Source organism: Netta rufina (assembly GCF_964035555.1).
Source record: "Netta rufina genome assembly, chromosome: 5".
NCBI classification, from domain to species: domain Eukaryota; kingdom Metazoa; phylum Chordata; class Aves; order Anseriformes; family Anatidae; genus Netta; species Netta rufina.
This window is the reverse complement of record NC_140128.1, coordinates 56,574,649-56,636,636: the sequence shown is the minus strand read 5'-3', so window position 1 is coordinate 56,636,636 and position 61,988 is coordinate 56,574,649. Positions and strand designations below refer to the sequence as shown.

The 61,988-nt window shown below is 45.9% G+C and overlaps 1 protein-coding gene across 1 annotated transcript; it reads right to left on the bottom strand.

Annotated features, from left to right (window-relative positions):
- Positions 1–1,893: 1,893 nt before the first annotated feature.
- Positions 1,894–57,919, bottom strand: CEP170B (centrosomal protein 170B). Its single transcript, XM_084288141.1, has 20 exons — positions 57,807–57,919; positions 57,030–57,165; positions 45,731–45,820; positions 42,900–42,978; positions 40,310–40,368; positions 38,841–38,979; positions 30,994–31,095; positions 29,386–29,862; positions 25,501–26,264; positions 23,248–23,436; positions 22,946–23,054; positions 19,728–21,497; positions 16,164–16,413; positions 13,635–13,794; positions 10,025–10,063; positions 9,330–9,473; positions 8,395–8,483; positions 7,757–7,850; positions 6,702–6,753; positions 1,894–5,973 (listed from the first exon to the last, which is right to left on the bottom strand). Exons 2-20 carry the CDS (start codon positions 57,132–57,134, stop codon positions 5,738–5,740), a joined length of 4,947 nt encoding a protein of 1,648 aa, XP_084144267.1. The 5' UTR covers positions 57,135–57,165; positions 57,807–57,919; the 3' UTR covers positions 1,894–5,737.
- Positions 57,920–61,988: the final 4,069 nt, after the last annotated feature.

The window sequence follows — 61,988 nt, the reverse complement described above, 5'->3', positions numbered from 1 at the left end:
AGCCTTTTCTGGCACTAATTCTTTTGGCAAGTATGGTATTTTTAGTGATTTTACTTAAGAGGAGGAAAAAAATAACAACAAAAAAACAGGAACGAATCCTAGTGCATATTATTTTCTGATATACATAGATTTTTTTGTTTCCTTGGTCATCCCTCATCATTCAGAGATCTAAGCAGGGGATGCACTAGCAGACTACACCTAGGTAACTGCACCTGGCATGCTCCTGTCTCTGCAGGACAGCACCCAAATTGTTGCAGCCCTCCCAAGGAAAACACCACAGCCCCCAGCCAACCTGCGCACTGCTGCCCCAAGCCAACCCCACCTAACCAGGAGGGGCTGAGGCCAGCAGCCTTGCCCATTTGGTCCGCAAAAGCCCCTGCTGAAGCAGCATGGCCCTCCCACACCATGGTGGGAGGCTTGAGGGTCTGGTGGTAGACTTTCACATCAAGTCATTACATCACAACCTGTCTCTGGTTGCTCAACAAACTTCAACCCTAACAAAGGGTCCTGAAAACCTTGCTCCTAGAAAGACTTTTTGGTATTCCTTTCTATGCACACATGGAGAAGTCAAACTCTGTATTTCCCAGCAGAGATGAGGATGTTAAAGGGCCAAGCAGGATTTCAGCTGAACACGCAGCAGGAAGATGCGCAGAGATTGGTACATTTGCCTTCTATCACTTATTTTTAAATTGTGCCAGATAGCAGCCTTCATCATGATGCAAATGTTTGGCCACAGTTCTACTACCTCTGATTTCTGTTCAGTCAGTGTTCACAAACTGGTGAAGTGGATGCACTATTGATTTCCAGCCTGTGGTTTAGAGAACAGGGAAACCTTCTCTGCTGACACAGCAGGCAGACTTAAATAGAAAAGCTTGAGAAAGCTTCTTATAAGGCAGATTTTTATTTTTATTTAAATAACCCCCCTTCCCTAAAACTCTTAACTCTAAGTACAAAGGTGTTGTAAGTGTTCAAGGATCTAATGCAAAAATGTTCAGGGAATGGGAAGTCACTCAGCGAGCTTGGTTGGGTCCTAAATTTTTTTTATTCCTTTCTCTGCACTTTAGTTCTTGTTGGAAACCATGCAATGTTCTGATCTGCTATTGTACTATTGTGCTACTGTTGTACTTCCTAGAGAAGCTGTGCTAATGCAGAGACGTGGAGCCAAAGTCCAGCTCAGCACCGAGCAGGGCAGGTGAAGCTGCAGACACCTGAAGGCTGTGCAGAAGGAAAGGAATTAATACTGTTTCTAAAGTGCCAAGAAAGATGCAAAGGTCAGACAAAACTCCAGGAGGAATAGAAGACAGTGATGTAGTGGAAGAAAAAAAAAATCATAATTCATTTACATTCATAATAAATGTAAAAATCCAACATATACAAAATGAGGGCAAAAGAGGGAGTACAAGTATGTTTCTATGATCACCTGCTAGGGCATGATCATATCCAGGCTGGATTTAACCTTTTAAAACACCACTGTTAATCATGGCAATGAGATAAAACGGTAGCAAAATTAAATTACATATCACCATACAGAAGTAAGAGGTAAGACCACCCTCAGGTGACGGGGACTTGCAGACTTCAATCCCAGAGCAGGGCAGAAGGGACTCCTGTACTGCTAGAGAGGGACCTGCCCCAGCCCCAGGTGGCACCAGAGGGGATCCAGCTGTGCTGTTATGTCTTCAGTTGCTGGCAAGTCTTTCGTTACGCTGTACTTATTAACACCAATGTAAACAGGTAGTTGGAAAATTTAGTCCACTGAGCACTTACTCTCAACAAATTAACACACAAAATTCCAGAATCGTATTGTCACATGATATAAGAATGATTTATTAGAGCAACTTTATGATAAAATTATATAAAATAACAATTTATTTTATTTTTTAAAGACGTCCACAATATCACCTTGGAACAAAATGTACAGATACTGCCTATAATCCAAACAAAAATAAATTACCATTAAAAAAAGCAGAAAAAAAAATCAAGGTAGGAGAAACAAATCAAAATTATACACAGCATTTCCAGAGGGTGTGGAAAAGAGAAAGTCATTAATCAGTTCAAGTTATACAAATGTGTTTCAGCTTTACTCTCAAACAGCTCAGCTTGCATTTGTGTTGCATGCAAATGGAATGATCCAGTGAACAGTTCAGAACAGCAGAATCAGCAGCATAACAACAGCAGATAGTGAAATAGGCACAATTCAGCATGGGGCACATCAAAAGTGAACAGGTAGTTCTGTCTGGTCTTTGCAAAAGTTATACACATTTACCAAACTTCAAAAATAGCTACTGTGATCTGCAAAACAAGAAAAAAAAAAAACAAAAAAAAAACACTAGTAGAATCTTGCACTTAACTACCTTACAGTTTTTCTTCCTTTTTTTTCTTTTTAATTCTTTTTTTTTTTCAGTAGGCTGTAAACATTCCACTAGGTTTACCTTTACTAAAATATTACTCAAAGATGATGCAGACGTTCTTTTCTCCTGGAGCACGACCACGACATGACCTCACTGTAGGTACAATTGTGTCCTTGCTCACAAAGCTCATACACATTCTCCCAGGAATTTACATTCATCCCAGCACAGAGTAACAGGTTTTTACATTTGAAAGCGCTGAACTGAGAACATGGTTTTCAAGTATAGTGGAAGAACTGAGGGCTGGGATTTTGAAAGGTGTTCAAGGCATCAGGCACCCAGATCGCATGGAAGCCCACGAGGGCCTGAGCGCTCGCTTCCCTAAGCCTTGGAAAATCCCACCCTTCGTTACATTTCTTTAGTCAAATACAAAACATGTGAAAGCAAAACAGTATGAGAACGACCCACAGGTCAGCATCACCCCTACCAAGCTCAACGCGAGGCCCATCCACAGCTCACCAAAGCCAAAAGGCATCCTGCACACTGGTCCCAGGCCAACAAGACACACCTGGCACGCTCACCCTGCAGTCACGGAGGCATGGATGCACACAGTACCATGTGTAAGACTGAAAATTAACAGAGGAGTTACTCAAGTGGCTAGCTCTTTGGTGTATCTGGAGCAGACAAGTACAAATGGGGTGAATTTCAGAAACGGTGAACACAAGAAAAAATTATGTTGTGTTTCCTCGCTGACTAACAAGACTGTTTTAAATGCAAAGATCCAAGCACGAACACTGCGTCAGGACACAGAAGCATTTTGTATTTTGGCTGAGTCACAAATAAACCAAGCTGTGCATCTCCCCCCCCAGCCCTTCTCACACACGTCCAAATTATGAGCAGGCACGGACTGCTGCATCCTTATTAGTCACTCGAAGAGGTACCGTATTTTGTGGGTTGGCTTAATTGATGTAAGGTGTCTGCGGGCGCGCTCTCAAATTCAGAACAAAGCAATCAAGGAAGAAAATCCATTCCTGATGCGTTCATGGAAGATGGAAGGGTCAAGCAATTTTCAAGTGAAAACAATCAGAAGTCAATTCGAGGACATGTTGTAGAGAAAAAAAATCCACTAGAGCATAGCCACGAAGATGTGGAAATGCGGATAACAAACAATAAGAGTCAGATGTCTGAGTAATTCACGTGTCTCTACAGCAAAACCAAAACTAACAGCAATACCTCATCTGTGAGGGTCCTTCAGCTCCTAGTGAGTTGGGGTAGCACCTGGTCATATCAAGCCCTAACAAAGCAGGGCTTGGGAAAATGTTTCATATGTCAGGAACAAACCACCACTTATGATAGTCATCACAGACACAGTCAGGTATTTCAAGGAAAGACAGATCAGAGTAAACAAGTGAATCAACACATTCAGACAGTGCGTATATTACAGGCAGAAGAGCATCATGGGCATTTTTTTTTTATTATTATTCTGCATTCATCTGTGTGAAATTCAGCAGATTTCCTCATGGAAGCGCATCTCCACATAAGCAGATGAGTTATAACCTGCTGGAGATATTGGAAGGATATTTGAACCTATTGTTTGCCAGCCAGCATCCTGCACTCTCAAATTAGCAACCTGCTGGCATATTCCCATTTTGAGACCGATCCTGTTTCTGCTGAAATTGATAGAAAGCTCCCACTGGCTTCACCAGGAAAGCACTCATGCTCTTTGCTAGTAAGACTAAACACTTTGTGAGCATCCCTACTTATTTAAGTTATTTTAACTGGTTCCCACTTTCACAACATTCTAGCAGAAAAGCTCAGGTAACTACTGAAGCTAACTAAGGAATCCACTACCCACCCAAAATATAAAGTCGGCACACAAGAAGCAGTCAAGCTTGGGATACCATTTCACTAGTTAAATTACACACTGTATGAGGGCAAAGTGGAACTCATCTGCTCACCTTTCCCAGCAAATGTATCCTCCATGACCATGGAAGGATTTCTCTACCTGATTACTGTTAATGGACCAGGAAGAATGAAAAAGGAATCAATACGAGATGGAAAAAACTGGGAGCAAACACATCTGGAAGAGGTCCTCTGCAAAACCAAACCTTTTGTTTTTAGAGCAACAGAAATTGCAGGTTTTGCAGCTTAACTGAAAGGCAGAATACAAAATGCAATGTTTTTTAAACAAGAAATTGCTTAGTGCAACTGCACATAGTAGTGTTTCTGGGACTATAATTACCAAAAATAAAATCCAGACAAAAATCCCAGATATATGAAGTGCTTGACACTGGTGGGTAGTTTCTAAAAATACCACAGAGCCGTTGTTTTCAAGCACTTTTGCATTGAAAAAAAAAATTATAGGAGAACCAACCATAAAGGAGGAGCTACACTTACGCCGTTATTTTTTGAGTGCCATCAAGTGAACACTAGTTCACAGCAACTGTGTCATTAAGTTTATTATGTGAGCCACTGGAACAGATGCTTTTCTTAGCAATTAGCTAAACCAAACAACATAGTTGTTGGCCCAGCCAGGAGTATTTCTAGTTCATTGCAAAAAGACTGAATAGTTCATAAAAAGCTTAAAGATAGCAACTGTACCAAAAATTTGGCAAGCTAAACTGTAAAATTTGATTTTTTTTTTTGTACCTACACCAAACTTTGGGCCTGAAACACCAAAAACAGTAACTGTATTAGAAATCTTTACATTCACACCAGCATTAACTTTTACACTTTCCCAAGAGAGAACAACAAGGGTTTGCTCTGCCTTCTTTTGTTTTCTGAACTAAAAAAAAAAAAAGATATATGTACAACTTCAGTGTGATTACCTTTTTAAGACTGCTGATTACAGAACTGTAGCAAGAGTTCCTCTGAGAAACCCATTATATTGCACCATCGTTCTGCTGGATTTGCACGTTGATTCCAACAGAGCTGCAATGCTCACTTGTACAAGTAAAAAAAAAAAAATAATAAAATAAACAAAACCAAAGCAAATACAGTACCAAAAAGTGTTGCGTGTTTTTTTCTTAAACCTGCGCCTCATTATAACTGAATAATTATAAACAGGCCAATGCAAGAACACTTTAGCTTCGGCAGTACTGAATGGAGGGTATGCAAAGCCTGTTTTCTTATGGCACACTGGAAGAATAAATGAGTAACTCTTTAAAAGTCGTTTTGCCTCTATGCTGAATATGTGCTGCTCCACAGTGCTAGTCTTGTTTAAAAGGCATACACAGACTTGCCATTCACCCTCACAGCATAGATTTTCTTTTTTTTTTGTGCAACATGTTAGCAATCTAAACAACTGCTCCACACAAACTGTCCACAAACCACTCACATACAATACTAACGCGACAGTAGATTACAGTATGATAGCAATACAAAATATTTCATCAGATCACGTATTTCTCTCCATCTGGAATGAAATTCGAATCTTGCAAACTAGAAGAGCCACAGTTCGATTTCTGCGTGTAGTTTCTCATCTGTGCTGGGGACAACGTCTCCAGTGTGGACCCAGATGCGTTAGCAGTCCTGACTTTAGTGGCTGTGGATTGTTTAGCAGCAGCAGATGCTTTGTTACTGGCAACTACATCCAAGTTTCCAGTAGGGTCAATGATAGCATTTATAACTGGGGAAAAAGAGGCATACACAGACATATTAGCAGAACTCAGAGTTGTTTAAAGAAGTTACTTGCCTTCGTTTTGAAGGCCACAGAACTGTAGGCACTACTTGTGTTCATTTTAATCATGTTATTTTTTCCCCCTCAGTATCTTCAGGCCTAAGCAGCTTTAATAAGCAAAACCTCTCCCAGTCTGAGTTTACAAGGACACTCAACTTTCTGGTTAAATTTAACACGACAAACTACAGCAGAAAAATGACAAGCATTTAGCAGGAGCCTGAAGTGATCCCTGTATGCTTTCACATATTGTTATTAAGCTTCCAGATGATGCAAGAAACATCCACTGAGTTTGCCGTACCTTCTCTGTTGCGCAGAGCTCTACGTGCAAGATTCAAGCCAACATGGACACGTAGTCCAAAAGCAAAGCACAGCTCACTGGCTGGAAGAGCTGCTAAGTATTATTTCAGCAGAACAGACCTTTGCCAGTGCATCTTATGTGAATATACTAATTACCACAAAGTGTTTCCACAGCTACAGCTTCTACATTTCAAAAGTCAAAAGAAAAATTGGCAGTACAAGATGAATCTACTGTTCCTTCCATATGCACTCAAAGAGCACCATGCAAACTCAACTTCTGCATCCTTTCCCAGTTTTCAGTTGCAAATCAAGCCACATTATTTTATTTTGTACAGTTTACTGGCATAGGAAAGACAAAACAAACATTTCAAATGACCAACCTTCAAGCTGTTTTTGAACTCTCCTGAGCTCCTTCAGGATAGAACTGATTTCCTAAAAATAAAAGCATCAGAAGGGAGATTTAAACAAGTTACTCAACTTATGCATAAATCCAGTCCTACTCTTCCTGCCTTTTCCCATCAAGAATATTCAAAGTCAGTTCCAAACCTGGTTATTTAACAGAAAAGACTAATATAGCATTATGCTTTGACTTGATGATCTTGAAGGTCTTCTTCAACCGAGATGATTCTGTGATCTCTATCTAGGTCAGCACACGCAACCTCTGCTCTGCCTCATTTTCTCAAGCGCTACTACACCACCCAGTTTATAGCTACAATGGTTTATTACATTTGAAGTGTCAACTAGATTAATTGTCCACATAGCTGGACACTAACTATACAAAGGCTCATTCACACCCCTTTAACACCACACTCAAAAAGATATTTGCAAACAACTCCTAGACTAGACAAAGTAATTGGCCACAGATACACTGCTGTAGCACTGAGTCGTTAGACACAGGTCCTGCACAGTTATACATACTCTTAGCATTAGCCAGAGTCCATTACTGTACTTAAATCCCTGCTGATGGTCCCAATAAATGACAGTAAGAGGTTATGTGAGTACAAACACCACCCTACAGATGAGGCTTTTGTTATTGTCCTGTTGACAAATTGTAACAGGTAGGGAAAAAAACGAACATCCAGGAGAAAGACTTATCTTCAACTAAACATGTGGCAACTGCATGGTAGGTGATGCTTTGGAAGATGTTTAAATGAAGCCTAAAGATCCTGCATTTGAACAGCTGCTACGGGACTGAGCATCTAAAGATGAATTACTAAGGCAGAGGAGAAAATTTTGGTGAAAGTGACAGTACCACAACAGCTGAAAGAACTCACCTTGTCACACCTAAAGCAGCAACAGAAAACAGCAGTTCAACACATGCAAATGGACTAGTAAATTCAGAAATTGATTTGAGGCGGGCCAGAACTTAGGTCAGTTTCTCACAAAGCTTTCAATGGACACAAGCCTTCAGTAGTTTACTTTTTCCATGTCTTACCTTGTTTGATGTCTTCAGAATTGGCACTTCATTTTCTGAGTTAATTTTGGCCTCCATCTCCTCCCAGGTCCTCTCTGAGTTTTGAAACAGAATCCTGCAGCACAAAGAGTGGAACAGGTCTTAAAATTGCCATCCAAAAGCTGATTGTTTGAAAGACTTAATTATCACAAGATGTGGCAACAAAGGAGATTAATGGATTAGTGACAGGACAAAGCTGCTATCAGCTGATTTAGGAACATTCCAAAGTCCTTCTCTACCTGATGGCTTCTAGAGCAACAACAGGCTTTGAAGAGCTTGCACAAGACCTGGTGATCTGTGGGCTTTCCAAGAGCCTTGGGACATGGGAGGAAAGAGAACAAAATCCACCGGTAGGAATACATTTTTTTTTTCTCTCTTTCCACAGGCAGCATTTCAAAGTTAATTGACTAACAGATATTCTAAATCCAGCACTAAAATTCCAGAGGCCAAACATACAAGAAAAGAGATGGCAAGAGACCATATTATCTCTCGTTCACTCCATACCCCATTTACTACACCGATTCCCTACCCCTTGATAATAAGACTTTTGAAGATGACAATGTATTATCTTCCACAAAGAGCCAGTCAACATTTCAGGCCAGGGACAAAAAGTTACTTACTTCATTTTTTCAGCTAGGTTTTCTGTATTTTCACGGATTGTATGTGATAACTGGGACACTGGGTTCAACATCAGGTTGTCAAAGATTACCTAAAATAAAAGGCAAATCAGATAAAGAAATTTTTATCAAAAGAGGAAAAAAATACTGTTTTTTCTTTTTTAGAGTAAACAATCCCCACTGAGATATCTTTAGCTATATGCATGATATATGAAGCTCAAGGGAGATTAAGATAGCATACAGCTTTGTTGTAGCACTTTGGCAGAAAGATTAACAGTAACCTGTTCAGTTGTTGGCTTTGGTCCTTTTATTTTTCTAGAAGAGTTGAGGAAGACAGAGTTGTTTGAAGTCACATAACTGCTTAAACATTTCTGTAAGACTTCACAAGCTTGATAGGTATCGTCACCCCCAAAACCAAGTATGCGTGCACACACACACACACAAAACAAAACATCCTAAGTGATTTATATGAGACACTTCAGGCCACTTTCACGGTCATATATCTTGATATTCAGCCAGGCATATACAGACTATATGCCATATGCCACGACTGCTTCACAGGCAGCTCGGACCAGCATGCCCACTGCAGAAAAGTACGGTGCCATTACTGGTTAAGGGCAGCTGGTCTTCTGACGTGATTTCTTGTCATTAAACCACCAATGCTGCACATTTCAAAGTTGAGACATTTGTGTTTTTATTTACAAGAGCAAGTGAAATAGCCAAAGTGGGCTGACACTGAATGCCTCCTCCCCGGCGATCAAGCCTCAGATGCTAGTGAAGCTTTACACAGGAGAGGAAACTTCCAGTTACTGTGGGCTAAAAGACTGATGTTCTGTTCCTTTTTTTCACTTCTTTAACACTATTTCTATACAGACATGCATAGTGCAACCGAGTAATATCATATGTAAAGTTAGAAAGCAAAGAAAAGGGTGGCCTGCCTCCTCACGGTTTCTTGTCCTTGTTTTTTTTGATGGATCCTCTTCTCTATTATCGTTCATATTTTGGTCAAAATCCTTCAGTTCCACTGATCCCGGAGGCACTTTCTGGTAGTTCAGACTTGCTTCTGGAATGTGCTGCACCAACTTGGAAATAATGAGTAATGAGTCATTAAAAATGAGTAGGGAAGGAGGCACACAGGCACTCAGTGCAGGTATGGCAGATTTTCAGGCAAGCCCCAGAGGAACACTGATTCATTCAAGTCTTGTTCAGACAGGTATGGGTTCCTAAACAAATTACCAGACCCCAAGTATCTGCCCACTGGAGTCATCCTACGAAACTTAGTGGGGCTGTTCCACTTTATAATCTCGAGACTTAAATGTGTCACTGAACAGTACATCTTAGCCTTTTATGGGCTAAAACTCAAAAGGCCCTGTTTCCTTGTATCTTATGTTTTAATATACCAATGTAACATTAAAGTGACACTAAAATTAATCAGAAAACATTTAATAACACATGGAAGAGATGAAAAAGAAATCCAAAACCACCGATAATGCGGACAATTAACAGGAAGAACAGAAACAGCAAGACAGCTACTCCTGTTTGTTTGATTGACAGACAAAAAACCTCTAAAAGAAGGTGAGGAAGGTAACAGTGACAAGACAGGAATACAAAAATAATGGGATGGAAAGTGCACCTGAGATGGATATGCCAGCCGAAAAGATCTACGAGCAATCTGTGTTAAAACAGAAACAAAGAGATCAATGCTACTGAATGACTGTGACAGCAAGTATCAAAGAACACACACATCGTTATTTTGGGGTGACGTTCCCCAAAGCGCATTCCTGAGGACCAGCACTCACTGCCCACCCCCTTCAGCATGCACTGAAGCCCACGGAGGTGCTGGTCACCCACCAGTTCTGCAGAGGTGGTCTCAGGCAGCTCCCCGGTTACTTCAGAAAGTGCTGAGTGAAATCCCACAGCTCTCCGAGCACAGGAGGCTCTGGGGTTGGCAACAGCACTCAGCTTCGTGAGGAAGCCGTGTGCGATCCAGGGTCCAGGCTTCCCAAACTCTACGCAGTAGCAGTTGGGTTATGCACAGGCAGAAGGCATGAGACATTATGCTATGGGTGCACAACAGCCAAAATGTTTAGCTAATAAGCTTTGTTTTTTTAAGCATCCTTTTGTGAAGTGCAGAAACAGTGAGTTAAGGCTGGCTGCAGCAGTGAAAACAGTGTCAGAAGGGAACGAGATATTCCTGTAGTCCAGCACATCTCGGCACAACCAGCTGTAGGAGCTGCATCTGCTCCACCACCAGCAGGAGATGGTCATACACAACCTGCTTCCTTCTCATGCTTTCTGTTCTGTCACATCCTAAGCACCTCCTCTCATCACACCAACAGTCATACTGAGTACATTAAAATCACAGAATCACAGGCAGCAACTTCATAAATATAACTGGGATATATATTTTTTTTGCTATATCATTAACAACGAAAAAAAAAGCCAACCAAATAATTTTGTGCAGGACTAAGCCTTGCAGAAGTGTCCAGTGATTTGGGCTGACCCACTTGACTCCCCCTGCAACACCTACACACACATAACCCAAGGCATCCCAAACAACCTGGGACTTCGGTAAACGGGAATCATGAAGGTTTCACCCTTGCTTTCAGCAGGGCTCAGCTCAGTACTCCAGGAACCTGGGTTCTCTCATACTGCACAGTTGAGGACTACAAACAAAAAACACCCTGAACGTGCACCGGGGAACTGAAACCCTCCCAGGCTAACATCCAAGCCAACTCTCGGACCTGAAGGGCAGAACATGAAGGATAAGGTTTAAATCTAAGGCTCCATCTTAACTTTTAAGAGAACACACCCAGTTTTTGCACTTAGCCAAGCTCTGTAACAAAAGCAATTTAAAATGCAATTTGTTGGAGGCTGAGAAGTGCTGCAGCACACAGAGGTCCAAAGCAAAGCTTCTGCTAAGGTGCTGAGCCCTCAGAAGTGAATCCAGTGTTGGCACTTTTTCCCTGCATTTTTTCCCCCAGTTTCTTAGAGTAGGTGCAAATATTTAGCAGCACCAAACCAAGGGCTGGCAGGATGGCACACAGCACTGCAGGAACCAGAGCTGTATGAGAGAGATGGTCACGCACAGCAACCATTGCTCATTCACATGGTTACTGTTAGCAGATGTTTCTAATAAATTACTTTTGCTATAGTAAAAGTCTAATCTCTGCGTCCTTTCCTAGAACATTCACCATAAAGTTGTTTAATAAACACAAACGTCACAGTGCTTAGTACCACACATGCTGATCTTGAGATTTCCAAGCAGCTTCCCTGTGTTAAGCTAAAAGTAATTATTTTAGCCCAGGTTCAGCAGCACCCAGACCATGCCCGCTGATTCCAAGACCAGTCCCAGAGACGTGATGAGTATTTACTACACCCTGCATCAGTCCTGTTACTCCCAACCACAACATGACCCCCAGGATGCAGTTCAGGATCCCAAGCTATTTTCAGCCCAACACCTCAACAGCACGAAGTCCTGCTGATTTAACCTGTTCCTGGCTATCACGAGGCAGCTCCACCGATGCATGGCAGCGTTCTGGGTCTACCTGAACAGCCTCCCAGCCGCTGGCCGTGCTGCAGTCGCTGTTATCCAGCCCTACTGGGAGGGAATCTAGTTAAAAGCCTTTACTGGGGTTTCAGCCAACGCTGGCTGAGCACACCAAACGTGCCAAAAGCAGATGAAGGACAGGATCCTCCTGCACCATTGCCTATGAGGCAAGGCCCTTCTCACTGCAACCAGACTGGAGCAGGACCCCCAGGACAGTGCATGTGTTTGTCATTTTGCTCCCTCCTGCCTGCTTGGAGTCCTGAATTACTGCTCCTGAGCATTACCTACAGCACAACACAGCCCTGCAAAGTCATTTCAGGGAGAAATCCTCCATTAGCCAGGGTCTGAGAAGTCCTGGCAAGCCATTCAGCATCACTACCAGGCGCTCTGAAGGCCAGGCTTTTTCACAGCAGCCTCAGTCTCTGTGTTTTGTAGGCATCACTGCTCCTCCGTGCTACCCAGCAGCAGGGAACAACCTTCTGTAGGTGCTGACTTAGGGCCGCACCCTTCAGTGGCACTGCAGCAAAGTAGGTGTGCTTCCTGCTGGAAGGAAGTGGGTGCTGGTCATTACCAACCCACAGCAAACGTCTCGTTTGCAAGTCAGAAGTCAGGCAGATACGCCACCTTAACTGCTCAACAGAGCAGCACAAAAGGCAGTTCTGCAGGTGTGGCATTTGCATGGAAACAAAGCAATAAAACACCATCTTGGAGCCTGAAGTTATCGTGAAATGTTTGCACACTGTGGCTCAAAGCCAAATGGCCCCTAGCAGAAAACCCTTCCCTGAGCAGGCTGCAGCTGACCAGGGTTTATTTAACACAAGCACAGCCCCGCACACCTCATCTTCCAGTAACCTCCCTAAGCTTCTGCTCTGCACCTTCATCAATGAACACAGCAGGGTCATGGGGCCTCCAAATCCTCTCCTAGCAGGGCAGCAGGTTTGGCCTCAGCTTTGAATCCTGTTTAGGACAGACATGCAATTCTCCTAACAAAGACAACAAAGGACCAAGAGGCCCAGGTGAACAGCAAATACAAGGAAAGATATATTTTAACCCCATGCTGGTCGTAGACTGGAGGGAGTTTGCATTTAAATACTAGTGGAGGCAATTTTACTTTAGCAGCTGGATCCTCCATGGCACCGTGCTGCTGAGTTTGGGCTGAGTCCCTGAGCTGCTGCACTGGTGAGCCAAATTTTATAAAGTCCTCCATCCTCATCCACTCCACTGGCTGCAGAGTCCCTGCCCTGGCCTGCTGACACACAGGTATAGGGAAGGGATTTAAGAAACCCCTGCAAAGCATTTCAGAATGCTGGAAGGAGGAGGGAGGCTCAGGCTTCCCAGCCCAGGAGCACTGCACACCTACCCCATCCAGCTCCTCAGGGACAAGTGTCCCACTAGAGGCTGTTGGGTCCTTAGGAATCTAACATGTTGACATTAGGGCCTTTCTGCTTCCTGGAGATGCTGTAACGATGTCCCCAACAAAAGTGCAACCTGCCTGGTTTCAATATTTAAAAAAATAAAAATAAAGAGCGCCCTAAACAGACTGCAGTCAATCTGCTCCTGTTATTTTTTTTAGGATGGCAAGGGTTTGTAATGCTGCAGAACCCAAGGATGCTGCCCTGATCTCCCACTACAGCCATCCCCCACACACCTGCTAGCATTCAGAGGCCGGGATTTCTGCCGTTTGGGATCTTACCTCTTCTCTCGCCGATATGGTAGAAGCAGGAGTGTTGGGCACAGAGCTGAGGGAGGTGCTTGGTCCCGTCCCTGAGGAACTCTGTGAGTCCCCATCTCCAGCAACATCATGGATCTCTCGAGCAAGGATGGCCACATCCTTCACCAAGGTTTGGCTTAGTCTGAAGCACAGGGCATGAAGCACAGCCGTTAGGACACATGATACAACAAGCCTCATATTCATAACAAATATATATATTAAAAAAGCATCTGAAAAAGACTTTTCTTACTGGGGACCACAGAAAGTCTGTATGAATTACAATCTCTGCAGAGGCTAGGGAAAGCTTTGGGGTGCCTTGGCACGGCAATGAGGAATGCTCTGGCTACATGCAAGAGCAACAAATTAAATCCACTTCTCTCCTATACTCAGCTTCAAAGTAGAGATTAATTTAAAAACAAATTCTAGTTAGTACACACTATCAAAAAGTGTTGGAGATGATCCATAAGGAAGCTTAATGTTCTTGTTCCCCAACCATTCTATTTTATTTTATCTTTGAAATAGAAGAACATGGTCACTTCTTCTTGGGACTTTTGCTTTCACCTAAAAAGCACGAAGAAGGAAAATGGGATTAACAAATCCATTGGCCAATATTATATTCGTGGCTTATTTCCAGGCTTTTATTTTTCTCTTTAAACCATTAAACTAAAAAACAACAATGAAAGTATTCCTCCACCATGCAAAAAATAAAAATAGTAAAAAAATAGTAAAAAAAAAATAGTAAGCTCTCGTGCCTTATGGAAATTATCACAGTGTGATGTTCTACAACACGGCTAGAGCTCTCCTAGAAAGCCAAAAACTGTATTCTTTATTACATAAAGAATAAAAACCTCAAGCTCTTTCCCTCTCCCTCATGATTTACAAATCAAAATATCCCTCCATCATCTCCAAAAGGGATGAGGGGTGACCAGGGTTACGCATGGCATACCTTAGAGTGATCTGATTTTCAGAAACCAGAAGAAACAAGAAACTTGAAGCCCCCTTACAGGTCTCCAGTTAAGACTCAGTGACTGCAGAACTTTGCTCTGCTTGCTCTAGATCTTGAAACCAGTTTGTGAGTCTCTGGATTGTTAGCGGCAGAGACTAAAAAGAAATGTCTGACCAAAAGTAGCCGTTGTGATAACTTTAAGGAAGAGCTTAGAAAAAAGTCTTCTGGTTAGCTAACTTCATCTGAAAGACATCATCTTTACTTGGAAAAAACATAAGCAATATAATAAAGCTGTCAGTTCATCAAAACATTTCCTCAGAAAGAAAATGTGTCATTGAATTAATAAAAAGTAGCTGGATCTGCCTGCCGAAGGTGCCCCCACCCGTGCCGGTTTCGGATAGAGCTGTCACCGAATGCCCACACCGTGCGATTCCCTTGCTGTAAACAAGTGGCATTTTCCCTTTTAACTCTCTCTGACTACTTTAAACCCCTCCCAGTTAATTTGGGAGCAGCAACGGAAATCAGAGCAGCAATTAGAAGCAGACTATGTGACCGAGTTCTGCAGCGTGCAGAGCCAGACGAGGCTGATGCAATCACTTATTTATAGCTCCTGTGTGCCCGAGTGCTCTCCCTGGGTAGGGACGCTGCTACGAGGGAAATCAACGTTTCCCCCCCAACACACTTCTTACAGCACAGGTAAAGCAGCTTGGTTTGAGGGCTGGCACGTTTTCTACGGGCTGCCAGCAGCGTTCAGGAAAGGGAGCTTTTTGAGATCCGTGCAGCAAGTGATAAGTCTGACGTGGAAACGCTGACCCGGAGCACACCAAGACAGCTTCCTACATCGAAATTATTTCAAGTATGGCCAGCACAATGGAAGACCAGTATTTCTGGAAAGTTGGCATAACGCAGTCGCATATTAGAGATGTCAAACCTCAAACGCCACTGTTTAAAAAAAGAAACTATTTGCTTCACTGCCAAAGTCCTCCAGGCAACCACAGGACCACCAGTACACAATAGCTTCCGTATCCACAGACATCGAGCTCAGCAACAACTCATTTATATACAGGGCACAGACAGGTTTTCTTGTCTGGATTCGATTATGCCAGCCAAAGAGGTTTCTGCCCTGCAGCGACTGCTTACTGCTACCTCACCGGCTTCAGGCAGTTTACAGCTGGCTGTTTGCTGATCCATTTGATTTCCTCTGTAGGAGAATTAGGACAGTTCACATGAACTGGTCTGTGCCCAGAGCACCTTCCAGCAGAATGCAGTGACAAGCAGAGATAGATAAATGCTTTGAGAGATTTAAAGCTAAAAGAGGATACCTGTCCACAGCTGAAATACGAAACAAGCCCAGAAACAACCCAGCTTCCCTGCACCTTGGTGTTTTCTAGACAAGGTACAACCAGCACTGGCACAGGCTGTAAAGCTTCAGGAAAACACAGAGATGCTCAGGCATGAAGGGAGGTGGGGGACGCACAGACAACAGGGGAGTGTGCCTCTTTTTCCACCTTCACACCTGGGTTTGAACACCAAGGAAAAGCACCCACGGCTGCCCACCTCCTCACCTGGCTATTTCTGCTATCTCTGCTGTTTGCGCCATGAAGTTGTAGGGGTCAGGGTGGTCGTCAAACTCTTCATCATCATCCGTTTCTCTGCCGTTGTGTTTCTGCTTGCCCAGCCCAGAGCCACGCATCCTCGGCGTCTGTGTGGCTGTTGAAGTATGGGAGCGTTTGTGTTTAGGGGAGCTGTGATTTGAGCCATATTCCTCCTCCGAAGTAGAAGTGTAATCTGAACCCTGCGGTCTCCGCCTTGATGCTTATAAAAAATGAATTGGTTTCAGACCAAAGGAAAGTGAAGAGGGACTACAACAGGGCAAAAAGGTAACACAACACTAGCCCAGGAACACAAGGGAAGGAGAGTTTCTGTGCAAATTTCAAGTTTAACAGCACATTCTTGGAGCTTATTTCAAAGCTGAGCACTTCTGTGGCTCACATCCGCTACACAAATTTGGAGTGGGAAATTCCAATGCAAAACCAAAATTACTCTTAACAGCTCCAAAGTATTAAATTATTACCACTGAGTTAGCTTTCCATGCACAGAAGCTCTGTGTATAAGTAGCACACGCTTCAGACTCCTCACAGTCCCACAGAAATCCTTCTCTGAAGAGAGCCCAATTTTCAAGCCTGCAGACACCTTACCAATTAGTTTCAAGTACAAGCAAAAGGAAGGGGTTTTTTGAGTGAAGCAGAGATGATGGTACTTGCTTTTATTTGTAAGAGTCCACACCCCACTTCCTGCCTCACAGCTCCCTGTCACTGACACTCTACAAGAAAGCACTCACACCAGCAGGCTGTCAGGACCAGATTCAGCCCCTGAAGTCAAACAGAGGCTGCCCGCTTGTCCCCGCCGCTTCTGCAACCACCCAGGTCCTCGTTGCATGGGAAGCACTGAGATGTGCCGGTATCAACCCCCGGATTTGAAAACTGGGCTCCCAGAGCGTGCTGTTTCATGGCACTCTCTGCACAGTGCTTCATTCCTTCCATCCCTGCCTGGAGGATGAAGACCCACCAAACACAAAGCTGGCCACGTTATTGAAAATGACAGCGCCTAAAAGCTTCATTCTGCTACCAAGGTTGTAATAATGCTGAACCACTGAAAGCAAATTAAGCCAGCATCGTGATCATGCAAACAAAAATAATGAATTTGGCATATAAGATGGAGATAGAAACTAGGCAGTTACCACATAGAGGAAAAAAAAATGTTCCTATACGTTGTTGTCTCAGCTATTCACAGGTCATGGCTCAGGATTAGAAATATATGTATATATGGAAAAAATAAATCAGCTCATATTCCTCCAGCAGAGAGGTGTTTTTTTTTTTGTTGTTTTGTTTTGAAGCATGGGTTTCAAATCAAGAGATCACCCCGTCACTAAACAGGGACTTCAAAACTAAGGGCCTGACTTTCCATCCCTGCACACCAAGGGCAATCAGAATCTAGTCCCTCAGTATCGTTCAAATTACACTGAGTAAACAAGTCACGTACACAGAAGGGCAGGGGGATACCAGCCCTTCTCTTTCAGAATTGGTACCTTGGATTATCCTGACGTTATCTGCGCTCTTCACATGAAGTTACCTCAGATGCCTGACAAGCCACTGGCATTTCTCATCCAGAGGCCAGATATTCATTCTGTTCCTCCGTTAGCAAGATTAACTTTCTCCCACTGGGATGGTTGGAAACCACCGTGGTTAGCTAAATGCTTCAAGAAATCCTTGAATAAATCAGCCACATCTGCCTCCTTACTCCCAGGGCCTGACACCCAGCGTTCTCAGTGGTTACTGTATCGTGCTCAAAAACACCTCGATGGCACAGTGCGACCGTTCAGTTTATCAATGTTTTGGTTTTGTCCCAGGAATGAGGTGCTGGGTGCTCGTTCACAATGTCTGTAACGTTAGTATAGGAACATGCATCAGACAACCACTACAGCACTACAAAGCATGAGGAAGTACAACTAGTCTACTTAGAGCTTGTGCAAGGTCCACAATCCTATCAAGGAATTAGGAGGTTAGTATTTTAAGAGCAGATAATTCAAAGAAAGGATTAGCATCATGTGCTGCAACTATGCCCCAGGAGAGGTGTTAGCGTGTTACTACAAAGCTCTACAAATCAAAAACCAATTCATTTGAGAACAAGAACTGGCCAGCTCTTATCATTTTTCTCCAAATGATTTGAAGTTTGTGGTCCAAAGGCAGGGGGGTGTGAAGAGTACCTCCTGTTTGTAAAACCTGGACCACATCATACTGATCCGAAGTTTGATTAACACAAAGTCAATAACAGAATCATCTCGAAAAAGGCAAGAGAGCCACTCTACACACTTTGTAGCTAATTTACGTTCTGATTTACATGCATATACAATAGTGCAAGAAAAAAGACATTGAAATAAAGGGAAGCTGGATGTGCTAAAACAATCCAAAATCAAAACAAGCAGCAAATAACATTTTTAGCATGCAATATAAAGGAATAGTGCAAGAAGGATAATTATTTCAACTGTATGAAAGGACACAAAAAGGACACATCCAAAACTCTTTAAGAGCCCTTACAAAAACACGGATCTGCTCAAAACAGCAACCCTCTCAACAGGCCTGAGAAACTCAACCAAAGCAGTTCTTCCTGTCCCTTTAGCCTCCCATCCTTCCTAAAAAACAACGCAAACAGCCCTGCTTGGTCACATTCATGGTAGGTCAAGGAGCCTGGGCATAGACCAGGTCTTAGAGTGAAGGCGTAAGCACTATCTGGGACAGTCTGGTTGCCAATTACCATACCAGAGCTGTCACCTGCACTGTCCCCACCTCTTAATTAAAGGCTGTTTTAACCATGACAAGTGTTGATATTGTGAGGGTCTGTTTGTAACAGGCTGCTAAGTGTACAGCTAGAGAGCAAGATAGCTCCCGAACCTCCTCCCCACAGGCAGCATAACCGTGCGCCTTCCTTACCCATGGCAAGAGTAAATCAAAAAACACAGCAGAGGGAACCTCTTGGGGCAATCAAAATGTAGTGTCTAGATCCATGCTTGCATTTACAGCAAGAACAAGAGAACAGCCTTTAAAACACAGGGACTTGATTTGTTTTCCTGTTTCACGTGCCTTCAAACCTGCCATCATGGACATTAGCTGCCATCAGTACCATTAGAGCCATTCTTGGAGAAAACTCTGAGTTTTAGACATCAGAGAAAAGCAGAACAGAACTGGAAAGGCATGAAATTCTACCTTTTTAACAGAAACAAACAAACAAACAAAAAGGCTAACATTCTCCTGCTAGATGGCAACTGGCTGCTCAAAAAAAAAAAAAAGAAAGTCGAGGAGCTAAAAAAAAAATTAAAAAAAGCCATTTGTGGTATCCTCACAGGCAACACCACAATGACATCTCCCTGGGTATTTGAGATGCTCTGCTGCCCACAAGCCCTGCTGCACAGGAAGCATCACCCTCGCCCCTCCATCGCCATCATGAATGCAGAGCGTTGTACTCACCAATGCAGGACTTGAATTAGTTGAAATACCAACTGCTGGCAACCGTGTCCGGCCTGTAAATCAGAAAGAAGGCAATACAGGAAAAACAAAAGCCCGAGCACTTACTGGACGTGGAAGAATACTTGACACTGCTTGAGCGGGTCCTGCTGAAAGGCTGCTTGGCGGAGGCAGCGGCCGCCGTTTTCCTCGCTGCGGCTCTGACCTCTGCAACGCCCGTCTTCCGATAGGACTCCACGCTCCGGCCCGAAAACGCCGACCTCGACTGCGCGGTTTCAGAGTCACTGGGCACCGTGAAGGAACCCGCCCGCTTCCTCGGCATGGCGAGGATGTCGAGCCGGGAGAGCTTTTTGGTCTCCGTGGACTGCTTGGAGCCCGGCGCGGTGGCTTCGTGGTTGGAGGCCGTCTTCTCGGCATCGACGCACTCGTTGTCCGAAGCGTCGCCCAGCCGGGCGCGACGGAGCTTGGAGGCCCTGGTGGGCCGCGGGGTGGACAGACTGTTGGAGCGGGTGAGAACTTGCTGGATCTTCTGCACGTTCGGCGTCGCTTTGCTGTGCTCCTCCTTGGCAGCCTGAGGGAAAGGCTTCCTTCTGGGAACCGGCCGCGTTACCGAGTGCTCATGGTCAGACACGACCGCGTCTGGGACGGGCAAGTAGGGCAGGCTCGAGCTTCTCTCATCATCCGTGAAGTCGAGCGACCCCCGCGTCCCGGCGCTCCGCTTCATCTGGAAGCGCTTGGTGGCCTCCACGCACCTCGGCGCCTCCGGCACGTGGGCCTTCCTCTTCTCCGTCAGCCGGTCCCGCGCGCTCGGCTGCCCGCACTGGTCCTGGATGGACGGCGTGGAGGAAGATTTCTCCTTCTGCAAGCTCGCCACCGCTTTGCGTTTCGGGGCGCTCGTGGGGACGTTTTTGCCGCTCACCAAGCTGACCGTGCTGGCTGTGTCCACGTCGGAGTCGCCAGACAAGGAGTCCTCCAGCTGACCAGCAGTTTCCGAGGCCTCCAGCTGTTGGCTTTGACCAAGAAATTTGGCTTCCAGCGCTGCCAAGGCAGTTTCAGTATCCTTAAGGAGAAGATGAGTGTCCTGACCAAAGTCCATGCGGGTTGACCGAACGGCCTCTAAATCTTTAAGCAGAGGGTGACTTGAAATATGCGGAAGTTTGTTTTGAGGAACGCTGCCGCTTGATTTATCTTTGGTAAAGCTTTCCTGCCTAACAAAAGATGATGTTTCCTTCCCTGCCGCATTTTCCTGATCTTGAGGACTCTGGTGAAGGGAAATAACCATTTTTCCTGCTGCATTAATGTAAGCACTGACGTCTTTGACTGGCGGCTTTCCAGAAACAGGTGTGCCAGCAGCCTTGAAGGAAAACTCCTGATCCTTGCCGTCTTTGTCAGCTCGAGCATGGGCCATGCTCAGACAGAGCTTGGAGGCAATCCCCACATCATTGCTGTCATCTCCAATGTAGAATGAAGTAGAAACTGCCTCACTTACAGCTCTCATATTTGTAACACGGGGGGCTCCTTGCTGCCGGCTCTCTGACTTTGTGTCTTCTCCCGTCTGATCTAGCATTTTGTTGTTCTCTTTGTACTTCCTGCTTTTTTCCGAGCTGAAGCCATCGTCGGATCTGCTGGCATCGCTGAGGCTGTCTGGATCCAAGTCTTCCTGGATGAAGAGGCGGCTGCTGGGATCACCATAGGCTTCCACGCAGTGGTCCTTCACGACGGTTCTCTTTGTAACCTCGGAGTAGGCCTCCTGGCAGACCAGGACCGTGGGCGTGGGGCTGTCCGATTTATCACTCGGCGGGAGCTGGGGAAGAAGGCGCCTCGTTCTCAAGGGCACAGCGTTTTCTGGTTCCCCAGGTTTTGTGGCTACACCACTTTCTGAAGGGAGTTAAGTGGATACAAGTCAAATGTTGTACAACTACACTGCCTTTTTTTCCTCAAACAACTAAGAGCTTAATCATGCAAAGCGCAAGTCCACAAAAGCACTGAAAAAACTGCGTGCAGAACTAAAGCTTGTGTTTAACATGAACATCATATTTGGGCCAGACTCCTGCTCAGTCCCTTTAGGTTTACCAATACAGAAACCCAAAGTAAACTTAATTCCTTTGCTGGATCAGAAGGCTCAACACCTTTCCTCTGAATCTGAAATCCTACTTGGACATTCTCTGATAATCTACCTCTCAGTACAATCACATATGTTTAGAGGCCATACTATGAATTTGCTGGCATCAATCTACCATAAAAATCAGACCTCAGGAACGATGTGAAAAGCCATCAAGCAAAACCACTGCAGCGATGCAGCGTTTTCGGTACCATTCTACACAATGCAAATGATGTTTCTTACAAAGTTCCCATTTGATTGTATCCTACAGCAAAGCCTCAGAAGAAAGATGCTAATAATGAAGAAACTGAATTAGAGCTCTCACTGCCCCAGCGTGGGTGCTCTTCAGCATGATCACACTTCACAGAAAGAGCGCTCTTATTTATCCCCTGCTGGTCAGGGATTCTTATCTGATACCACCTTTAAATACCAGGATAACTGGTTGGATGGCTATGGTAATATTTCAAATGCTCTGGGAGTCATTTTCTTACATGGTGTGAAAACAGTGGCAGTAACCTCTAAAACAAAGGTTTCTTTTAAGCTTTACTCAGTCTGTCTCTAGCTGTTGATGGCATGAAGGTAACGACAAATATTTCTGAACAAAAAAGGGCAAAAGCATTTCTAAAAGCCAACAAAGCCCTGTTATGTGTCTTCTCGCATATCAGCAGGACCTGGGGGTTTGTAAGCTGTCTTCCTAGCTGTGATGGGAACCTGATCTCCTCCCACTCCCTTTCCCTTCTCCATTCCTAGATTTCTATGCTAATCTCCAGATTTCAAACCTGTCAACAAACTCCAGAACAGCCTAAAATTCTCAGCATAGCCAGGCACAGGAGAAGCATCCCCCAAAAAAAAGCACCAGTCAGCAACCATGCTCCAAGACAACTTGCAGAGGGTTTTTTTCTGGCATCATTAGGCAGTCTATGAAGTTACTTAGGGCTAGTTAACACCCAAGGCCCTTACAATCTTTTTGCTGCCCAGGTGCCCTTTAGTCATATCAAATACAACACTGAAGAACTTGGATGACTCTGAAATGCAAACCAGAGGTGCTCTCAAACCTTTGCTCCACTGGGAACAATTCACACTGCCCTTCCCACCCACAAATACATTAGCTAAAACAGAACATAAGCCACAGCCAGACACACAGAAGCCCATAATTCCTGCTTTTCATATCATCCTGATTTAGATTCAGGCACCTTCAAAAGGTAAATGTCAGGTTGAGACTTACCTGTACCTCCATCAGCCTGCCCAGAAACAGATCCAGAGTCAGAGTAACTGTCAGCAAGGCTTGCCCACCTAGACACCCACTTCTGACTGCCCTGAGCTGCTGCAGACATCTATAACAAAGAGGGAAGGTGTGTCAGAAAGGCAGTTTGTAAAAACAAATCTTAGGCACAAAATCTCTCCACTCATATCCACATCACCCAGTCTCCTTGAGATGGAAAGCAATCCACACATCACTTTTCCATGCTTCCAGAAAACCCACCCACACCTCCACCCTCTCAACAAATCCACCCGGACCGCCCGTACCTGCATGTCAGCCTGAGACCCACTCACAGCTTTTGAGGCAAACGCCTGGAGCAAGGGTGACTTCTGACTAGTGCCGTTTTCACTGATTAAATGCTGATGAGAACCAGAGTCCTCTTTTTCACCTTTTATTACTGGTCGAAAGACTGAGGAGATTCTGGAAAATTCAGGTGACTCGAGAACACCAAAAACCTGAAAAGACGATTGGGTGGGAAAGATTAAAAGGGGAAAAAGAAAAAAAAAAATATTAGCCCCAAATGCAAATCTACAAAGCATTATTTACACACAAACTACGATCCCAAAGGGCCAGAAACACTTGCCAATCATTCCATACAAATTAACTAAATCATTTCTTCTCTACTCGTTTAAAATACACTCATTCACAGAATCCCACTCACACCCACCTTTTCTCTCATCCGCATTATTTCGATGCATTGCCTTTAACAGTAGTAACTTTCACTGACTGAGCCCCTTTTCAGCCCTGAGAAATTTAGGATGAGTGTCAGGAAATCTATTCACCAGCTAATTCATGAAGCAGGAAAAAAAAAAAAACACAACTGGGAAAGCTCCATCTCCAGGGTCTTTCATAGACTGCAGCAGTGACTGGGCTGAGCAAAGCAGCCTTGCACAGCTATGGAAGGACCTGGGAATGGATGAATCTCTGAGACAAGTGTTTAAGCTAGCTGGCCAGCTTCCCTCTGGAGATGAGCAAGCTTTCCTAGGGGAGTAAGCAGGATCCATGCCTCAGAAAGGCTTGTTTCCCTCGCCTGACTGCACGTAGCTGAGGAGAAAAGGAGACCATGGAGGGTACCTCAGTTTGCACACTGACAGCCTGAAGTTCTCCGCTCTCACTTCCCTTAAAAAATAGTGTGTGTATAGTGGCAGAGGAACAAAAAGAAAACACCCCAGAACCTCAGCAAATCCAAAATTCAAATCATCTTCCTTCCTGGACAGAAATGCAGAGTTCTGGTGGGTTATTTCCCAAGTGGCAGGTCTATGCTGCACCAAGTCTACAGCACAGCCAGGAGCAGAATTTGAGCAGCCTGCCTGACCTGGGCACATGCCTGCCAAGACTACTCCCCAGAAACTGTTTTTCTTTTGTGGTATTTTTGCTCGTATTTCCCCACCAGAGCAATAAAGCATCTAATATTAGGACTAGGGCCTTGCTGTGGCTGAAACACCCTGCCCTGAAAGCTTCCGATCGCATTTCAAACAAGATGCAAGGAAGAAGCGTAATAACCAAACAAACGAGGGAAGCTAGATGGAGGCCCACAGAGCACTGTACATAAAGCTCTAAAGCCAGGTTCAATTAAGGCCTCCTTTAAATCTCACCATCCTCCTGCCCACGGTTCACTAAATGTTCACAGCAACTTGCCAGTTTTGTTTTCCTAATAGACCGCAGATGAAAGTTAAACCTGAAGATCAGCCAAACTTTGGTTTGCCCTGGGGTTGCCTGGCTGGGTGGGGTATTTTTAAGCCTCACCCTCATTTTTATTTTTTTTTTTTGTAAGGCTATCATTCACTTTGCAAAATCCAAACAAGCACAGATCCATCTAGGATTGCCTCTGCCCTAGACCACACCCTTCACTATCTCAACCAGCTGCCGCTTGCCCTGCCAGCCAGCACTGCCTTCTAGCCAAGCAAAACTGCACACCACCTACCACCAGGGCTTGTGAACGATGAAGGACACCAGCCCATGGTTGTGTTTCCCTCACCCTGCCACAGGACGCAGCGTCAGCAATGGGATGCAGCTCCCCTATTCTACAAATAGGGGAGGAGGGCAGGAGGTGAGGCACGGCCCAGGCAGAGGCTTGTGAACAGCCACAGTCCTGGAGAGCAGAGCTGCTCCCAGCCGTGGTGCTCAGCAGGACCAGCCTGATCTTTGTTCTGCTGCTGCTGCCCTTCCCTCTAAACTCACGGTGAGCCCACTTGCACCTGAGCATCTGAGTCTCATTTTTGAAAGTTTTTTGCTGAGGGCTTACCTTACTTTCTCACATTTTGTTTTTTGTCATTTTTATTGTTTGGGCTATTTTTTGTTGTTACTATTCTTAAGACCAGCCTCACAGTTTGCTGACACCTATCCTTAACACAGCTCAGCCAGGACGACTTCCCACACTAACCACAACCCCCCTCTGCACCTGATTTAAGATGGCAGCAGCTAATGAAGTTAGAGTTAGACCCTTTGTCATCAGCTGCAGAACAAAGCCTTCAGCCCCCAGCTCGCTGGCCAAGCCCAGAAAAGCAAGCAGCATTTACCTGATCTATCATTTTTCGTGCTTCCTCGACCTCTTTATCCTGCGACTCCGTCTCGATGGTGTATGTGCCCGTCTCACTCACGCTATCTTCCTCGTCATTCCTCCTGCCCTGGGCTGACTTTACCTCCGGAGGTGGAGTGGAGGCAGACTCCGGCTCTGATGATATAACCACACGCGGAGCTGCCGGCATGGGCTGAGGTGCTGGTTTCTCAGCCCCTGCTTTCCCCGACTGAGCAGTCTCCCGCAGGTACTCAGCCATAAAATCCTGAGCCATTTTAGACTTCCTCCCAACGCTCCCGTAGGTTTTGCCTGATGCTCTGGAAGTGGAGGACGACGACGAGCTGATCCGATCCTCCGTCTTCTCTCTCTTGAAGGAGCTAGCTCTTTGGGTCCCCGAGGAGCTGTTACTGGGTTTCCCTGCCTGTGTCCCGGCGTGGGACGGAGGCACCGCATTGCCCTGCTTCTCGGCCGGCAGCGCGTTCTTGCGCTTCTCGACCTTGGTCTTCAGCCCCGGATCGGTGTCGCTCTGGGAGGAGTGAGCGCTGTGCGTGAAGGACTGCGACCGCTTCTTCCGCGGCGTGTCCTCAAAGAACTCGATGACGAACGCCTGCTTGTTGTGCAGCATCTCGTGGGGGTCACGCCTCATCTGGCGCTGCAGCTTGGTTTGCTCCACCGCCCGCTCGCTGCCCGTCGTCGGCTCCTTCTCCGCCTTGGGTGCCACGGGGTCTTCCGAGTCGCTCTGCGTCCCGTCCTCGTGCCTATTGCCTGGAAACAAGTCGTGCATTTGACTTACATTCTCAGGTTCTGTGGCCCTGCCATTGCCCACCAACCGAGATATATCTTTTCAGTTAAAAGAAACAGATCCTACAGGAAATAAACAACTCCAAAGACACCTACTGTGCTACTGGGATTGTATCCCTTCAGGGGGAAAAAAGAAGGAGGCTGTCTCCAAATCCCACTTTACACAGCTGGCTGGCTATCAAATTATTAAAAATAATCCAAGAAATCATTTCAACCCCAAGGAGTTTTGATTTTGTAACACAGATTGGTTTTGATACGTGAGGTGTTGTTTATTTCCTTCTTGCCATTTAAATACATGCAATGCCATTATTTTACCATTCTGCCCAGTTACCGTAGTATGAGATCACCTTATTTTGTTCTGTTACACAGGAGAAATCTCTCCGCAGAATCTACAAACGAACCCTGTGCACCACGTCCCAAGGAGGGAAATCCCCGTGATGAAGAAGCCACAAGCAGTGTGTTACCAGCGCATGCACCTCCAAGCACCCACGTTACCCCTCTCTACAACAGGGAATGAAACAGCATCTAACTGGCAAAGTGAACTTGCAGGGTTCTTCACTTTCCTGAAGATTTCAGAATCACACCGTGACAGCCCAGAAGCCACACCAGCCTACCAAATGTTAAATCATTACGTAGAGTTCACAAAGCTTAGAGTAAGCTTACGCTTATTTTTTACTGACAACCAACTTTACAGCCTTCCCTTTGTATCAGTGATGCTCTCTGCCCCTCAGCACCTTAGTTCAGGACTCTCAGAGATTAAGTTAAAGTAAAACAAACAAAAAAAACAAACAAACCTTTTTTTGGAGAAGGAAACGGGTGTGAAGGCACACAACTTGATTCAGTCAACGACCGGGAACCTGTCATCGGGAGAACGGGGAAAGAGGTCTCTGCGCTCTAGACTGTAATATGCAGCAAGATATACTGGCTAAAATACCACGTGTTTGAAGGGAAAACTGCTCAAACCTACTTTGCAAGTTCTCCAGGCACAGGGGTGAAGACCATTTATTACCTCGGGTTAACTGTGAAAGATTAGAATTTAATACAAGAACCATCCAACCCAGGAGTCAGTCCTCCGAGGAGTCTCCTAACACCTTGCTGAAGAAAGCCAGCAGACTTTGCATTGCGCCCCGAGGGCTGATAAGCTGCGTCCTTGAAAGGGAAAAGTTCTTCAATTAAAGGGTCTTGGCGAGGAACTCTACTGAATGCAAACTGAGGATGCAAGGAAAAACACTGTGCCTATGGATGCCTCAGCACAACACCATGCACATCCCCTGGAGCAGCTAAGACCTGAACTCTCTGGTCTCAATACCAGGCTTTACATTCACCAAGGTGTTCCTGAAAGGGAACAGATGTTGCTAATGAGAACCCCGGTGGTGTCTGTGATCCTAAGACCCGAACCTGGTACGCAGCCAGCTGTAGCCTCCCTCCAAGGCATCTTCAAAATCAGCCCCGCAAGAAGAACACGTTACACAGCCACCACAGATAAATGACATGCCATCCTCTGCCAAGGCAGAGGTGGCTGAACTCCTCAGGCCACCAACACTGTATTTTTTAATCAAATGGCCAAACAGTTGATTTTTTGATATGCAAATTATGCATGAAGTTACTTCAGCTTCTTTCCATGCCTCATGGACTGCAGAGAGGTGAGTGCAGTACCCTCTGTGCATTGCTCAGGAAACCTCTAGGATGAGCAGCTGCTGCCTAACACACTGGTTTTCCCCAGGAAGAAAGAGCAGAACTACTGAAACACGTCTGAATCTCTGACAACAAGTCAACAAAACCCATAATCTCACTTAAAAAAAAAAAAAAAAAAAAAAAAAAAAAAAAAAAAAAAAGAACCCACTACACACAAAACCCAACACCACCAACTTCTACCACATCGCCACAGTAGACTGAAAAGAGGACCTGAAGTACCCCTGCAGGCCACCTCAACGTTCTCATATTGGGAAGAACTAGAAACAATGACAGCAAAAGAGTTTAATTTCCATGTCAGGCCAAACCCCATGTCTAGTTATGTGAAACTTTCTTCACCATAGGGGTTTCTCAAAAACACACACACAAAACAGCAAGCTGGAGGCATAATACATAAAACTCTTCACAGTAAAAGGATTTTTCCAACATGGACTGAGCAAATATTCCTTTGAAGGAAAACAAGGTATTGCTCTCTTAAGAAGGATCTTAAGTACAGATCGGTCTAGTAACCTCCAATATAACTTCATTTGCAGTTTGCAATAGCAGCTCTTCCAGCACCTGCAAAGCCTCTGAATACAAAGGCAGCAAGTAATCTGTGGTCTTCTCCTCACTATTTTGTGCACAGCCCAAGAGAAGCATCCAAGCAAACTCAGATCATGCAAAAATATATTTAAAGTTGTGAGAATTAGGTGACTCCCACCAGCTGCACTAAGAATTAGGTTACAAACTGCATTTGAAAATCTCCAAAGGATTCCTCGTAGTGCCACAGTTAACAGGAACTAGGTCCACAAAACCTGGAATTTTTTTTAACAGACCAGGAATTCTGAGATGCTTTAGTTTAAGAGAAGAAACCTTCTTCCAAAGATACAACTATTTCTTCCACTGTTGATCATGCGTATCTCAACTCTATCACCAATCACCGTGCCGTGACCTCTGATCATTGTACCCATGAAGATCACTCTTAACATCTTCTGGACTGCAGCTAAATAGAAAACTCACTTCTTCAGCTAGGAGAAGCCAGGAGAAGAAAACCCACTGTAATACCCGTGTTTACCAGCCTGCCTGGACACATGGAAATGACTGAACATTTAAAAATCAAAACCCTTTTTTCAATCACTCACTGCTAATGCCAAGATAGGGATATAGATGTGGAGGAACCAGATCAGAGCCCCCAGGCCAGCACCACATATGACTGCAGGGCTGGGCGAAGAGCCTACTCGCTGGGTTCAAAACCATTAACAGTAATTAAAGAAATACTCTTCATCTTGCAAATTTGGAGCAGAGATAAGTTAAGTGCAGTTCTCCCTGACAGGAGAAGGATTTTTCCCCTTTAGTGTGGTGCATTTGCACAGCCAACAACAAACACTGCCCACAGGACAAGACATTCACTCACCTTTAAGCGTCCTCACATGAACCGGCAGGTCACTCTTGGTACTGTACACATCATCTCCTGGAGACTGCCGCCTCATCAGGCTGGGGTCATTCTGCACGAGCCAGTCAGCCACTTTGCTCTCCGCTGACATCACTTCTGTGTGAGCTGGCTCCTTGCTGTAAGGTCTTCTCTGTCGGAGCGAAAATTTAGTTACGTGATCTTTTATCTTTATTTTACCAGGGGTACCGTCGTCAAATTCAATAGTGAAAGAGGCATGGCTCTGTACAACCGGAGCTACTATGGCATCGATATCCTTTGTCGGGATCTCATGGACCTGGGTTTCTGGAGATTTTGATGGCTGCTGAAATTCTTTCGTTGGGATCTCAAAGTAACTCGGCTCTCTCCGGAAAGCAAACACCGACTGTTCTTGGGAATCTCTATAAGCAGAAATATTGCCATTCAGTTCTTCTTCGTGTTGGGCTATCTCTTTTGATCTATCTACAAAAGGAAAAGAAAAAAAAGAAAGAAAAAAAGAAAGCCTTAAATTCACAAATATTAGCTGAAATATCTAAAATGAATTAAAGAAAAAGTACAAGTTCTGTTTTAGACAGCTTTGTACTCTGGCCTCATCACTGAAATGCATGTGCAAGCACTGTTGCAGTCTGATTACTATTTGTCATATGCACTTTGCTCCTTCTTTCACTGTTCCCTAAAGAGCTGAGCACATGTGCACACATTGTATATTTTGGCAGAACCTATGCGGCTGGTGGCATTTTGAGGTTTCTGTATGCTGGGCTGATGTGGCAGGAAGCTATCCAGTTTCACTCTGCTGAATTCACTTACACGCACACCTGCTCCACTTTCTCCAGTTCAAAGGAAAAGCTTGAGAGTGCAAAACTAATCACAGGCACGTGTTTGCTGGATCAGTGCTGAATTCAGTAATGTCAACAGGGCTACAAACACATTTTTCAGTAGTGCCCAAACCTCTCGGCTAGAGGGTCACTTACCTTATTTCAGCCTCTTGGGAGGGCTGCTAATCACAACCCCTCTCTGTCAGAAAACAGATGTACATTGAAGTAAATCTCATCTTTGTGCAGGAAAGCATGTTTGATAGCATTACTGCACAAATATAAATATAAAAATAGGCATCTTCCAAGCATATGGATTCACAACAACAGGAGTGGTGAGGCTAAACGGCTTCCAGTCATGATGAGATGTAAAACTGAGAGCTTCTGCATCACTCCAACCCAGTCAAGTGCCTCTTAGGAAATTCCCAGCAGATGGACTCACTCTGAATAGTTTATTCAGGTGGGCTGCATATGACCACATATAGAGCATTGCTTCGTAATGTGGGTCTCAAACAAGCTTCACGAGGCCTTTCTCATACATACTGAATTACTCCACAACTGCTGGTTTTAACCTTCACTTGTTCTAGTGGAAACATTTTAATTTTCCCTTACTCTGGTTTCATTGGCAGCAGTCTACACAGAGCAATGTGCAAATACAACAAGCACAAAAAAGTGGTAATTAAAGCCTTGAAGCAGGATGACTTCACACAAGAAAGATAAAAAACACGCAGGAATTGTCTCTCTCCCCCCCTTCTCTGTCCCACAAATTCACCTCCCTTACCTGAATAATGTTCCTCCTGCCTTCTGTCCTCCTTGTTATTTGCATCATCTTCCCCCCACCAGGAAGGCTGCCCATAAAGAGGGGTGCGGTAAGTATTGGTCTCTAGGAAGAAGATAAACAACTACTTTGACACAGAAAATATCAATTCATAAGGTTCACAGAAGTCAACCGCATGCCAAAAGGGGAAAAATAGCAGGGTCAGATGAGATTCTGTACCTGTTACATTGCAGTCATAAACATAGCAAATTATACAGAATAGTTCAGGTTTTTTTCCTTCCCCTGCTTACACCCAGCTACAAGATGCTGACTTCCCTTCCCTTCCCTGTCTTTCATAGCTGTGTTTCCCAAATACTGGCTTTTCACACCCTCCAGACTCATCATCATTTACAGGAAGTGGAAGATTTTCCAGGACAAGGCTACAAAATGCCAACCACAAAATTACTAGCAACTCACCTGCAATTCAGGTGAAAAAAAATAATAAATAAATCAGAGCTTTATTCTCATCTTAACTGGGAAATCTTTAGCTCTGCCCTTTCTTGCCCCACCACAAGCTTGGATGTCAGGAGGCCAGGAATCTTTTCCAACTATTCACTACTCCCACTCTAAATGACACACATCCTACAGCAGGAAATTCTTGAAGAGTTACAAATTTAGGGAAAATGGTAAAACTGTCTCATTATAGATACATGAAGTAGAAGTAAAAACTCTTGTTCTCAAAAGCGTAAAGCAAGGGGATCCCACAGTCACTGCAGGAGGGTTTTTTTTACATGGAGAAACCCTCTAGAAGAGCCAGACTTCAATAATTTTCTCTACTCCCAGAGCGCTCACTGAAAGATCAGGGCTCCATTGCAACAGGTACCCAAAGGAACTGATTCACCTCTTCTTATTTTTTCTCCCACAGAACAAGATGGCATTTTGGCAGCGCCTTGGGCTGCTGCTGTTTGTGTTTCAAGTTAAAAAAAAAAAAAAAAAAAAAAAAAAAAGCTCAATTTACCTGTGTTAACAGTCATTAGCTTATGTTTTCATAATAGTTGATGAGAGGCAAATAAAGTAGCTTTTGTTCTTTCATCTGGAGGTGACAGAGACGCAAGCCCAGGTCAGGGGCTGAGGTTAACAGCCCGGTTTCAGGAGCTGCTTCTCCTCTACCCGGCCCAGCCGTCGGCACACACCTCGCCAGACACGTCTCAAAATCCAGCTCCAGCCACAGCTGGGCTTCTACCGCCAGCTGCTGCTCAGCTTGGGGTTTTATAGCCACACGCTGCCCTCTGCAAAGCAGCCCTCAAACAGCCCTGCAATTCTGCATTCGCTGCTGTAACAGGGCCAGGACAGAGAGCAGTTGCTGGCATAAGGGAAATGGAGAGAAGGAAGGGGATTTAAGAGTCGAAGAAAAAAAAGAAGCCAAATTTTATGTTGTTGTTTGTAAAGGTACACAGATCTAACGGCCACTGTTTCAGTTTTTTGTTTTGTTGTAGAATAGTTCCATAAATACATACATTTATTTGTTATCTTAGGTAAAAATTTTGCTTTACAGACACAGTCCACAAGCCCTTTTCAAGACATTTTTGTGCTTCAAAATGAAGCACGCTGCTTCCCTTCACACCGAGGATCAAAAGAGGCTGAAAGTATTACTCTCCTTTCTGCCTAGAGTGCGCGGAAGATAAATTGTCCTGCCATTATGCAGGCAGCCTTTGAACGTTCAAAGGAGGAAGCATTTTTCACCATGAATAAATTGGAATTGTGAAGCAATGTGTGTCACAACCGAAGATCGGTGAGCTACTCAAAGACAAAGGAAAAAAATCATAACCTGCTCAAAAACCTGTCAAAGAAGAGAGGAACCCAAAGGCAGGGTTTGGTCACATCCACCCTGCAATAGATCGCCACCAGCACCGTGAAGGTCTCAACCCTGAGGTTTTGGACACTTGTCTCAGATTACTGTGACCAATTCTGACCAACTCAATACTGATTTATTTTCAGGTGCTAGAGGACCAAATCCTGAACGTACTACGGAGATGAAACGCGTTCTGCTGCAGATGAAACCCAAGGGCAGGCTCACACTCTTGCCCTGGCAGCACCTTTCCCAAGCACTGGTGCTGTTACTGCTCACGGCTTGGAAGGAGATGCTTCGTTACAGCCCATCTCTCCAGGACATCCCAGCCCCTCTCCAGGATCCTAAAGGGCTCCTAGGCTAGATGCTTTCAGCTAGCTGTTCCAAGAAAAGTCTGTTTCCCAAGGGGCAGAAGCTGAGGGAGCTCACATCCATCCTGCAGGACAAACCTTCCCAGCAGCTGCTCCTGCCCTGAGCTGTGTCCTGCCTGCCTACAGGACACAGGAGCTTTTCTGCTACAGGGGAAAAGGCAAAATCAAGTCAACCTTGGTCAGGCTCTTCTGTTGATGAGGAGCTTTGGGACTGCAATGAAAGCAAAAAAGGAAAAAAATTAAAAAAGTAAAATTTATAAAGAGCAATGAGCCAGTACCTCTGCCTTCTAAATTTCCCCTGCTAACCTAAAAAGCCCTAATAGGTGCTTGGGAATTCCCTCAATTCCCCCTCTGACAAAAGCTAGCAGAACGCCAAAACCCAGGGCTCCTCAAGGAGCACTGCATTGCGTTGAGCAGAGTGCAGGGACCCGGGGCCACCAGGGTAGGAGCAGCCCCATCGCAGAAGGTCCTTCCTGCCCGCCCCAGGGCCATCCGAAATAGCAGGGAGCTCCTACAGCCCCACCTGCAGCAGTCTGTACCAGCGTGTGCCCAGTGCAGCCCATCACCTCACTTCCACGGGTTAGCTTTCATTCCTTCCCTCTCCCAGCCCCCACAGGGAACTACGACTTCATTTGGAAGACTGCAAAAAGCACAGATGGGAAGGCGAGGAGTCAGTATCTCGCTATTTGGGGCCAGTTTCAATATTTTAAGAGCAATTAATGTTTCCACTGAGCCTTCGTGTTAATTTGCATTTTAAATAACATTATCAAGTGGCACCAACACCCTCGTTTTCAGCTCCCGCTGACAGCGGCCAGATCCTGAGCCAGGATAAAATCTCTGTAACTCCAGACCAGTGACATAAATTCGCTGCCCTGCTCATGTCAGAAACTGCAGCCCCTTCTAACCCGCCAGCACAACCGCCCTGACAGCCACTGCAGCTCTAGTGCCATAACGCTGGATAGAAGAGGGGGAGGAGGTGATAGGAAGGCAGCTCAAACAGATGGCTGTGACAGCAGCAGGCCAGGTAGCAGCTACACACACACATTTTTTGCCAGGGGGCTCAGCTCCTCACCAGCTGGGATGTATTTTGGGTAGCAAACCTCAGCCTGGGCCAGCAGCATCCAGAGCAGCACATCTGCCAGTGTGCTGAGCCACGCATCCAGCTCTGAAGCCACAACCTGCCTGCTCACTGCGGTGTCAGCTGGAAGCTCCTGGAGGATCAGAGGCTCGGGGTTTGTTCGAGTCAGCAGCGAAGCAAGGAACAACTAGGAGAACTAACAAACAGTCATTTTAATGACATGAGACTTCCTCCCATTGATGGCAGCTCGTTACCACCTCTCTGGACTCCGTGCCAGGCTGGCCAGATGGTGCCAATTCATTTAGGCATATTTCTTGGCTCATCAATTCAGGCAGACAGCCTGCAAACCATCCTTTTTAGATAACTGAATCGAGGTCAGCACAAGCGTTCAGGCAGATAAACACTGAGCTATGGGTGACAGCGTAGTACAGGGAAGACCACTGACACGCACATGTTCTGCTCCTGGATTTCAGTCTTTGGGGCTCTCACACAAAAAAAAAAAAATAAAAAAGAAGGCTGCTTTAGCTCAAAACAAGGGATGTCCATTTGTTTAACGAGTCTGACAAGAACATGGCCTGCTAAATGAATACCCGGCTATTGATCATCCGAAGGAGAGGCACCACGAGAGAAAATGAGACGTTTCAGTACAAGGGGTGTATTTAGGGAGAAGTGAATCACACAGAACAACAGCAGGACCAAAAATACAGTACAGGTGATGAAAGGGAAAGGGGGGAAGTCTACGTTAATGCTGTTCTATCAGCAAGTGGGCAGAGCAGCTTCCACGAGGAGCAGGCAGCTCTCACAACAGAGGGGTCTGATCTCCTTTGAAGGTGGCTCTCCTCCAGGCTGCCTGGCTGGGACAGGACTGAGGGCTGAGCTGTGCCTGAGTCCCTGCAGAGCTTCAAACAGTCACGAGAGAGAGACGGACAGCAGCAGCACATTTCTTTGCTGACAGAAGCACAAGCAGCTTTGAAGCTGTCTACAGCAAGGCATAACAACAGCATGAGAAATCCTGCTTGCTCAAAGTCAACCCATTTTTGATTCATTATTAATAACCTAAGTGTCCGTCTTCAGGAGATGCAGAGCAGGCTGCCTATGGCAGAGGGGGGAGGAGAAAAAAAAAAAAAAAAAAGGGTGATCTAGCTTTTAAAACATTCTAAACTGATTTCTGATGTCTTTGCTTTTTTCTTCCTCTCCAAAATACAGAATTAAAACCTAGCAGGGATAAACACAAAGCAACTCTTTGGCTCTTCACCACGGTGTTTATTTTGTGTGCACGTGAACCTAAACCCTGGTCTTTTGTGCCTGCTGTGAGCACACACAAATCCTGGAGGCTTTCAAATCAGGTTGATAATCATGAATTTATTTGTACCAATTACACGGCGAAACCTTTAACATGCTGCAGGTACCACCAAACCAACACAGATGAAAAGCAGATACACCACCTCTGCTCTCCTAAATTAAAGGCTAGAGCAGGGCTGTGTGTCTAAGTAGCTATTACCATGATCTCATGGGGAAAGCAGCCAAGGACCATGGAAACCACTCCACAACTCGGCACAACTCCCGCTGCCTCCCTCCACGCTGCCTGCTGACCTCAGCACCGGACACAGACACGACTTGCAAGTCGGCTGCTCACAGCACTCTGCAATTACACCAGCACCAACCCAGCAAGAAAGCCTGTTTCTGTGATCCCGGGAGAGACTCAAGTCCTGCTCCTGCAGTCGGGGATGCCCGTTTCAGCTGGAAGCTGCGGGCAGCCTCCCCGCGTGGAAACTCAGGCCTGCAGCACTTATTCAGAGGTTAGTCATCAGCTTCAGCATTATCTACTGCCATCAGCCTGGGAGGGCTTTAAAAAATAATAATAATAAATTCAGATCAGCCTGAGGATTAATGATGTGTTGAGAAGACCACAAAGTAGCTTATCTCATCCACTACCTCAACTCAGGTAGCAACAGATGGGGAGCGTGACAGCATTAAAATCTGCTCCGCTTCAGGCTGTACCTGGCCTCCCCATGACTTGAGGCTTTCAGCATGCGAGCTGATGGCTATTTTTAGCATTAACTAGCTGAACTGTGGGCACTTCTCTTCCTCATACCAATAATGTAACCCACAGGTCTTACCAATCTCCTTGCCTTGAAACACGTTTCCCAAAGACTGATGGTTTTTTGCTTACAGGCAGCACAAACCGAAACGCTGCCCCTTCCACAGCACGACGAATAATAAAGGGCTGAGCTGTTTTCAATTCCCTCGGCTGGATCTCTTTATCCTCAACCCCTCACCTCCTCCCATTTCTAAGCAGCTCTAATTGTTCGCATTGTTTTGTTAAACCTCTTCCCTGAAAGCTTGCATTGCCTCTGCCTCTCTTCCAGCCAGCCCTCGGAAGCGATCCTTCTGAAGGCTTTTTGTCGCCCCAGACCTTGCTTTAATTAGTCAATGCAAATTCCTAAATACCTACAGGCTTAGCAAAACAGCTCTTTTCCCCAAAGCCTCTTTTTGCTGCCACTAAGCAAGCCCCCTCCCTGCAAGAACACCACATTCTTCTTTCCACTGATCATTGAAATTGCTGCCACTCCTCCAAGCACCAGAGGAAAAAAAAAATCTGTGCATGCGTGCAGCTGCAGACAAGGTGAATTAGTCACATCACAGACCAAAAGGGAACCCGCTGATCATTCTGCTCACGTGATGGAGATGCTCTCTGGAGAGCGAGGCGCTGATTTAATGCTCAGCCTCCTTCCACAGGCTCCAGTCCAACCCAGGAAAATGCTTCCAACAAAATATCCTGAACTTCTCCATCTTCCTGTGGCTTAGCAGCGCGTCACCGACTTCTCACACGGGTCCATCAGCCCCACTGCATGTAGCATGCTCCACCACTGGCCCCCAGCAGGTACTGACAGCTTTTATTCTTACTTTTTTAACCTTCGAGCTGTGGTCTATGCCCACGAACAGTGACAGAGACGTAATGCAGGTCTGTGAACCACTTGCTGAGAGAAGGGGCACCTTGCTCAAGTGTCTCCTGACTCGGAAGATTTTCCAGATATCAACCGCTACGCTGTGTAGGTTAAAGCCAGGAAGGTGGAAAGAATAAAAATGAGAATATTCACACAGCCAGGCAGGGAAACACAAACTGGTTCCACCTGGGCCTTGCAGACCAGTTACTGGCAACACCTCCCAAGAGCCCAGCACCCCTCGCAGCTCAGCTGAGAGCTCTCCCCAATGCAGTTCACCTCTTTTCACCCTCCATGGTATCACAGCTAATCCCCAACTTCATCCCTTTAACTCCACGCTTGTGAGGTAAAGACCCAAATGCCCCATCCATGGCGGGGGGGTGACCCACAAAAGCACTAAATCCACAGGAAGAAGGGTTTTGCAGCCCAGAGAACAGCAGTCAGGCACACATACCGCCTCCATGCACAAGTGGAGGCAACAAGAACAGAAGCAAAAATATGGCAGAGAAACATTTCTTTGTTTTAGTGTGCTACGCCAGCTTAGAGGGATTTTCACAAAGACAATACAGAGGAGATTAAGGTCAGCCAACCCACTCCAAGTAGGTATCAGAAAACCTTAATGGATTTACCCAAAGTTGCACGCATTTCTAGAAAGCTGCTGTGTCTACACCTCAGTCACCTCTCCCAAGATGCAGTCTCACTCTTACTTGCCCATCATCTTCCCTCCACTCACCTTTCTCCTGCCTCCAACAGGCCCACTGTGCAGATGGGCTGCCTCTGCTACACCTAAAGCTTCCCATCGCTCTGCCATCCTGGAGAACAAGACTGCCACTGGCAGTCTTTAGCCATCAGGATGTTTTAATATCATATTTCTTCCTCTTTTTGTGTATCATCAAGCTCGAGAAGGCCACCAACTGATATGTGAACAGAGCAGGGAGAATACATGCCACGGTAGTATGTACAGGAGGTAGGAAGCTCAGATAAGACTGCTGGGGAGGTCCTGGCTCACCACAGTGGGGAACAGGCAGGTATGAACATGAGGAAGGTAGCAGAGGGTAGAGAAACAGGCAACAAAAGGAATTTTTCAAATGGAAAAGTTCTGAAGCCAGGTAACAATGAACCTGAAGCAAACGCCTCCCAGTTCAGCAGTCAGTTTCAGCCCCACATCATGGGGTGTTAGGAAATACAGTAATTTAAGACCATACATGGCTTTTTGGAACAAATCCCTTGGTACCGCTTTGCCTGGCTGCCAGTACCACGCCGCAGCAGCCATGCATCTTCCACGGTGAGTCACCATCTCTGTTCAAACACCAGCTCATGATTAGGAAAATAAAAATAGACCAGACAGGTGCCAAAGAACTTACCAAACCTGCTCAGCCCACAGGTTCTCTAGCATTTGCACAGTGACAAGGCATGCACGAACCATCATGCCAATTTCTTTTTTTTTTTTTTTTTTTTTCCTGGGAGGCTGAATCTCCAAAAACTGAGAATCTGAAATGCTCAGAGGTTTAAAAAGATGACCCGCTCCTTGTGCATAACCCATGGCACACTTCATTCCGACCCAGTGCAGGGATCAAGCAGCGCTTTGACTCTGCTGGATCTCGAACAACTGGTTTCTGAGCAAGTACCTGTAATGGGTTTCCTCTCTCCTTTCTCCAGCTTCGCTTGCTGGGACTCGGTGTAGACACCGTGCTCCATGGGCTGCTCCGCCCTCTTCATTGCCGTGCCTTTGAAATTCATCTGGAGCTGGCTGGTGTACTTCTCGTGCTGCAGGGACATAAGGACAGTTGCAGGGTGCCCATGAGATGTGCGTGGCAGCCCACGGCAGATAACCAACCACCCACCCCACAAATGCATCGTGCAAAGGCAAACGCTGTGGCTATGCTCTGTGACAGAAGGAAAACACACCTAAGTAGAGGCTAGAGAGCAGCAGAAATGCCACTTGAGAGGCTTTCAAATACCTCATTTGAAAGACAGTAAGTGACAATTACAGCCCATGAGAAGGTCACTGTGACACAGCCCTGCAAAATAGCTGATTAGCAAGCCCTTCAAGGAGTAAACTGAGAACAATCAGAACTGATGCCATTTTCTGTTCAGGATTCAAATCCTGGAATCCCATTTGTTGTAAAGTAACATTATAAATTCTTTCTAGGCTTTCATCTGCATTATCTCAATCTTTCAGAAAAAGCAATTAAAATATATTTTAATTATTTCTCTCCAAACCCTCTCATCAGCCAGGAGAGCGATGAGCCTGCCTTAGAACAGACTCCATTATTAACTTGGGGCCTCATAAATGGACTCATTAAAAGTGGCTTTATTACAAGTAAATTACTAAAAGGGTGTACCCATTCGGGTTACCCCTGAGTAAATTCAATGATTCATTTACCCAGTCCTGGCTGTTATACTTCTGATCCTATCCAAGTCCTAGAACTGGAACCAGGGCTAAGGGGACAGCACCTGCTGGCCAACAGGTGATGGATGCTTGGCACTGATAACCTGAACCCTCAGCCAAACAAGGGCAGCGTTCCTGCCTAGAGGGGGTTGTTCTTCTGCCTTAAATTAGAAGATGTTTGAATATTTTATACCCTGTACTGAACTCTTTGTTTAAAAAAACACCTGGCTCATAAGAGGACCTCTTGGTAAGGAAAAATGGGGAGCTTGAAGGCAAAGATGAGGTGATAGGAATAAATGTGAACGTCAACCTAACGGAAATGTGATGGATCTGGCCTAAAGTCACTAGGCATGGAGAAAAGCAACCATGCTCCGCTTCTGGAAGAGAACAAATTGTGTTCTGCTTCACCCAGAAGTTAATGTGCTGACTGTTCTTTAATACAGTACGGCTTTAGTAACCTTTTTTGTTGGCAGTCATAAAATCATAAATAACTTGATCTACATGTTAGTGGAGGGATAAGAGAGATCTGAGCAGAGATAGCTGGGAAATGTCTCTCTCCTCAAAGGAAAGTTTTGTTAAGTTTCAATCCAAGGACAGCATAACATTGTGGATCATTTCACTGACATCAAGAGTATTTTAACACTTTAGGCTGCTTGACCGCTACTAGTGCACTGAAAAAAAAAAATTGCACCTGCATCCCCTTACCTTTAATGCTTCTTCCGGGACTTTGTGTTGAATTTGCTCCAGGACATACATATTCGAATGTACAGAACTTGTTAAGGAAACAGCACAGGAATCAGATGCAGAAAGAAATCTAGCACTTAGTCACTACTAAAAGAAAACAAGATCATAAAAACAGTGACACTGAAAATGCACGGGGCACTAAAAGCCACCCTCGCTGAGTACCACCCCAGTCTTTGCCATATGTGTTTTTCAACAGAGGGTAACCCACATCTGATAGCGGGACCTGTGCCAATTGAAGAGTGGCACACAACAGGAGAGGGGCAGGAGAAGCTCTGGAGAGCACCAGCAGCTTGGTGTGGGATGAGGGAGCAACCAGAACCCTGACTCAACTCACACCCTGCTCCTCTCAGCTCCTGCCTGACCACTCTCTGCCTGCAGCATCCTGGCCAGGATGGAGCAGTCTTGCACAGTCAGGATGAGGCAGGGCCTTTAGCCACTGCAGTTTCCTGGATGAAAAGTAAATCAGGTCATGAGCTGCTGTGACCTCTTTGGAAGGGAGGCATTTGGTATGTTTGAGCCTAGGCAATAATCCCCAGCAATGCTGTGGGGAAAAAAAAAAAAAACAAAGGAAGCATCTGGCAATACCATCATGAGCAACCCAATCAGGACAGCACAGAGCAAAAGGGAGGAAAAAGGAAAGATGGAAAATGTTAAACTAAAAATAAACTAAGAGATACTGGCATAGCAGGGAAACTCCACACAGTCTGTAAGTGAAGCTGTAAATGGAAAAGAGACAAACGCTCTTATGCAATCGAGCACAGCTGACTCAGAGGCCACAGGAGATGCTGCCATCCACGCGGCGGGCACAAAGCACTGCTAAAAAGGGTGGCACCAAAGGAGAGGAAGAGATTTTAACTGCTACAGCCATCCTGCCAAAGTGAAGAGCCACGTCTAAAACCTACATTCTCAGAAGTTTTCCTGTTGAGGGCAATAAATTCTACAATTCATAAATGCAATTATTCATTTCACATGAATATCCATGTAAGGGCTGCAGGACTAAGCACTTAACTCAGCTGCTTAATGCTCAGAATTACTTTCTATAAAAAGTTTAAACCTGTATCATGGCCACTAAAACCTATCCAAGCTCTTGGCCCTGGCTTACGCCTCTGCTCGACTGGAATTAAAGCAAAACGATGAGTTTCCCCACACATCCAGAGACCAGAAGACACAAGGCCACTTACATCAAAAGAACATTTGCAAAGCTGCAAAGTCAAGAAAAGCTAGAACAGAGGCTGCCTTTAGCATGCCTCGCCAGGTGTATGCTGAGATGCCACCTGCCATGACAAGACCCTAAGACCCTACCTGATTATGAACTGGGCAGCACTCAGCAAGGGGCGACTCAGGACTTTCTCCCATTTATGCCTGAACCTTCTTGAGCTGCACCCTTTCCAAATCATGCCTTAAAAGCAAATAATCTGTCTCCTCTGAGATGCATCTTTATGGTTGTTGTCTAAAAAGATTTAGCAACTAACTCCCTTAAAAAAAAAAAAAAAAAAAAAAACCTACCACCATGAAGCAAGGATTTGTTATTTATGAATATCATATATATCATGGGGACGATGAAGGGCACGAGCATGTGGCCTTGGGGCCAAGGACACACAAGAGTTTGCCAGCCAACCTTTTCTCCCTGCTTCCATTTTCAGAAATGTCTGGGTTGTTTTAACCAAAATTTCTCACAAATAAAACAAGAAACCTGGAGAAAATATTTGTGACTTCTTAATTCAGCCTGAGCAGGGAAAGTTTAGCAGTTCGAAGCAACTGAGAGTGCTGTTCTGAAAAAGGATTTGATGGTGTTAAGAAAAGGCAGCAGTAGGAGCTTCTACTTACCTCTGTCGATCTACAGCAGCCAGCCAAAGGGCCGCATCAGAATGAGAAGGAAAGGGATGAAGGTAAAAGTATTTTAGCAGACCCTAGTGGGATGTGCCTCTGTAAAACAAGTGGTAACAGCAACCTGGCCTCCCCAGATGGAAGCGAAATTTTCTGTTGCTAAAGAAAGCTTTACTCTTGCATTTTGTGGCAGAAGCAATTTGCAGGAGCAAGCATCAATCAATATAGAGTCAAGGGTCTGACCACAAGTCCCCAGAGCTAAGCGTGTCAAAGACCTGCAAATTGTCTGCAAGCAAGTAGTTGGGCAAAATGAATGACAAAAATACTTACATCAGACGATTTAAAAAAAAAGAAAAAGTTAGTTTTTACAAAAGCATATGAAACATGTTTGCTCCCAGGCTGCTACCAGCGACAGCTGCCACCCAGCGATCCCAAATAGGCAGAAAAAAACCCACAACCCTTCCTTAGACAGAGTGATGTGGCACCTCTGCAGTCACTGCTGCCAGCGCAAGGCCTGATTCAAAGTCCAATGAAGGCAGCAGGTATCTTGATTAATCTGTTCTGAATCAGGTCCATGGCAGAGAAACAAAAGCTGATGAGCCACCCAAGGGCTCCAGGAGGCCAAACAAACACCCTTAGTCATTAGCCACGACTGGGACTGTTAACCCTCCGTGCAGCAAACAGCACAAAACCCAAAGCCTGTGTCTGAAGATGGGAAGGATATCGTAGCCGAAGCGAATGACATCGTTCAGTTTTAGGGTGATGTACTTCTGGTCAGGAATCCTCACGTCATTGACGAACGTCTACAGGGAAGAAGCACAGGAGTGGGTTTTAACAGAGGGTTTTGACAGAGGGTATATTGAGGCAAGGCATCTCTTTGGGATGGGGCTCCTAGAGCACACCCAGGCCCGCCTGCCAGCGGTGCCACACGCACAGAGTGCAGCAGCTCACAGCAGCCTGGCCTGTCAGCCAGGCCCCCTGTAAACCACCAAAAGTAGCTCCCGTAGGATAGCTCCAGCATCCCTATTCCACTCTCAGCTCTCCCCCTCCCTTTACAAAGGGTGAGGGCTGCAGCAAAGCTGCAGCAATTCCTGCTCCAGTTATGGAGCTGGGTATCAGCTCTCTGCTGGGTGTCAAACAAGGCTCACACCAGCCCTAAGCCAGGTAATTTAACAAGTAAAGCCTATCACAAAGGGAACTGGAAGTGAAGACTCACAGGAAAACAAGCATTTTTTGTGGAATCACCACAGTGCCTGAGGTGCCGTTGTCCAAGACACCATTATCAGCACAACAGGCCTCTTGCTCCAGAGGCTCACATGCTCATTTTTTCCTATGCTCCAGATATTTAATTGAGGCCCAAAGAAACTAAATTGTCCTTATAAAGGTAAAAAGAATGCACTTCACAGCTGTGAACAAATGCCTCGGATGTCTCAGATGCCTGCAATCTCGTGCACTCCAGTGTCCTGAAAGCCCATGTGCTGCTGGATTTACCTGGGCTGTTGCAGGCACCAGGAGTTACCTGATCTTACAGGGAAGGATTTGCCCAGCCTTACAGACCTGGAAGTCACTGCTGGGTCTCCACAGCCTCCATACGCTTCCAGCTTCCAAAATTCTTCTGGTTTAAAGAATCAAAACTGTGCTACAAAGTGAACTGACATGCTTTCACCACTGAGGCACGGTTTTCTCCTTTTGTTTTCTCATCTGGGCCAAGCCAAGCACCCATGGTAAAACCAGAGGGGAAAAAATAAATGCTACAACAGGAAGCTAGAAGCTCAGCAGACAACAGCCCCCAGCTGCCTGGCAATTTACAGAAGAGCTGGAGAAGAGGCCTTTCATTTCAGAATAAAAGCAGTAAAGCTGGTTAAAAACGACGCAATTTCTATTTGCATGAAAACTTTTAATATTTAAAATTCCACAGTCAGATCTGCAACAACAACAAAAAAATTTATTTGCTGAATTTTCTGCAAAACCGAAGTTTGCAAGAAAATCCATTTTGATGTTGTTACCTATTTGTCTGTGGCCGCTTAAAGTAAAATAACCCATGGAAACTGCTTGTTACAAATAGACATGCTATCTTCAAAGTCAAAAGACACTTAGAGACCGCAGTGTTAAAATAATTCAAAACATTTTGGAAATAATATGAATTAGATTACACAAAGTCATATAATGCATTGTTGATAAAGGCATGAAATAAATACAAAATAAAAACAAATGCTGAAAACAGAATTTAAATCAAGGTCCCCAGGAGGGATGTCTTAAATTTCACCTAAACTTCCAACTAAGGATATTTACTTCCCACAAAATACATTCAGTTTGGCCACAGCCACCTTCTCCCACAGAAGTCTGTTTGACCCACCGTAGTAGACAGGCACTGCCATAACTGCTTTTAATCCACCACCCCCCTTGAGCGCAAGCCTATTACTAAAATGCTATAAATTCATTAGCCTATGAAGAAAGAGAAGTAGTGATACAAGCCTTCCCTTTCCGCAGGCAGAATTTTCAGCTGCAATTTATATCTCTGATTTTTGAATCAGGGATCCCAACACAGCCCAGACCAGTTACCAGAAATCCTGACATTTCAGCAGGATTCAATCCTTCTTTCAGCTATTAGGCTGAGGAGGATTAACACTCATTCTAGCTGTTTTCAGATGCCAGAAGAGGCAGAAAGTTTGTTGCCTGCTTTAGCATGTGTTTTTGTACAAGTTTCTGGGTTTATCCAGTGTTTCTGTGGTTGCAATGATGGAGGGCTGCTGTTTCTAAACCCAAAACAATGATGGCAGTAAAATTCCGTGAACACACAAACACTGAACACAATTACGTGAATCTAGCTTAGGCCTGTTTCAGAAGAGGAATAACTTCACTGGTATGTAAAAGCAGCTGAGAAGAGGCATGCTATGACATTAGGATAGTTTTAACTATCATGGTGTACTTAATAACCACAGAATTCAGGTGGGCAAAGCTTCACCAAGCTGCCTAACACTACTGCCTCCTTCAGGAGCACAGCAAGGGTTAAGACTCAGGTAAACTCAGATTATCCCCCAGTCTTAACACAAATCAAGGCAGGTGGAATAGCAATTTTTATTGTCAGAAAGAGGAGGTTTAAAATAGTTTCTCCCCAAAGAAATTAAAAGGCTCATCATCCCATAAATCACTCCACACACCGACAACTGAATTGCTAAAAGGTCACCCTGCTCATACTGAACAGCTGCTCCAGAATCTTCACCAGTTTAACGTTAACATCCCCCAAACAAGACTGAATTTATTTCTTGCCCTTTTTTAAGAGGCACCACGCTTTTGTGAGCCCTGAAGAGCTCTGCAAGGGCACCAAGAAGAAAAGGGGAAAAAAAAATGCAATATTGACTAAAGCTTTCCTCTTCTAAGATGTTGCGTGATCTTTGTCTCAGGTCTTGCAAATGTTTTGTACCTTCAGCTTGATTCATGCAAATGGCTGCAGTGAGACCCCAGAAGGGTCTAGCAGTAAAATATATGCACAAGTACTTGCAGACTCAGCACGCCGCGTGTTCACCTCTGTCAGCAGGGAGGTTTGCTACTTACGCCGTTTAAGCTCCCGAGATCCTTCACCCAGTGCTCATCTTTCTCCTTGTCGTAGTTGATCACAGCGTGCTGCTTATCCACACTGCGGGACTGGCAACGAAAGCACAATGAGCGTGAGAGCAGCCAGGCAGAAGAGACACTGTTAATCAAAGCAGCATTTAGACATGAAACTAACTTGATAGGAGGCAGGGGGAGAAAGGGGAAAAAGCAGGAAAGATTAAATATTATTGCTACTATAAATAACCGAAGAACACACAGTAAACGCTTCCATGGTTGGTGTAAACAGTTCACTGAAGATAATACACTATTTACATGAAAAAAAAAGAGTCATGGAAAGCTGTCAAGACTATGCCAGTATTTCAGTAAGTTATATCAATGCACATTGAAAACCAAACCAGTCAAATAGAAAGCCTGGGGGCATCATCTCAGCCTGCGTGAACGGGAAGAGCTCCATTTTCACTGGCTGAAGCTGGTGGCCTCCTCACCAGGGACTTTCTATTTGGGAGAATTTCTTCCTGTCTTTCAAAGGGGAAAATATATATACAGTTTCCTTAAGTTACAAACCAAACTTGTTCATGATGCATACTGCTCCTAGGACCGTGTGCTGGAGTTGGCTTAAACCCTAATGCTTTCCAGCTTGGAGAGAGGTTAGTTAACTTGGGATGAGAAAGTGACTAGAAAAAAAATGAAATTTAAAGCTAACTTTGAGGACGCTGATCAGGACTGATGTGGTCCCAATGGCTTTGTCATGATGCACATGCACCAAATACATCTTGTCTTCAAAACAGAGCATGACACTTCAGGAGAAGTGCTGTCAGACCGTTTCAAGGCACAAACATCAAAACCTCTGAGCAGTTTTGAAACACAGCATAAGTGTCACAGCTATGAAGACACCGGACTGTCTGCACCTTGGCTTGAAGCACTCACTGGCACTACTCACTCAATCCATCAGCGTCTGCATGTGTTGCTGAAACCTCCCTGGTACCTCAGCCCAGGGAAGGGTAGGGCACGCTACCAAAGCAGGGAGACGAGCCAAGCTAAGCCCGTGCATCCTCCTCGTCCTGGGCATCAACCAAGAAGTTCTCAGTGAAAGGTAAGTCCTTCCCTTTCCCCAGGTACAAACAGGCAGGTTTCCACAGCAGCGCTCTCAGTAAGCCATGACATACTTCCTCGCGGGCATGCAGGGGCAAAGACTCTTACAGGGGAATTCCTTGATGAAAACAGAAGTCTTTCCTGACAAACAATTAAGCATTAGCAGGAATTTCTTCTTCCCATGGCAATGTGAAGCAGGTTGGTAATATCCCAACAGCTAATAAACGTCAGGTCCCAGAAGGCTGGGCTCCTAGGAGGGCTCCCTGCACTTTACCTACAAAACAGGGATGGGGGGAGACCATTCCTACCCACAGCACGGGTAGAAATCCCCCCTTTCACCAGTGATGCACGTTTATAACCACATCACATCCTGCAGGACTCAGACAAAAACGCACAGGGGTGCTGCCTTCACTGCACGGATGCAGACACAGGGCATTGCCATGTCCTTCAGCTACCCCAAATCCTGGAAATCACCGTTCCCAGTGGGATGGGAGGGAGTGCTGAATAGGTACAGCAGTGCTTGCTTTAGCTTTTTAAGGCATGCCTCAGAAACTCACTGAAAGGTTAACTGAATTTAAAGGCATAACAATCCCTTTAGTCCACTTCCAACGTCAGAAGGTCTTCCACCCCAAAAAGAGAGTTTGCACAGAGAAAAAACTGCTGTAGATTTTACCTCGTACCAAGCCGCAGGCCATTTAACAAGAGGCTTACTTCAGGGAACCAGCTGTCTCCTAAAAATTCAGTTTGCCCTAGATCTGACCCGGATGCAAGTTACCACAGCCTTTGGACTGTTGTATTTTACAACAGCTGACTACCCTGGGGTCCCAAGCCAGACAAGGGTCATCCCACAGGTACGGAGATACACTCTAGCACCATAATATTCCCCTATATAAAAGCAGAGGTCACCAAAGGAACTGATTCATGCCAAAATTTCCCACCTTTCAAGCAAATTTCAGCTGTGTTCAAGACTGCCCTTTGCAAAAGCAGGTAAAATGATACGCTGCATTTGTGCCGTGGTCCTGAAACCTCCTAGCATCTCTTTAAAGAGCGTGTTAGGAACGTGGCAAACTGTTACACAGATCATACTTCCGTGAAATCTCATCTTTTTTTTGGAGAGGAGATGAATTTTCTCAGTTTTATTTATGTTAAAACAGCAAACATCACAAGCACTTGCAGCGGGAGTTCCTAAGGGCCTGTCTCCAAGGAAACTCAACTTAAAATAACTAAAATTGCACCTCGTTTATTTTGATGCAGACTTGCCAAAGGTCCCTCTCGAGCACCAAGGTGTGGTTTAGTTCAACACCAGCCACATCTGCAAGAAGCTGCTCTTCCCTGCAGCGGCAGCAGCCACCCGGAGGCTGGTGGTGCTTTTGTTCCCGGAGAGGAGCAGGATGCCTGAACCCCACTTCCAAACAGAGCCTGAGCAGCCACCAGGCTGCCAACAGACAAGGGCATGAGCACAGACCTGGTGAAGTCACTTAGTCAATAAAGGCAGAGGTTTCCCGTGAATGAACCCTTAAATCACGGACAGCAAGTTGGGAAACCTGAGTTTGTGCACGTTACAGAGCAGTCCACGGGTGCAGACCTGCCAGAGGTCTGTAACTCCACCGGGAGGATTTTATGCAGCTACAAATTGAAAAGCTGCAGTGAAGGTGACTGAATCCCAAGAAGAAGAGGACTCCTTCGTTCAAAAGCACTTTTGCACCAGGCAGCGAGCCTTGCTTGTGCTCAGCCGCAGCCTCCACAGCAAAAGGCAACGCTGATCCACATGTTTGGACAGAAAATGCTGGTGCAAGTCGGGCAAAAATAACACAAAATGAATGTGTGATAACAATAAAGTGTTTATATATTAAAAAAATAACACAGCTGAAGTGCCTATACACAAATGTCAAAAGCAGAAAATAACCAGCACACCCTAGCAGTGGCTCCATTTCACCAGAAAAGCACTTGCAGCAGGGAGAGCAGCACTCCTCAACTACGGCAAGACTCATTCTGGTTCTGCTCGGACCCAAACAGCAGCGCTCTCACCACATCCCAACACTAGGCTTGTTATCAAAGGAAAACAGTTCTCAGGAAAACACAGCGTGTGCTCTTCTGATTAACAACATTTATGCTTCTCCGAGGGGAGAACACGGACACTGATTTGTTTCTACACTAAACTCACCCAGGGCTTGCATTTCCAGACATTCAAATCACTTCCTAATATCAGGCTGTCCCACTTCTCCCTCGCACTACCTCCAGTGCATCATGTTTTAAATACCTAGTAGACGAAGGGCACATGCTGCACGTATCTGGAGACGGAGGTGTTTTACAGTTACACTTTCCTCCAAGATGACATTAAACAGGAGGCGCCTCCAAACCCTCGGTAGGAATGGCACCTCCTGGTCTGCCAGCCCCAAACCTGTACCAGCAGCCTGCATTGGCCCCCAGGGAGACGTGCAGCCAGGCAGCCTGCTTCTGATCCTCACAACTGCATACATCACATTGGCAAAAGGCCCTGCTTAGCACTGCAACAGCAAAAGCAGCTTGAGAAGGGTGCAGGAGTCTCCAACGAAGTAAATATCACATCAGCTATGTGTGCTGCAAAGGGAACATCACTTACTGCCTTGTGTTTGGGGACGGGTCTGCTACATACAGCAGGGTACACACGATGAAACCAGGAGCTGCAGAGAGACAGCAAGCATAATCCACAGGGAAACAAGACCTGCTTAGGAAGGCAGGATGAAAAAATACAGCAAGACAGCCTGCGTTTCCCCACAGGGTCGGGGAGCAGATGCAGCTCAGCTGTCTACGTGGATACAGATGCTGTTTTTTTCCCCCAGCAGAATCACCATGGGCAAAAACCTACTGCTCAGGGTTGAGATTTGGACCTCAGCCCTGCCAGCGCTGTGAGGCATCATGGTACTGGAGATAAAATAAACAAACAAGAGCAGTTTCCCTGTTCCTAGCTGCAGTCTGTTGTGCACGTCTGGCACAAGATAGCTGCAGCATTCTGGTGGCAGCACGCAATAAACACTTGCTTGAATATTTTCCACGTTGAACAGGTTACATTTCTGCCAGTAATGTGCTCCGCACCAGTGTCCCAGTAAGGAAATACAAACCTCTCCCAGTGCCCCGCTTTGGGAGGAAGGCACGCAGAGCCAACTTAAAGCAAACAACAACAAAATATCCTCACGCGCTGGCCTCAAGCGTGGTTTTAGCTCCTCCAAAGTAAAACCCTGGGTAATATTTCATGACAGCGATAGCCACTGGGTCTCCCTCTTTCACCACGATGCATTTCGTAAGAGTTCAGCATCTTGGCCATTTCAGAGCTTTTCCAGAACAGCGGTGATCTGTGAACGCTCCGTCCTGCCTCGGGCTGGTTGCAATGAGCTGCCCTCGCAGACTGACTGCTTCCAGGGGCCCGTGCTGCTTTCTGCACGATTCTGCACAAGCACACACCGACGTCTCTCCAGCACGTGCAGCCACCTCGATGCTGGAGCCGACCTCACGTTGCAGTTTCCGAGCTGCAGATTGCTGCTGTCAGCTGTGCTGCAGTTAGGATCACAGACACGCTAAGCAGATCCGTGGCAGGACCAGGGCCTGAGTATTCACGCAAAAATAAGGCAGCGAACAAAAGAAAGAAATCCCCTGGGAAAATGAAACTCTAATCCCCACAGCTTGGCACAGGGATTTGGAGGCTGGCATAGCCCTCATAACAATTTAACCCATTATTTTGGGCTAGAATGGGGTTTTGCTTGCTCGTTCCTCTTTCCAGCAGTGGAAGACAGGCTCAAATGACCCAAGGGCAGGTTCTCCCCAGAGGCAGGGACCAGGCAGCCCGCAGATGGGCTAGCTTCCCCTTCATTGTGTACCGCCGCAGAGGGGAAATGTGCAAGCATCACCTCTGGTGGGAGAGCAGCCTGCATGCTCACAGCTGAGCCGTGCTGCTGCCAGGATCAAGGCCGTGGAGTACAAGTCAGCTCCCGAAATGGACAGGGTCCCTTTCACCCCTGCCCATGCCCAGGAGGGCCAAACCCTCCCTCCAGCTCCTCACCAGCCCTCACAGTCCCTGGCTGCTGTCCCAAAGCCTCCTGTCCCTGTGCTGCCCCCAGCACTGACCTCCCCTCCCAGTCCTGCCGTGCCCCCAGCCTCCTGCACCACGCTTCCTCCGCCAGCTGTAGCCCTCCCACCAGCTTCACGTTGGGAGAAAACAACAGGAGAGGGAAGAGACAAGCAAACACCACCAGGGCTGGAAATACGGGACGGGCATCCTCACAAAGCTGCTGCCCAAGCACCTGGAAGCGCTGCCTGCCCGACAGCCGAGCCTTCCCAAGGCTAGGTCCTTTCCCTCCTGCCTGCGAGACACTTACTTCCCTTGTGACACCTGATGAATGAACGGCCTGGGATCATTGCTCTAACGCCCAGGGACTGGCTTAGGTGCTGGTTTACACCCTCCAGATAACTGCAGCAGAACAGCACGAGCAGGGCACGGCCCTGCCCTGACTACAGCTTCCCTCTCCACCCCTGTGCCTGCACTGAGAGGGAGGCTGGAGGCAGCAGGGGTCCCCCATCACTGCTACAGGGAGCTCCCAGTGCAGAAAATATTTTAGTAAGGGAGGGATAGGGCTGCTGCACAGCAGCAAATTCACCTGGAAGCATCAGGAAAAACATCTCCCGACTTCGTGCCACCTTCTTCCTGCTGGCACAGGCAAACTGCGCCACATCTACTCCCACCTGTTTATGTAAACACTCACCCAACCACACTGCAGAGACATCGTGTCATTAGCTACAGCCCAGGGAAGGCAGGATATGTCAGGTCAACAAAACCCTAATTTGACCGCCAGCCCCACGCACACAGAGCTCACAACGCACTGCGTCGTTCGCAGGGTGCACCACACACCCTGAGTACTAAACAGGGAACAGATCTCGGGTGGTAGAAAACCTCTGGTACTGACACGGTGACAGATCGCATCTCCACGCCTGCGTACGCAGGGGCAGAAGCAGGATCACACGGGCGGCCCTCGCACTGCTCTGCAGCCATAAACACCGGACTTGGCAGCCGTAGGAATGTTCTTTCAGTGCCCAGGATGCTTGTAATTGCCTAGCTTTTTACCAAAACAAGCTAAAGAAGAGGAAAACGTCTATCCAAGCAGTATCAAGTGACCGTTTATTCAACTTGCCAGCAAAACGGACTTGTGGTAGGGGCCCGTGAGCTGAACATACTTGAGCTAATTGATACCATAAGCAGCATGCGACGTCCCATATGGACCAGTGACAGATGCTTGGCTAGTAGCTTTCACAGCTATTTGCTGACAGCAGAATGAAAACAAGTCTCGAGTCCACTTGGGGCCCCAGGGAGATGCTGTTCAGCAGTGGCGCACACTGAGTGCCCTACTTCCACCACTCCTTGTAGGAGGTTGAGCAAGTACTCCAGCAGCTTTCCTCGACAGCTGCTTTGACCACTGTGAGTCAGGACATCAGGTAGATGCACCTTGATTTAATCCAGCACAGCTGTTCTTGTTTCTAAACTTCACTCCTGTGTGTCCTCGCACCCACCTCCTGCTTGCCCGACCCACGACAGCTCTGTCCTCCAACCCATCCCCTCACCAGCGCCACTCCCAGATGTGATGTTACCAAAACCAACAGCCTCTCATCAGTCCCTGCTGCCTGCACGCAAACTTCAACTGTGTTCAAAGGTCTGGAACACAGCCAAAGGCATTTAGGTCCTTGACGGAAGACTAATCAATCACCTCTGACCTGGGAGCTCCCTCCTGAAAAATGTCACCCCCCGGCCCTACAGCACCAGAACTTCAAAGAACGGGTTAAACATACTTCTGAGTAGTTTACATGAAAAGAACAGCATTTTCCTCAGTCTTGTTCTCCTAGAAGACTGCAGAAGGGAGCTGATCTCTTCCGGAGCACGCTGCCTGAAACAGAGACCTGGAATATAACCTCGCCTCTCAACCAGTGAGAGTTTAACAGAGTTATAAGCAACTGAAAGCGGAGGCTCACAATAGGAAGTGCCAAGCTGTCTGAACTGACAGGCAGAACGAAGGCCACACCTAAACCAGAGAGCATCAGGCCATCTGCACCTACCTCTGCTGTAACTCACACTCACGTGTACGAACCCACAGTGCAGGACAAGGGCATGCCCAAGCCACTGCCCTACAGGGAGGGAAACAGTCGAGGGAGAACTGGTTAAACATTTTGCTTTCTCAATTTTTCCATTAAATATCCCTCTCTTTAAACAAAAACAAGGAAATCATGCTGTTGCTTTCCTTTTCGTTAAATATTTACACATAGCACAAATTTCAAAGATGCTCTGTTTAGGGGCAGAGCAGAAGGTTTTAATGGTTAAGTGAAATTTTGGAATCTGCAAAATGTTTATGTACCCTGAGTAAATACCCATCGCATTAAGCAAGTGATCAAAGCTGATAAAAATGGCAATTATGTTTCCCAGGAAAAATGTTGGTGGGGGAGGAAGTTACTCCATTCTACAGTGTCAACACAATAAAAAAATAAAATCTTAGTCCTGGGTGGAAAGTAAAAAAAAGTAAACACATTCAGAGAACTATTTCCTACCACCATCAAGCTTCATATAAAAACACGCTAGTGCACATCAGTGAAGGTCTGGATGTCCACACTCCTGCTGTTGCCTTATCTGAAGGGAGCCAATGAGTACAAAGGGAATCAAGTACTGTTATCAGAAACAAGGCAGAATGGAGCCCTTGCTATGTTTAACACTGTGCACACACCAAACTGCACTGCACGGCATTGTCTCCCAAGCCCTAATGTTCAAACCCAATGTAAATCTTACATTTTCTTGTACTAGGAGCTTTACAATGCTGTTAAAATATTTAAAATATTTCTAATCCTATTAGTAGATATAGAGGATTACAAGGCAGGTTGTTTCCCCACTATCAAACCTACTTAAAAAGCTTGAAGACTATGGTTTTCTTAACCTCTTTGTTAACCATAAAGCAAATCTAGTACCTGTATGAAGTAAGCAAACACAGGGGAAACTAAGGCTTGATTGTTCGGTGACAAAGACATTTTTTCCTGTTTAGGGATCTGATACCTTCAGGCAAGGCAGCCAAGAAAATGTCTAAAGACAAGACGCTCCTAGAACTGTAAAATGTGAAATGCAAGACTGCAAGCTCTCCAGGCCAAGGACAGCTTATCTCTGTGCTGTATGTATGTGCACTAACACACAAGGTCTCAACAGGGGACCGCAAACTGTATCACAATGAAATCACGAAGCAGAAATAATCTTAGAGATGAAAAACAATGACCAGGTCATCCAGTTCTCCCCCCAGACAATGCCAGTCTGTTCCCAATTGTGCACTTGAGAGGATTAAATGCCAATAGCTTGAAATATACATATACAAACTAACTGTGCAGTGAACACAACACACAGTTTCAGTGTCAACACTGCAGGAGTATTACAGGTACAAACACTGCCCCCAGAGCTCTGTCCATCTGCTCTGATAACCTCCCTGCTCCTTATCTTTCCCCAAGACAAATGACTGTGACTGCACAACAATTTTGTGACACGGACAGTCACAGAAGCAAAAAAAACATCTATTTTTAGATCTCATCCTCCATCTGCTCACACGCAACTTTGCTTGGATATCAAGTGTGTGCTTGCAGCCTCCCTTCTGCACTGAGCCTTACTACAGTCATATCATTTGCAGCCCAAGTTAGCTCTGGCAAACATCTTTATAAGCCAATGGCTAGGAAAATAATGCGCTGTGCTGTTCAAAATGAGACCATTTGCGTGATCTTAGAAAAAGCTTTATTACTGGAGACAATAAACTGATATACTAATAAAGGGTCATGTGTAATTCAGCCCCTGAGAAGAAACAGCTGGATTTTACCAACAATCCAGAGCCTTCAGTCTGAAAAATTAAGGTTTTGAGCCATCACCACCTACAAGCCCCCAGGTACAACTGCATCCCTCTCAGAGATACTGCTGACTCCTCCAGGAATCCCTATTTGTTTACCTTGTAGAAAAGAGCATGACAAATGTACAGCGTCACAGGTGCCAGTCCACATGCAACACTGAGAAGCCAGCTGAGACTTGCAAAGAAGCATGAAACACTCCACACGGTACGGAGTGGTTCACAATCCACACTGCCCAATTAATCCCTTGAATAACCAGAGGAATAAGCAACGCACTTTAATGATGACTGATACTTGGGCACTTGTATGTTCAGGTGCACAACTTCAGACTTGGGATTCTCGCAGTGCTGAACCCTGACCATGAAAAAACCCTCAAGTACCTTCCAAACATATTAAGTTGGGCACCCTAAAGCTCAGGCCATTTTAGAAAAACCAAGAACACTGTATGCATTTTCTCCCTTTAAGTCGAAGGGGAATACAGCAATCAGGGGTTTTGAGCAAACACAGACGGAAAATATTAGGACATTTTTAATGTCTCACCATTACATATCTCACCAGCCAGACATGTAGGAACATGAAATAAATGATAGCGTAATTCACGAGAAAACCCAAACAAACAACCTGCTGTCGAACCAGAGCATGCTTCAAACCCTAGCACTGCAGCAATGCCATTTCATTCATTTCTAGCTAACAGAGCAGTACAAACACTGCAAGCTCTCCTTTTGTGGACACTAATGTTTTATTACAGCCAGATAACACCTTAACCAACTGTCTTCCAAGTACAGCTTGTACAATAAGAGCTCCTACCCCCCCAAACAGACCTCCTGCTAACACATCTTATAAAATCCCTGCCATAGCTACAAACACAGCCTGCCTGGAAGAACATTAGCAAAGCATTTAGGAGATGGCTGTTACCACACTAGCAGTGAAATCTAGAGGGGAGGAAGGCCCCATTGTGCATGCAGCTTCCTAATGTTGACATCTATGGGCATGTGGGCTTTATGGATCACAGAATCACAGAATTTCTAGGTTGGAAGAGACCTCAAGGTCATCGAGTCCAACCTCTGACCTAACACTAACAGTCCCCACTAAACCATATCCCTAAGCTCTACATCTAAACATCTTTTAAAGACTTCCAGGGATGGTGACTCCACCACTTCCCTGGGCAGCCTGTTCCATTGTCTAACAACCCTTTCAGTAAAGAAGTTCTTCCTAAGATCCAACCTAAAACTCCCCTGGTGTCATCTCTCCTCTTGCCAGTGTGTGCCATGTAAAACAAAATGACATAACACTGGAATGCTTTTCCAAAAGTCAAAAACATTTTTTTTTTTAGAATATATTATTGGATACTTTAAAATCACTCATCATTACATATTCAAAATTCTCCAAAAATATAAGTGTTCACTTAGGTGATCCAGAGAATCTTCTGACATGTTTCTAAACAGGCAAATAGGGAGCAGGTAGGTGCAGTAAAACTTTTTTTTTTTTTTTGGCATTTAAGTATTCACACATGTATCTAGCAGAAACACTAATTGAATTCTAAGCTTCCATAAAGTCCTGAGCTAAACTGCTCTTGTCAGCTCTTTGCAAAATTCCAGTTCAATTTGTTTGGAGTGACATCCATTACATTACTCTGTCAAACATCAGACCACAGTCAACACTTCAGAAACGTTGGATTACATCCAGCAGTGAGACACCCTGGTATGGACAGCACTAATGCAAGCTGCAAGTTTGCCCACTATGTGGGCAATTACACAATTACTTTGGAAGCAAGAGGACACCACCTTGGCCACCCCACCAAAAGAGCCAGCATTACTCTGCTAAAGATCAGGGTTTCCTACCATGACAAAAATACATACATACATACACAAACCAACCAACCACACAAAAATAAATAAATGAGGGGTACAAGCACTGACAATGTAATCAAACAGAGTAAAGGGAAAAACAGGCAAACAAAACACTGCTAACCTCCAAATCACATGCTAAAAAAAACAGTAGTTTAATCACTTGCAGATCAGGACAGAATTGTATGTCTATGTTTAATACTTCCAGCAGCATCAAGATAGGTAATCTGTTCGATTTGATTAATCTCCCACCAGCACAGCTCCTGCCCATCTGATGACATAGCTTTTCGGAAGAAACCTCACTTGCACTTTCATGAACATATGAAGCCTTTGTGGGAACCGCAGACTTGACATAAAAGAGGAAGTTTGTTTTAAAAGATGTCATTTGAAGAAAGCATGAGCTATCTCTACAGATCCCAGCACTACATTCACATCTAGAACATCTTCAGAATAGGGTAACAAAAAAGCCACATTACCTGGAGCATCAGTTCACAGTCATCTCTGCCAACAAATATCATCTCCCGAGGGAGCCGGTGGCGAATGCCAGTGCTGCTCACCAAGAACCACGAAGTCACGCTCATTTTGGCGCTTGGCACTTAATCTCTACACATCCTGAACATGAAAAAATAAAATAAAATTAAGGGGCACAGAGGGAGCTATTAACGATATATGTAAGTATAGCAGTGCATAGCTAGAGTTCCCAAATTTTCCTGAGCCGTGGGACCCCGTGCTGCTCCTTGCACTGTGTTCACGTTAAATTTTGTGGTGGCAAGGAGCAGGGGTGAGGCACGGCCCCGGACCTGCCACAGGTAGGAGCCCTGGAAGCACACCCACAGCAGGGTAGGATTGGGGGGGGGGGGAGGGGGTTAAGAAAAGGCTCGTTATCTCAGAAACGAAGTAAGCAGCTGAATCCAATGGTTGAATACAGTCAAAAAAAAAAAAAAAAAAAAAAAAAGGCAAAAGCGTAGATCTTTTCCAGAACATTTCCGGGCTGCCAGCACAGCTCCCGCCTCCCCCATCCTCAGAGGACCCGGAGGGGGGCATCGGGAGCGGGGCTGAGCCCCCAGCAACCCCCCAGGAGCGCTCCCAGCCTTCTGCTCAGCCCCACCTGCAGGCAGACAACCCCATAACCGCCCCCCCTACGCGATCCGGGAAAAACACAGGAATAAAGACCCGCAAATAAAGCGCTGCACAGGACGGGAGGGGGGCTCCTGGCCCACGAACCCCTTCCCCCCGTCCCCCCGCGGCCACACCTGGCTGCTGGCGCTGCTACGGGCCGGCGGCGCGGGGCGCAGCCCTGCTGGCTCTCCTCCTCCTCCTCCTCCTCCTCTCGCAATCTCGCATTTTCTCCTCCCGTCTCGGCCTGAGGGAGGGAAGAAGAAGAAGAAGAAAAGGGCTGAGGGGCTGCGGGGCCGCTCCCGCACTGCGCTCCGCAGGCGGCTCCCAGCCCTCCTCCCCCCCCCCCCCCCAGCAGCACCGGGCTGCGGAGCTTGGGGACGGGGAGGGGGGGAGCGAAGAGCGGTCGCCCCCCAACAAAGCACCTGGGCAAAGGCGGCCGGGGCCTCCCGGCAGCGGGCAGCCGCCTCGCCCTGCTCCCCGCTGCCTGCCCGGGGTCCCACCGGGGGGCTTTCCCCACGGTCCCCCCCTCCCTCGGTCCCCACCGCCGCCCTACCTGCTCGGGCCCCGGCGCGGCGGCAGGCCGGGCGCCTCGCCCCTCCAGCCGGCTCCGCCCGCCCCGCTCCGCCCCCGCGCACGGCAGGTTCCCGACGTCAGGAGGCGGCCCCAAGGCACCCGGCCCTGCTCCATTTTCCCCCAAGGACCGTCCCCAAGGGTCGCCAAGGGTCCCCGAGGGTCCCCCGGGCTCCTCACGCTGCCCCCGGGGCTCCCCACGCTGCCCCCACCCCTCCTGGGTGCCCCCCGCAGCCTCCTCATAAAGCCTCGTTCGCCCCCAGCCTTTCTTCCCCACAGGCTTTTGGGGTGTTTCGGCGCTTTTGGCCCCAAAATCTTATCACCCTGTGAAGCCCCAGGCAGCAGGTGTCAGCCTGAGAGCCTGGCGGGCTTCTGGGTGGTGGTCTGAGTGTAAAAACAACATAAACGTCGTGATCTTGTATGGTGCCCTTCATTTCAGGCTCTCAAAGGGGTTCGTGGAACACAAATGGGGCTTGGTGACACCTCCCTGACACAGATGTGGTTGTCACCGGCCTTTCCAGGCTGAACAGGTCATAGGGTAGGAGTCACTACCCCCACAATCACTGGGTTCCTATCACCAGCCTTTTCTCCCACATCCTCCGCCGGGTTTAGGTTGAAAAGGTCCTCAGCATGCCTTCCTCAGGCCCTCGCGTAGGGCAGGTAACTAGGAAATTACTAAAGAGCACCAAGTGTGAAGCGCTATAACCACCTCTTTTCTCACTAGAACTGGAGGCAGCAACAGCTACACACCAGCTCTCTGACTCCAGCTGGCACGGGCTGCTAAGAAAAAAACATAAAAAAGATGGCAAGATCACAGTGATATTTCCCCAGGCTTATCTTCCAGCTGAAAAAGGTGTCTTTGCATTTATATGCTCCATGTTTATTTCTGAATATCATTTCTCAGTCACCTGCAGGAGCTTCCCTAGATGTCTTAAGTGCTGTCTTTTAGAATTTTGGCTTCAGTGTTTTCCTCGATAATGTCTGATGACACAGAAACCGTAGGTGCAGTACATTGATTACTGAGGCCAGTCCTACATCAGCATCACTCCATGGACTTACTCCTGGCCTACAGCAGGGATGGCAGTGGGACTGGTCCTCTGAACATACGAGTAGGAAGGGCCATCCCCTGCAAGGCCTGAGAACCAGGGAGGACAAAGGAGAATCACAGAATCATTAAAGTGAGCAAGAGCAGAACCAGAAGGGGGTAAAAAAACCTGCCCTCCTCTTTCTGAAGAGCAGTGGGACTTCATTAGTATTTAATTACTGGTATTATTGCCTTCTTTAATCAACATTTGAGTTCTTCTCTGGCAAATACATCATGTCTCGGGGCAATTTCAAGGTGTGATTATCTTCAAAGGCTTAAAAGCTGGCTGAGACTGCAGCATTTGTGTTTTATTGGAATGCTCTTGCTATCTCCTCGGAGAGGAGCACCACACCCTTGCTGCACACCGCGTCCCTGGGGTGCCAGTCAGGAGGACAGGGTGACCGGTGCTCACTTCTGGGGTATTTTAAAGGCTTTTGCGTTGACCACTGGCATAAAGTAGTTTAAAACCTTGATAAATAAAAATGGACTTCCACCCTAGTTTCCAATTCATTCTGTAGTTGAGTCATGTTTTATTATCAATTTAACTGACCTATAGTTTAGGTTTTTATAAATAAAATTCACATCTCTCAGAACTACATCTAGAGAGTCTGCTCTGTAGAATATCTCTATACTGCTGGAAGGAAGTAGGATAATTTACTTCTTTATACAAGCCTGCCATCTAGGCAAATCTTTGTTATGAGTTACTATAAAAAGGTTAGTGATTGCTTTAGCTTAAGCTTGGTTTTACCATTCACTTATATATGTGTATTTATCAGAGCAGTCAGTGCTTCACTATTTATAGAGAAGAAAAATAGTCCCTGTTTGCACCACGTGTCTTCTGACCTGATTCAAGGTGCAGTTAGGCCAAGACGTTAGGCTGCATTACAGCCTCCTTATTTTATTCCAGTGATCTAAAGGGAATAAAGAAGCTAATAAGGGCAGTCTTTCCTTCTCTTTTTTCTTCACACCTCCCAAAGTAGTGTATGGGCAGCAGGGGTTGAAGAATAGCCTGGTGTCACACTGTTGTCTCTAAATCCCATCCCAGAGTGTGTATCTGTGGGAAAGAGATGTCATTGCACTGCTGTACTTTGATTTTCACTTTTTTAAATTATTATTATTTTTTATTTATTTTTATTTTTTTTTCTATCAGAACAAGCCCTGTTGGCAACCTTTGCAACACACGGGCTGCTCTAGTTTAATCTAGCTTAAACCAAAGGCTGACCAGACACATGACTGCCTTGGAAAATATGATACTAGTAGTGTCTTTAAACCACCTCTGGTTATCTCTGTGTGACAGATTAGCACAGACACAACTTGGGAAAGATGTACTTGAAGAAGAGATTTAGAAATGAGAGTATAACTGACTGAGAGGGGAGTTTCAAGGAGAAAGGAATGAAAGAGAGACGGTGAAGAGGAGAAAATACAGAGGAGGCATTGAGTGAAGTTAAATGATGGCAGGCATTGAGGATACTCAAGTCATTACACATGGGCAGGACTGGGCTAAATTGCACATTGAACATAAAATCCAGCAGCTTTCATTTGGGTGTAGCTTTCATTTGGGTGTAGTGGCTGTTTTAAAGTTCTCCATTCAGCAGTAATACCATGCTCTCAGCCCTGTCCTTTAAGCAGGGGGGATGTTACCTATATCCCAACAATTAAATTGCCCCTGTGCTTCAGTGCTTTTAGCAAACAACGTCATTAATCCTTGTGTCCAGTCCACCTCCAGTTTCACTGGGGAAACAAGTACTGCCTCAGGGCATGCACACCAAGGATGCTCCATGCAGTGAGGCAGCCACCCAGGCACGCAGGGAGGAGGGAAGGCCCAGGAAGGACCTCAAGAAGTTGGGAGCAGCAGCAGCACAACCTAGCTCATGTGCTAAGTTTGCAACACAGGGTGCTTATCATGCAAATTTCTCTATTTTCATCTGTAGCGCTGTCACCTTCAACTACAAGGGACATGCCCCTGGCTGTGTGAACCTGCACAACCCCAGTTACAGGAGGTTCATCGTGCCGTACACTGTGCAGATGCACATTGTAAGGACCAGTCCCTGTCCCAAAGTGCTCATATGGTCAGTAAGCAAGGAGAGTGAAGGTGAGATAAAATGTCCAGGCAGAAGAATAACAGCAGGTCATGGGCATGTAGGAAAACCAGATTTCTATATCCACAGCTTTTGAATCTGGATAGAAATCATCTGCTTTACTGATACACCTTTTGTCTGACACCCTGAGCCCATAGCTATCATGAACCAGGACGACTTCAGCTCTCTGCTTCAAAACAAAGATCCTACCATCCCCAGAGGAACTGAATTAAATCAAGCTCTTTCTGCCAGACTCTGACGTAAAAGAGACTTGACAGAGTTCCCGACCACGAAGCAGCTTGCTGCAATTTGCTGCAGAAGAGGTTTCTGTTCCAGGCTGGTCACAGCCTGATCCAGATACACTGTGCAGCTTCCCCCCCAGAATGGCAGCTTTCCCTGTGCAGGAGCTAAGGGAAAGAAAAAAGAAAAAAAAATATTGCTTAGAAATTCATATGGTGGGTAGCAAGTAAGTAAAGATATACAGGATTTATAGGGGAACTCTGCCACAGAAACCCATCGCACGCCGCCTGAAATCAGGTAAAGGCAGCTGCATTCACATTTAATCACAGGCACGTGTGCAGCTT

Coding starts and splice junctions, on each gene's coding strand:
- CEP170B (XM_084288141.1), bottom strand. CDS start 57,134: ATGAGCGTGACTTCGTGGTTCTTGGTGAGCAGCACTGGCATTCGCCAC. Junction 23,055..23,247: donor GGTCTCAGGCTGACATGCAG/GTACGGGCGGTC, acceptor TCTTTGTTATAG/ATGTCTGCAGCAGCTCAGGG. Junction 13,795..16,163: donor GAGATAGCAGAAATAGCCAG/GTGAGGAGGTGG, acceptor CCTGTGCTTCAG/ACTAAGCCAAACCTTGGTGA.